The following is a 72089-nucleotide window of genomic DNA, read 5'->3' on the forward strand; positions in this document are numbered from 1 at the left end:
CGTAATAAAATCTTAGTATGTTATTCTAGAAGCATAATGTGGATCTTTGGAAGTTACGAATTGGAAATCTGATATGCGGATCTTCCGAAACGAGTTATACAGGGTAGTAGACCCTACTGTCGATCAAAGATCGACGGTTGACTTTTGGTAAATGGGTCTCAAATTATTCTTGAAGGTCCTTGAGGATATGTTTTATGTAAATTATGTATTCTATCGATAAGAACTTTGAGACGTGATTTGATAATTGGTCACAGGCAACGATAAATCGTGATGTCTCGATGTGCGTGCAAGATAATCATAGCGTAGGCTCCAGGTGAGTGGGTCTTTTTCTTTCATAGGCGTATAATTGATAGTTCCACAAACACTTCTAAAGTGATCTATGCTTGTTACCTACAATTAATCATTGCGAACTACGAATGGCTTAATCCCTGTTTAGGGTACGTAGGCAGTCTAACAAGACGTTAGATGCAGCCATTTAATAAATGAGATTAAATAATTGAGACAATAGCCTTGTTTAGTGAATTAAGCAATGTGAGGGATATTGGTGGGAAGTGTGAGATTTAGCTTTATGATTTGGTGATTAAATGTTGATCATAAATCAATGCGTGAAGAATCAAGAAATTGAAGTAAGGAAAGGTAAGTAATGATAGTTAATTTAACTAGTGTCTAATTGGGCTTATTATTGATGATTACTCTCAAAAGTAAATTGTTTAGGAGTAGGGTGTTATTGATTGTACATGTTACGCCGTATTATATATTTTGGGAATATCATGAAATGTTTGGGTTTAGATTGCATCATGGCATATTCCTATGGATATTACCCGAACCTAACTATTGTGAATGCTTTGAAGTGCTAAATGACGCCGCAGACGTCCAGGTAAGCTTCAGGTGAGTACATGTTGATGATAGTGATGGTAGTGAGTATGATTGTGTTGAGATATATTATAGCTCATAAACCTGCACTCCGGTATTAGTGCTTCCGCTCGTGGCCAAGGCACAGTCCTTCACGTGATGTTCACCTCCCGCACCTTACGCTCACCTTGGATCCAAGGTAGGTACACAGTCCTATCATACATACCACTTTAGGTGGTTCCGACTCTTAGGTGACTCGCGATTATTCGCACAGTCTTCATGTGATCGTAGCACTTAAGTGTATCTATTTACACCTAGTCTTGTCGCACAAACCACTTTAGGTGGTTCCGACTCGTGTACAGGTATACTTATTGAGCTATTGGCTAGCATGTTATTGAGTTATTGGCTAGCATGATTGATGAGATATGGATAAGTCGTACAGGTCACTAGAGGTGACTTCGACTTATGTGCTAGCATTGATTGATGAGATATGGGTGCAGTCGTATATGTCACATTAGATGACTCCGACTGATATATCATTTTGTATTGATTAAGTTCAGTTGGCCTCTTTATAAATGCATGGTATAGTTAATGGACATGGCAAAACGTGGTTTTGGCCATTTTTGAGTATAGTTTGGATATATGTATATATGTTGTATTGTTTTATGGAAAACGATACGGGTTTTACATTGAGGGGCATTACTTTTAGAGAGGTAATAACTTTGGGAAGCTTGGTTTTATTGCTCATTCACTCTCTGTTTGGTGCCCTCCAGGTTTTAGCTGCTGAGTTTGTATCAACAAGGATATGTGGCGAATTTTAGTATTGATGGATACTTCTGAGGATATGATTCTTACCCACACTTCTGTACCTTACTTATGCTCTGACGTCGTGTGTGAAATGAGTTCGCTCCCGCTCACAACGCACTCTAGTATTTAAAATTTTTAGGTTCAAATTATTCACATTTTCTACACTCTCACATTTTATGACTTCGTCACCTTTCAGGTGTCAGCCAGTACAGCTCGATTCAGGGTCCAAGTGAACTTTCTGGGTCGGGGTGTGTCATAGAACCTAAAGTTTGAGTTGTACTCCGAGAGTTGGAATAGGTCTCACCCACATTCGCTCTTTCACATGAATTAATTAATGATCCTATAAAAAAAAGAGGAGTAGAAACTGCTAACACTGCATTAGGAAACTTTTAACAGAGTAAAACAAAAGGTTACCCAGTAATAGTTTAGCAGATAGTTACTGTCAAAGATTTCCTTCTTAAGGAAATTAACAGTAAAAGGTCAATATCTGCTTTTCACTAATAAATCTAATTACTTGGAAGCCAAGACAGAAGAAAGTGACATTCAGTTTTAATTTTGCAGCATTTTCTGAAGTAGTAGTCCTTTAAGATACGATGTCGAGCTCGCTGAAGAGGGGCACTATCTTTAATTTGAAGAGTTTAGGTCGCTTCTTTTGGTGCTGCTTTGACACCCAATGGCGCTCCCACTGTGACCACAACGCCTTTGCCTTTAACTGCATCGAATGCATCTGCAAATTTCTTGAAGTCCTTCAAGCTGCACGCGGGGTAAAGGAAAAACAACGTAAAAATAATGTAAAATCTATGCATGTATGCGCCTTAATAGATGCTATGTATATAAGAATCTAAAACGAATCATGCATCATGTTTTAGGAGCAATGAAGATGATGATACTTTCACTTGGGTAAATATAACAAGTAAATTTGATCAACTATTGTTAAATTTTCCATGTAGGACGTTAAAATTCCTTTCTTTATTGTCCATGTCTAGTTTTAGCAGAAATATAGCTAAAACTTCTTCAAAACTTTGTCAAGATGGCAACCTTAGTACTGTCAAATCCCTGGAACGCAACATAGACGACAAATACAACCTGTTTACCTGGTTGACAATCTCTTTATGCCTCCTCTGCCTTTCTTCTTCTGTGACTCCTGTTAAATCCCGCTTCAAAAAACTGCAGGAGAGAAAATGATGGGAAAGAGTTCATAAGATAAGCAGTAAACTAAGAAACAATTGTGGCATGGTCACCGAACTTTTGTGTACATTAGATTTAAATGTTCAACCATTCAAACACTCCGTTGTTTCCATCAACAGTCACAATAAGATGTAAAAATTTCTTTCTTTGTCCTTGTTCCCTTTTGTATTTGTGTCAAACAAGACTTCTGCAAAACAAGAAGTGAGTTAACAGTAACACACACCCGCTATAACCTTTGTCATCAAGAAGTTGGTATGAATCATCTCCGAGCGCCAGCACAATGGCCTTTCTGAGAGTATCATCATCCATTTCTAATTTCCGTAGAAAATCTCCAGTTCCATCGTATACATCAAGCGTCTTTAACAAGTTAGGGTCACGATCAGACAAGAAGGAGAATACGCCTACAAAACAAATCGTCAGTGACAGTGAGGTTCTCAAACCGAAATTCAAAGTCCATGCAAATTTATAACCGAGCAGATTTGTACCTGTGTTAATATCAAAGTAACAAGAAGCAGATTCTTCTCCACTAATTCCTACCAGATCATGCAACCATGTATCATTAATAAATTTGGATATAACAAGTGTACTTCCATTAATACGATAACCACTGTCATGAAGGATAACAGATTTTCCAACATGATTAACCTGTAGAAGGTAAGGATTAAGAATAATATCATTCCCGCCCAAAAAAAGAACTCATAAAAAAAGTTACGGTGACAATTTTATTCTAACCTTCGTAGGTATTATGATGGCCTCATTTTCAGAAGGTAGTGTAGCTTTCCAAGTAGTTCTTCTTGCAAAGGGAGACTTGCTAGGCAGCAAATCCAGAAATTTGCTCACAAATTTCTGAGATTGAGTAAGATTCTTCCCTTCAGCAGTCATAATTATGAAGCAACCTTTCTTACAAATTACTGACTTGCGAATTTCCTCTAGAGATGAAGAAATGCCGTCCCAATCTTGATCAACCTTCTTTGCAAGCGCTTGCAGAAACTCCACTTGACTAAGCACAGAGATTATACAAAATGTATAAGAAACTGACTCTGTCCCATTACTTTTCCTGAGTCAATGCTTAATTATCATACTATAAGGAAATATTTGCACAAAACTTGAAAGCTTTCCAGTTATTCATAATAAAGATAGGCTAAGATGCCAGCCTACATTATTCCTCATCTCAAAGAGATTCATAGAATAATTTATAAAAATGCGAAAATGGCAAGGTCCTGAAATGAACCTTAACTTTTAAATCCTTCAATAAGATGTTAATTTTTATTTCATTTGCCCTGGAAATTATAACAGATATTTCCAGGTTTCTGGACAATACACTTTGCAGAGAGAGGAACAGGTACAGGAAGTCAAGATTAGGCCAGAAGACAAATAACTGGAAAAACTTAGTCCAACCTGACGCCAAATATTTGTTCACGAAGCCACCCAGAAACATTTAATTTTGCATCCATTCTTGCTGCAGCATTTTCATGACGACTGGCATTGTCTTGGTGCTGAAAATGACATATTATAAACTCAAGCTTTGATGGTTGAATGTTAAGGATCAGCAATTATGACATTGGCCGTTTTTGAATAAGTTTATAATACCTCAGCTATAAACTGGGACACCTTCTGCTTAAACGGTTCTGGCTCAGTAAATCGGACTTCTTGAAGAATGTAGTGGATCTACAATAACATGAAATGAAAGCATTAAAACCGTGATGTATTATCTGCCAAACCACTAGTTGAGCACCAAACAAAAATGGCAATAATGATATAGAAGATAAGGATAAAAAAAATTTAGAGAGTAATGGCACACCAATTACATGCCCAGACACCTCCCCACTTGCAAAAGCAAGTAAATGAGAAACTATAATATAGGTTACTTAGCGAAGAGAACTTTTATAAGGATCAATGTCAATTTTGCATGGGACATATTTTCCAGCCCAGTAATTCATATTTAGAATGGCACCAAGAGATTTACTTCATACGATTTACAGCCTAATAGCGTAAGATAAAGAAAACATCTGTGTTCCTCAATCTGACTTGGCCAAATGGCCTAAACCATGAGAAATTATCAAATTTTCTTTGAGTTTTTTTAAATTTTTGAATAGGGCAGGAGTTTTGCTGGATGGAGCCCACTTCATCCAAGTTCGAATTCCCAGACCCTAATGATCAGGAAAAAAAAAAAAAAACAAAGGAAACTGGAAACACTCATTTGCTACTCGGGGAATAAGAGGGAAAACAATACCAGTTCAAATAGGTCTTCAGCACGTCCTGCCATGACTTTCCCTCGAACAACTATATGGCCACAGGGATCTTTCTTGCACCGCACAGATGACGTCATTGGATCAATTGATATTCCTCCTGTTTTTCTTTTAACCAATTCATGAAGTTGAATAAAATTCATGTCTTTTGTAATCGTGTTCAGCAATAACAAGCTGTCAAGGACATCATGATATTGTCAAGAACACAATCTAACTTGGCTTAAAAGAATTTTCTGTTCTTCTAAAATACAACTACTCTTTACTAAAGAATCACATACAGCTCAACTGATTGTTCAAACATTATTATCAGTATACATCACAATGATGTCAGCAAAGAAGCAGTTCATTACTGTGTGTGTAATTGTCATACTGGTGATGCAACAATCGTTATCATTATTAGTGCTTTGCGATTAAAACGTAATAGGCTATCGTCTTTGCTTGCAAAAGTACAATTTGTAGAAACAATTACTGGGCATGAACATGAGTTTCTTATTCATCAATGACGGTGATCCACAGAAATATTCAGTTTTGTTTGTTTACAAATCAACAAATATGCATTTTCCTACAAGATTATGCTGGCATGTAGAATAACCATTGGTTTTAAAAGCAAGTAAAATTTAATCACAATTTTTCTAGTAAAAATACCTGCAGTTCTATAATTATGCATAATTCCCAAGTAATTGAAGCTGAAACCTTTTCTATGTAACCCAAAAAATGCCATAAATGGGAGGATATGTTTTGCATGCATAAGTATTGGACAAAAAGTCATGACTTTAACTTGGTTGTTCTACAAATATTACGTCATTGCCTTACGGCTGACATGATTTAAGAGCTGAGCATAGGTTTTTCAAAGTCTAATAGAAAACATAAATATTCGATTAGAAAACAGCACTTCCATCAATCTGGCTAATTGAGTAATCTAAGGGAGGCTGTCAGGAATGAGGATCAAGCTCAGCCTTCTTAATTTGTTAATTAGTGATAAGGTAAGGGTATTAAAACTACAAAAATGGCATAGTCTGGCTCATCATGCCATGTACACAATGGCATAGTCCGTCTCATTAGCTGACTATTACCGAAGATAACATCTTACCAGAAAATAGGTACCTAAGGAAGAAGCTCTTGCTTTAGTGAACTCAAAGGGAACACAATGTCAATATAAAAGACATCATTCATGAAGACCTCATGCTGCAACACCTTAACTCCATTGATATACACGACCTACATATAACAGATAGAAACTTTTTATTTATTCTTGCAGGAACTAATCCATAAGGAAACTTGCATCAAACTTAAACACAATCAATCAGAAATTCAAGGTTATGACAACCTCTGTGGGAACATGAATAGGTTCCTTTGGAATGTCTAGCAGAGATAGGCTTGGAACACTTCTCAAAGCTTCCAGTGGGTCAGGAGTTTTCTGCTTCAGTTGCAGCTCCTGGGTAGCAAGTGCCAGCTCAGCGAGATCTTCTTCTGTCATACCGGCTTTAACTTTCCTCAAGATTTCTTTCTCAAATTTTTCATCACGAGAAGCCTTTTGTGGATCAGGCTGTCAAAGAAGTCAATCGTTTGGATTAATAAAAACAGCCCCAAAGTTTGCTGCAAACATATTTAATTGATTACCTGCGTTGTTATCACAACTCTATGAGGATTGTTGACAAAGAATTTCTCTATATTAATGTAATGGTCAAGAATAAATGGCTACAACACGTGGAAAGTATCTTATCAACAAGGAAAACAAAGGAGAAACAAAACCAAAGAAGAGAGAGAGAAGAGAAGAAGAGGGGGGGGGGGGGGGGGCGGTGGTAGATCTTACAATGCACTGGAGCATCAAGGACAAGCCTCGAGGAAATGATTCAGCATTGCATTCCCTGAGAATAAAATCCGTCGTATTCATGGACGCTTCTACAGAGTCTGTACTGAAACCTTTCTCCGCAAATACCATAAGTGTAGTCATGACTATTAATTGTGCCTTCAAAATGTCATCATGAGAAACACCCATGAATGCAATGGTAAATATAGGTTGAAGCGGATGAAAATCAACCTCTATAATAACATCTGTGAAGCCAAATTCAAGCAAGATAGTCTTCAATGGAGACAAAATAGTTGCTGACATATGATGAACCAAAACTTCAATCATTCACTCAGTCTCCATGTCAAGGAGCCTATCACAGAGCAACCAACTGAAGCACACCATATTTTTCTTCTCCAAATCACCTGGTTGATTATAAGGATAGTTCTTAACAATCCTAACTGGCTCTGAAAATTGTCTTTGTGGTTGAACCCTTGATTCATTTGGAGCTGAACTTGCATCAAACATGTCTAGGTACCCTGAGAGAGAGTAAGATAATAGAACAAATTTAAATTTACTTTCCACAATCTTAAGATAGTTTGCAGGAAAATCAAAATTATTCATACATATATACGTAGAAACAGATCTATTTGAATACCACTCATAATGTGCAAGCGCTCAGTTGGATCATCATCTCCATAAAACCATATCCTTGCGTTGCTGGGATGGTAGTATTTCCGGTGGAACTCCTGTAATTTTATTCTCAGAAAATCAGAAAGAAAAGTCTATAGTAATAAAATAATACTTAGGAAACAATGCATTTGTATAGAGATCAAGAATCATATGTTCGTAGAAAATGCAGTTTGAGAGAGAGAATTTTGGTTGAAGAGAGATATCGAAATTAAATAGAATATTAGAGATAAAAAAGGATGTGGAATGCTACTATAAGTCACCTAGACTGACATACAAAAGGTTTCGTATAAGCAGAATTATTAGTCAAAAACATTTTTGTAGTAAAATCCTTAATACCATATTCTACAGGTAAATGCCCCCAGGGTGAAATGTGTCTTTAAAATGGTTCACAAGTTTGGATGATTATTCTGCTGACTATGTTGAGGGCAACATGCAGAGGATTTTCCAGAGCATTCCTCAAAAAGTTGCAAAGATAGTTCTGCTACCGTAAAAAGTTAGACTTCACAAAATGAGAGCACAATATAAGTCTGTAGGACCAATGACTAAACCGTAAAGAATACATCTTAATGTCACGAGACTCATAACACATAAACAATCACAGTTTCAAAATCTATCATGGTACATATCTCATATCCCAGATAACTAATCTTCATCCTTAGTAAACACAACAAACCTTAAAGTCCTCAAAATGTCAGTTGCGGAATAATTTTTGGATCCCCTGCACAGTCAACACCATAGGTACTGTCTGGGAATATGGCCTGCAAAAAATGGAAACCAGATGTGTTATATTAATACGGAGAAATTTAAAAGAAAAAACAGATGACACTAAGCAAACATAATAACCAAACCAGTAGCCCTCTATGCGTCAATGATAACAGATGACTGTATAGCTAATTACCAAGTCAGCAAAACGGATGGCTGGTATATCAACAGAAAACATGATCTCAACAAACTCTACCACAAACAAATCTGAACGGTATCACTGTAGCAAGCACACGAGTAAGTGATTTTGCACCCAGAAGCTATAATGTTATTTAAGTAGGTATGCAGATGGTTTTATTAAGCACTTAGCTTAGTATTATGCATCAGATAATGATTTACATGAATTAGAGAGAGACAGAGACAGGGACAGAAGCTAGGTATGATTCATCAGCAAGAGAAAATCTGATTTAACAAAGAATACTTGGGTGCTCAAATCATAAGCATACTGGGGTGTACTAAAGAATAAGACTCCACAAACATAAACAATAAACGATTGGACGAAAGAAGTAGAAGGAAAGCTTGCCTGTTGAGCAATCAGCCTCAGTATATCTTCAGGCAAAGGCCGAGAATAGAACTCTTTCCTCTGATTGAAGACAACTCCTGAAATTATGTCCACAATTCATTTAAGAGGAAATGCCACATTGGTCTCATACTAGGAAAAGAATTAAACGTATAACCAATTAAGAAACATAAACTTTGTCAAAGGAATGGAAACCAAGAATACGAGAACTGGGCACATGTATCAAATGTCCAACCTTGATAAGATATATCGTCGGAAGGGTCATTGAGCTCGTAAGCCAACCCTGTTGCTGGAAAATCTGGACGTCCTCCAAACATTTAGGAAAGAAAACGGCATCAAGGTGTACATCAACCATATTATACAATTCCTGGTTCAGTTACGAAAACCATGTAAGTTTGGAATACAGAATAAATACATTCTTCACACACCCACATTGTAATTTCCTTTCCACTTTGCCAGCTCGTTTTTACCTTTGTAGTTGTGCAAGAACCAGAGTAGTAGGTCCTATCAGCCATTGTTTTAGCATGCAGAGAGGTACTGTAGCTCCCCTTAACCAACTCATCAAATGGCTTTTTCACCGGATACTTTCTTGACCCATATAACTGTTGTGCGGAAGCTTCAAATATGAAACCAAAGCTAATATGGTGATATGACAAGACAAATAATCCAATAAAAAACACAAGGATTTATACTGGTTCGGCGTAAGCCTACATCCAGTTCCGAGACGGCGAGGAAATTCCACTAATGTCAAAAAGAGATTACAAATAGAGTTTTAACTCTCAAACCCAATAGCCCACATACACCCAATAGCTCCACAAAATGTAGCACAAATATCTTTGATTGAGTGATCACTAACAAAAGGGGATTACAAACAAATGGGAAGGAGCAGCACTGTTTCAAATGGGAGAGTCGAATGCTCTCTCCTCTGCTCTCCTTGCTCTCTGTATTCAGCTCAAAACGTAAAATGAGCTCCACACTTTCTACTCACCCTCCGTAGCTTTCTATCTCTTTCTCTTCTTTATTATTAGGCTGCAAAGGCAACCACCAAAACATAAAGGACCAAAACCCACGGGTGTAGAAGAGAAAGAAAACCTTTTCCCTTTTTTTCTTCCCTAAAACAAGGTAAGGTGTTGTCCACCTTTTTCATATTTTAATAGCCGAAAGTTATATTGTCTTGTTGTCCACTTGGTCACAAATCCAACAATAACACACTCTGCTGCAGTATGTTAGCGACTCCAGTCGAATCGATCCTTCATCAACAGTTGAACAAAATTAACAAACACATAGGCGAAAAGCCGAAATGGGCAACTGCATTACATGAAAACGAAGGGAATTTTGGAAGAGAACTCACGGCGGTGTTCGGAAAACAATTCCGAAGACCTTTCTGTCGTCGTCGTTAGACAGAGACATAATTTGGGCGCCGGTCTTTTTGTGGCGGAAGAGTACAGCGTTGGAGTTGCAGTCTCCGAAGAAATCTTCCGAGACCTTCTCGAAACCGAGCTTGTCCGCAACCTCATCTTCCACACCACGAAGCTCTATGCACACCCAGAAAAGCAAAAATATTTTTTCACAAAAGGGTAGCTTAGTTTGTGGGGTTTGAGAGGGAGATGTAACGGCGAGTTGCGCTAAGTACGTACCTGGCGGAGAAGACTGAGTCCGGGCATGCCGACAGCGTTGAGAAGAAGTACGGCGGAGCAAGGAAGGCGCGGTGGGACTGAGAATCGGACGGCGGTTGTGGCTCTGAGCAGAAGCTGAAGAAAAAAAATAGAGAACGAAGAAATGGGATTCGGGTTTCCGTGATGGAAGAGAGAGTCAAATGGAGAGAGAGGAGAGAAAGAGAGAGTAGTGGGATTATAGGGAAGCGTGACCGGCCTGACCGGGTTTTGATTAGAGAGCTGACCGTACGGAATGGGAAGGTACTGGCTGCGATCTGAGATCATTACAGAGCTGACCGTACGGACAGAGGTGGAGTTTGTAGTGGGTGGGTGGTTTTGGAGGGAAATATTTCCCAATATTTTACTCCAACTCCTTTGTAAAGAGAAGCCGAGCCGAGCCGTCAATTAAACAGGATGCTTATGTTTAGTTAGACTTTTTATTTATTTATTTTTTTTTTTTAATTTTTATAAGGTATGTTTAGTTAGACTGGGGTAGTCTAATCAAGATGGATTAATTAAACTTGAGTTTGGTTAAAATGTTTTGAAAATTTGTTACTAAATGAGGAATTGACAGAATAAGTGGTGGATTACTCAAAAGTGGAATCTTCAGACTTCGTAGACTTTCTGTCACTTCACAGTTAACGATAATTTACGTTTTAATATTATAAAATATTGTGTAAAAACTATAAGATGGCAAAGAGTCCATAGAGAGTCTCACTTTTGAGAGAGTGTCCCTTAGCATTTCTCTAAATTAAAATAATAATATCATTTATAAAAAGAAAAAAAATAATAATGCAATGACACAATTTGATAAATGAGTTTTTCTTTTCTCAAAATTGAGCTTAGCTTAGTTCGAGTAATCATTCTAACTTATTTCTATGGATAGTATTATTCACACACCTATTTTTATCTTTCACATATATTTGTTAACTTTTGGCTATTAATTTTTTTCATCTCATTCGATCTAACAACCTGAAAACTAAAAAGAATGTGTAAAAAGTAAATATAGATGTGTGGATAGCATTATCCATTTACTATATCTAAGTTTTAATACGTAGTTATAAACGTAAACCGTCTAAGCTCAATGGGCAAACTTCAACAAAAGACTAAGGTACTATTACTTGTAATAAAAAATGGCATATTGATACAGTTTGATAAATGATTTTTCCTTTTCTCACAATCGGGCTTAATTAGTTTGAGTTTCCTTCGTTTTATAAAAGTATAGGTATGAGAACCATTTCACTTTGTAAGTTTTCTTTGTATTTATCAACTCATGAAAAATAAAAAGAAGTGTTAGCTTCCCTTTAAAATTTATAATTAGTACTACGGTTTAGTTGTATTTTTCTTCACTAGTAAGTAAGAGGTTTTAGGTTCAATTCTCGCCAAAGACAAATTTGGATGACACTATTGCTTGTGAGGCTAAACCGACCCCCTTCCCCTTAGTTCAAAAAATAAAAAAATAAAATAAAAAATAAAGACCTAAAATCATGATTCATATCAACTAGGAGTAGTTGATCCAATTCTCTTTTCATACTTTCCATATTTTTAAGTTCTCCCATTCCTTCGTTAGGTAAACCGTCTAAAAACTCTATGGGCAAACTTCGAGCAAAGACCAAGTTGTAGTATAACTTGTGTTGTCTTATGATCACGAAGTTCTAAAATTCAATTATGAATTGACTTTGTCAAATTTTCTTTAATAGTTTGGACTAATCAGTAATACATAATATAAACAGTGGGGATTGAATTGAAAAAAATAATATGTTTACTTGTCAATTTAATAGATATAAAGTTGAATTATCGAATAGTTCGGGCTATTGAAGATTTACTCTAATCTTGTGTTTTTAAATTTATCATGAGGAATACTTGGCTTAATTTTTTGGGAGTGATACAATACTTACCACCTACTTGTACTGTTATTTGTACTATCTTTTTAATAAAGGTAAAGTTCGTCAATGTATTTGAATCTCATCGCTATTATAAAGATAATATAAATAATAAAGATGATATAAATAATTATACAAATGAGTGATAAAAGAATTTTTTTTATTTTTTTGGACTAAAAGTAGATAGCTTTGAGTGGCATTAATTAGACTGAAAAGTTTAGAAATAAAGTGGGGAGAAAAGAGACAAATGGCAAGTAAATATGGTAAAATTTCAGGCTGCCGCCGTTTCCGCTGAAAAAAGATAGCAAGTTTTTTTTTTTTTTTTTTTTTGGAAACTAAAAAGATAGCAAGCTTTCATACTAGTCTTCTCTGATGTGGAAGTGATGTGCATGGCTTCCAAAACACAGAAAATACGGAGCTCTCATAATTAACAAGACAACTAGCATAAAGCCAAATAATATGTTCCTTGGACAGCCTCTAGTCAAGAAGAGTGTCGTCTACGGAATGGGTTTATAATTATTATGGTATTATTTGTCGGACTATTAATAAAAGTTTATTCGAAAATAAGCTTACATTTAACCTTATATCAGTAGTTCAAAACGCTACTGTTGCGATAAACTACCTTAGTCATTCTCCTAATTAGGGAGAAATTCTAACATATGAGACTTGGACCAGCTCACTTGTCCAGGCTATACAAAAAAATTTCCCTAGCCCACCTCCGTAACTTTTTTTCATGTTCACTAGCCCCGGCTCATATGTAAAATATATAGAGGTATACTTATCATTTGAAATTTCATTAAATAGCCATTGTTCACTATGTTTTGAAAAAAACACACGTTTTTTAGAAGCGTGGTAGACCCTGCTTATACTTTTCTATGTTTTGCTATTGTCATTGACAATAGTTTTTTTTTTTTTTTTTTTTTATTTTTTTTTTTGGACGATTTAGTATTGCTAATGAAGGGCTAAAAGTGATTTTGGGTCATAGAAATGCTCCAAAAGCATTTTTCTAGAAATCACTTGGAACATAAGCTCAAGCTTCTCGGAACTTGTATTTGCGGTTTTGAGTCGAGACTAGTTATGGACTCTTTAACTTGCAAAAGCTTTGCCTCCAAGGCTTGGAGTCCAAGCTCCTCATCCTTCTTGGCCCGCGAAGCAAGACTTACAAGCTGGTGTAGCCGGGCACGCAGGAATCTGACATTCATGCCTAAACCTCAAAGGCTTTCAAAGTCTTATCCTAATGGCATCTGCGATGTTGAACGTCTCAGAAATGACCCCATCAATCAGTTTGCTCTTCAGACCCTGGAGAACGTGTTCATCAAGGAACGAGTTCTTGACTGCTTGGCAAGACTGTTTTGAAAGCTCAGAAATTATGATTGAACCCTTGACGATTACAGTGAACATCATCTAGGTCCATCCGAAAATTCAAAACCAAGATGTTCACTATCATGTTCATACCGAATATCTGATATCTGATATTTGACCTTCTCCCTCCACAAGGTAACTCGTTTGGAATTCATCCCTCGTCTTCCAAAACAATCATCTTATCTTGTTCTGGCAATTCTCACAGCAGAGTTTCTTAGGAAGACCCTGCCTAACCAAATTTAAGTGCACATAAATATACCAATGTCTAGCACCCAGCGCTAACCAATAACTTAATACGGCGCTAAATACTTGGTTGGGCCACCCCACAATGTAAAACATAGACAGTTCGGATCATGAGATTACTTTGAGACATCATGGGATTACAACCACCGCCAAGTCACTGACAATCCTGTATTCTTACAAGATTTTTCAGTTAATTCGGTTAACAGAGAATAGGAAATAGGAAAGAATATTTACAAACAATTAGAGAAAATAAACTGGTCACCAAAATTGGACCCTGAGTGGGTTTGAAACCAAAATTATGGGGTAATTTTTCTACAGTTTTTCAAGTGATAAGAGTGAGAAGTTTTGCTGATGAAGAAAACAGAGAACTCAGGTCGCATTTGTGCAAATTTCTTTTTGTTTTGTTGACTTTTGGAGTTAAAAGAGTCAGAACTTAAGACATAGTAACAAACCAAACCGAATCTATTTGATTATTTGGGTATTGACGATGCAGCGTATCATGTAAAGTGATATTATTATGGTTAAAATTAATATTTACCTAAGGCACACATTTCTTATATTATCATTTAACAACCAATTTGACAAATTAACGAGGGTCTAACATGAAAACTAAAACGTAACATTGTGCCTTATATTAGCTATGTTTTAGGAATGAGGTATCAAGATGACGTTGCGTCTAAATTTGAAGGGCATTTCCCAAAAAGCAAACACTTTGAAGAAGAGAATTGAACTATTGTATCCAAAACATGAGAGAATGATGTAAGGCTCCCCATTTTAAACGTGCATTGCAAGTAAAAGAACAAATAATTACAGTCCAAACAGTATTCAAGAAGAAAAAAATGAGCAAAGGATTTGATTAGATAATGCTACGCATATTGGATTACAACCAACTGAAGTATGTGAAATCCCTAGATCTACTTGCTGAAGAAAAACAAAATCATCTGAGCCATTGAGTTCTTCTAAAACCCTAAAAGGGCTTGAGTGTATTTTTTTTTCACTTCTAAACACCATGGAGCTTCAAAATCTTCATGGAAAAGAGGTTCGCAGTTCCTCGAAATTCTTTTTAAAGCCCTTATCTTAGGCATCAAAACTTACCATCGTCTCTTTCAACTCCAAAAGCTTTGAATCAAGATCTCTGATCTTCTCCCTCGTACCAACTTGCTCAAATTAGCTTCATAATACCTCTTTGATTTCATAGCCACTTCGTATTTGAAGGGCATGCTCAGGCGCCCCTTCAGTCTCACACGTAGAAATCCAACAGCTCAGAGGCATGTAAAGTGTTCTCCCACATTACACAATCAGCATGAGAGGGGGGCAGCTTGCAAGCTCTAACGGCATTAGCGATGTTGGTAGTCTCGGATATTATTTCAGCAGCCAAATTACTGTCAATACTTTTGAGGAGATTTTCATGCAGAAATGAGCCTTCTGAGCAGCATAGGTCATAATAGATAGTCCTAACCTGCACAGCGAGTTGAGAATATTTAGTCACACCATTCACAAGAATGGCAAAATTATCAATCATTCTAAAATCTCCAAAATCAGCTGCTGGTCCTCGAAATGTAATTTCCGCTAAGGTGGAGCCGAAGTCCTCATTGTTACCCTCAGATTGGTTGTCAACAAGCTCGGGATTAGTACTTTTGAATGTTGCCTTGGAAAACGTCTCTTGGAGGAGTCATTAGATGGTTTTTCTCTGCATAATATTTGGCCAAGTTAACATTTCTGAAGCACATGCAATGATCTCATAATTTCTAAGAGAGGGAGAGAGAGTATACCAAACACTTCTTTTTTGGCGCAGGATTTCATTTTCAAGAGGCTAAAAGCTGCATCGACATCTGGTAGACCGTGTCTTCCAATTATGTAAACCAGCTGCAACATTGTGTATGAGAGAACAGTAAACTAATCCGCACGGTAGATATCAAGAAATTAGACCGATAAACCACATGCAATGGTAGATACGCTTCATCCTAGCACTAGCAAGAACACCATACTAAGTGGACAAGAGGGTAATAAGAACCAAGCTGTTTCTTGTAAAATTTACGAGAAAGAGAACTATGTCCCCGGAAACAACAGTGACTACCTTAAACTTCAAGGGCCTGACCAAATGGAAAACTAAACGGTCGCCAACAAGTAACTTCGCAGTAGAAAACTTTTGCCATCCAGCACTGACTATCCTCCTCTCCCCAAGAAACGTCACTCTATATTTTTCCCCACCTTCAACTTCGAGGGAATGGCAAATACAAATGGCACTGTCCGTCAATAGAAAAATTAAGAACATAATTAGTTACACAAATTCCTTCTAAACTTGGCGCAACAGTTAAGAGGACACGTTTGAACGTATCATAGACTTGACAAAGACGGCGGGGTCAGCTCCAAAATAATTGAGGACAAATATCATCCAAATTATTGGTTTTTGAGTCATGACATGCAGCAGAATACAAAGTAAAACCGCTCAAAATATAAGGACCGTGTCGAAAATCACAAAAACAAGGTACATTGTACTGATACTTATGGGAAACGGTCAAGCTGTCTTCTTCTTCATGGTCGTGTTCTTCTTTTTCTTCTGGGAAATACTCAGATTCAGAGACTTCTTCTTCTTGCTTGACGTTCATGGCCAGCATGAAGTTTTAGGTGTTTGATAAACTCTCAGCCTGAGAGCTCTACCACCTCTCTAGTCACTAGTCACTGTGTTTTGCTTTTCGTCAAACGCATCTTTATTTTCTAGCCATTATGTTAAATAAATCAAAATTGAATTTAATGGATTAAACTACGAGAAGAGTAGAAGGTAAAAGTAGTTCAAAAATAAGATGTTGCCACATCATCAGTTATTTGTTACCGACAAGCATATCAAAGCAATATATATCTATAATTACGTAATTGAAGTATCGATAATATCAACAGCATAAACACCATATTCATTCATAATAGATAAACGTATCAATACTCGGATCACCTAGTTATTCGGGTATGCACACAATGCACCGCCACTAGTGTTATCTTGACGAAGAAGGAACGTACTTATGGGTTGAGATTCAAAATTTCGTAATAATGATTTGCCGATACGGCAAACATCATTTTGGAAATGGCAAGAGAAGGTCGACATTACAAGTTTATATGCCTTCATGAGTCATATTCGTCCTCAATGCTTTCAATCAGTACTAAATAATCAACCATGTCAATAAACGAGTTGAGAATCGAAAAAAATATCAAGTACAAGTAAAATTTTCTCCACGTGTCTGTCCTTTAAAGAAATTGAGTCAAACCAAAATTTTCTGATGTATATCTAGTTTTTATTAGCTTATTCAGGAAAAGTTACAACATCCATCTTCCTCCTATTTACAGTGTACAAATCCTAGTCATGATTCATCCAACATCTACTGTCATAGTTACTCCCTTCATGGTCGTTTCGGGCGGCGTCACAGCTGACCTCACTCCTGGCGATATGTATCATCATCAACCGTCGAGATCACCGGCATCTATGCATTTCGATGCTTCATCAGATAGACAAAATCTATATTAAACATATATACGTTACGTTGTTATACACACGTGATTATCCTGCGTTCCATCTGTACATTCTGTACACTTCATTCCACAGGACCAGACCAACAAGTTGGAATAAGCATGGTTTACTCTGGATACCCCTGAAGATGCCTGAAAAGACAGTCCTCACCTTGGTTGCAACCACTAATTCATTGTGCACCATCCTGTTGGAATCATATCTGTATCGAATCTCTCGGGATCTTCAGTGATCTATTCCCGCTAACCCATAAGAGAAGTCATAATCTTGAGCGACGAAAGCTTTTGAGACCACGAGGAGGTGAATTCCTACGAGCAGAGGCAAATGGCTGCCCATTCAAAGACCCGCAAAATTTAATATCCCAACCCTCAACGTTCTTAGGGACACAAACATCAAACAGGACTTGGCCGAGTACACTATGTGCACTAATGCTTGGGGGACTGGGCAGAGAGACGGATCTTTCTTTTTGTTCATCTTGTAAAGACCCAGAGCCTGTACTATTTTGATTCTCAGCTGAACTTGGCAAGAAGAAGTGGTCACTTGGCTCCACTGCAACTCTTCTAAGGCTCTGATTAGAGTTAACTGCTGCTTTCTGGAGATCACATATTAGTTCAGATATCTCATCTTGCATGCCTTCCATGCTAGTATTTTCACCTTCAAGTTCTTTAATTCTTTGAGAAAATACCGAGGCAGCCTTTTCAAGAAAATGAGTAACGGAAGACCTATACTGTATTGGATAATGCTTATAATGACCTGAAACAAACATAAAATTATTTAAGTTTAGTTCTTATGTGCCACAAGCATTGAAGTAAACCGAGAGTTAAAAATGTGAAAAATTCTATGTGCTACTTATATATCCGAGCAGAACTATCTATATCTGCAATTGTGCAAGTTCATTTTACCAATGATCATGTTGGACTGAAGGTCAGCACCAGGTCTAGACTCCCCATTACCATAGATTGGCATGAAATATACCACATGTTTAATGTTACAAGACTGACTGAATCACGGCCTCCAACTAAGAGAATGAAAATCCCCCGAACCTCCTAAAACTAAACAAAGCTTTAACCATATGATTTTAAAACTTTTGCATCTATTGCTTTTACCTTATGTTTGTCCAAAATACGATGGTGCCCACAAGGATTCAGACAATTTCAATAGGACATTTTATACTGTTCAAGAGAGTTGCCTGTTGAACGCGCTTGACATGCCATAACATCACCCAAACAAAATGATATAATTTCTTACAGATATCCAATTACTATAAAGATAATGTTAGAGAGCAGTGCTAAGCTATGTCTACTGGTTTCCAGATACCTGCTGATGAGCGATATAACTTTCGTAGGTAGTTCACTCTAAGGATATTAAAATTACAGAAAAGGACGGATAAAAAGGAAAATGTTTTGAGACAAACCTAGGTGAGGGGAGCCATTCAATTTCACAAGCTTGACATCTCCTCCAAGTTCTTGTAAACGTTGAGTGAAATTGCAGATAATATGATAGGGGGCCAGATCATCTTTATCAGAGCACAGAACGAGAAATGGAGCACCCAAATTCTACAGAAAAAAACTTAAATAAGTCCATTAACTAACACAAACAAACAATAGACAGCTATAGATGAGTAAAGGCTGAATGACAACTTACAACAGACGAAAACAGAGCGTGCCAATACTCAGCGCACTGGGATTCAAATCTAGTAAGATACAACGCATCCAAACCGGAAGCAATGCCTTTAGCTACCCAAGAAACCAGTTTTGATGATCCAGGCATCTTTAGAATGGTTGGGTGTAGAGCATATTGACTGCCCAGATCACTTGTAAAATCAACTGGACCAGAATCATAGATGTGTCCAGTAATACACTTTCTGACCAATTGATATTCAGCCTTCACAAAGTTAAATAACTAATAAGAACAGAGTTTCAAAATGAACATGTGGGATCAAATGGGCATTATGAACAAATTACTGCACAATTTTTAACTGAAACTACAAAGAAACACATACTGGATAAAGCTGACCTTCACAAATTCCGTCAATAATCTGCATTTACATTTTTCAAAGCTATTATATTACACAGTACAACCATTGTAATGAAATCAGAAAAGACTAGTTACGACTTCTAACATTCCAGAAATCAACTTATCAGTACCAAATACAAAGTCGGGTATCCACTACTCACAGAACTTACCCGAAAAACCTTGTACATACAAGCTTTTGTACCAGCAGAAAGAGCCACAAAGACTACAGGACATGGCTTAACCCTTAGCTCCTGCATACGCAAAATAAATAAATAACAGGACACTCCATAGATTAAACTTGAGCAAAATTAAAAGCTATGCATGCCAAATTCCACCGGCATTAAAAGCAATTCGAAGTTAGAATGGGATGGGGATAGGATTTTACGCCATATAAGAGTTGGGTTCTTTCTCGCCATTGGGCGAGTAATACACATACACACACAACTAACCATACAGTCATTATCCCCGGAATCAGATCATAGCTCCATATTTAACATATGGATCAAAATCTGAAGAAGCAATTAATAAGAAATTGGCAAACTGGGAAGGAAGCTGACCTCAACAAGCGCGTTGAGAATAACAAAGGCGGACGACATGGCCTTTTCGGGATAGAATCTGCACATAATGTCATCATCAGAGCAAAAAAATAAGCTCAAAATGCAGCAAAAAGTGAATAAAAATCCAATCTTTAAACCCATCCATGAATCATAAACCAAATATCTACCAAATACAAGCAAAGCCACGAAAGATTCAGTACAAAAAGAATCCGAAAAAAAAAACAGCTCATGTAAATGTTTGTTCTGTTTGGGTGGTGAGAAAAAGCGAGAAAAGAAAATCCACTTACGCATGGAGAAAATGGGAATGGCAAACGAGGGAATTCCAACCGAGAGACGAGTATAAATCCACGTGATTCTGCAAGTGCCTCTCCTGAATCGAAACCCAAGCGAAGATAACAACGATTCCTTTGGAATCAGAGACCTCCTCCTTCCGTCCCCAGTAGATTCCACGGCCGACGCCAGCACCACCGCCACCGCCACTACCACTAGCTTCGCCACCGCTCCACATAGCTGCTGAGCTTCTTTGGGAGAATTTTGGGATTGAATTTTAGGGTTTTTGGTGCAGGTGGAATTGTGAGGTAGATGGGGAAATGGTCGTTGGAGAGGTGTTGGATTGTTAGAGCCACTCGTGTTCGTGTGCGAAATCCGGAGAAGAAAACGATATAGGGGAGGGGCCGTGGTGGGCCTGCCGCTGGATCATGACTCCCTCCTATGCGGTCAACGTCATGGTGGGGTCTCCTCTCTCTGAGGTGGGGTCCAGGGGACATGTCACACTGTAATGCACCGCGCGCGTTTTAGGATAAGTTCGGCCACGTCGGACCCTTGCTTTCTTTACAACTTTATCCTTTCTTTTCCTTCCTTTGTACTTCTTTGACAAATATGGTAAAATTGCTTCAAGCTTTGGGGAGCCTTGTTTTCTTGATTATAGTCTACGGCTGGAAAATTTTCCGCAAATTCCAAACCAAAAAAAAAAAATTCTGATACTGAAAATGTCACATCTCAACCTGGGGGGACCATTTCCTGGGCCCGCTCCACCACCGTAGCTGCTTTCTTTACAACTTTATCCTTTCTTTTCCTTCCTTTGTACTTCTTTGACAAATATGCTAAAATTGCTTCAAGCTTTGGGGAGCCTTGTTTTCTTGATTATAGTCTACGGCTGGAAAATTTTCCGCAAATCCCAAACCAAACAAAAAAAATTCTGATACTGAAAATGTCACATCTCGGCCTGGGGGGACCATTTCCTGGGCCCGTTCCACCACCGTAGCACTATATTGTTCGCTTTGGGCCCGACCACGCCCTCATGGTTTTGTTTTTGGGAACTCACACGAGAACTTCTCGATGGATCACCCATCCTGAGAATGCTGTCGCGTGCTACTCGCTTAACTTTGGAGTTCCCATAGAACTCGAAGCCAGTGAGCTCCCAAAAAGCCTCGTGCTAGGTAGGGATGGGAATATACATATAAGGATCACTCCCCTGGGCGATGTGAGATGTCATAATCCACCCCCCTTAGGGGCCCGACGTCCTCGTCGGCACATACGCGATCAGGGTTAGGCTCTGATACCAAATTGTCACATCCCCGCCCGGGGGGACCACTTCCCGAGCCTGCTCCACCACCGTAGCACAATATTGTCCGCTTTGGGCCCCGACCACGCCCTCACGGTTTTTTTTTTTTGGGAACTCACACGAGAACTTCCCGATGGGTCACCCATCCTGGGAATGCTCTCGCGCGCTACTCGCTTAACTTCGGAGTTCCCATGGAACCCAAAGCCAATGAGCTCCCAAAAGGCCTCGTGCTAGGTAGGGATGAGAATATACATATAAGGATCACTCCCCTGGGCGATGTGGGATGTCACAACTGAAAAATTCTCAAACCTATAATACCAAATTTTTCAGAATTCATACCGAAACGATCCCGAACTTTTCGGTACGAGAATTGAGATTACATATTCAATGGTTCCTAAATAGAACCAAAAATATATATATTTATTTTGGTTGCATGCATGTTGAATGTTGAATTTAAGTAGTTTGATAGTAGATAATATTAGAAATATAAGTATGAAATTAAGTCATTTGGAACTTTGGAACATCAATTTGACTTGGTATGAATAAATTGGTAAAAAAACCTAAATTTTTATTGCTATGAAATTAGGGAACAAAATTTTAGGCCAAAAGCCCAAATTTTAGCTCACATCCAAAAAATATCAAATTTCGACCAAAAAACCCAAAAACCCAAAATCCAATCACGATCCATCCCGAAATACCAAAACATATTTAGGGAATCCTGAAAATTGGGAATGACGAAATTTCGATTCTGGATTGGTCTTCAAATTATCGTCCCGAAAATTTTAGGTTTGGATTCGGGAGCCTATTTTTGGTTTGGGATTCCATAATGAACCACCCCTATTATAGTTAATCAATCTTATATTTGATTCAAGGATTTAGATTATAATATTAAGGTAATTCTCACTTAACTATACATATCGTGGTTTTTAAACTTTTATACATCAAGTTTTTTTTCATCCCATTGTCCAAAAAAGAAAAGTGACAATTGTGGGACACTTTCACACTTTTAGAATTAGGAAGAACAGAGTACTGGATCAAGAGTTTGTTGGCGACGCTTGTTAGAAATTTTCATTTTTCAAATGGGTACGGGGTGGTGAATGAACACGAGGAATTGAAAAGAAAAAAACTGGATCAAGAGCTACTAGGTGGGGCTTCTTGGAATTCACTTTTCATTGGGTAAAGTCGATGTTAAACTTGAAACCTCTTATGGAATACAACACTAGTACATCAAGAGCTAGTTGGTGGGGTTTTGTTTTCTTAAGCTTTGGATACCTTTTGATAACGTTTAAGTTTAATTATCGTTTGCCCCTTATTACTATGGTTTAGTGGTATTAGTCTTTACTTGTAAGTGAGAGGTCTTAGGTTCAATTCTCGTCAAACGCGAATTTGAACAACATTATTATATGCTTATAGCTGGTCCATTGTGAGGCTTAGCCCACACCCCTTAGACCAACTCCAATGGTGGGCTAAAAGCCAAATTACCCCCCAAAATTTCCCCCCAAACGCACTCCAACCCAAGGGGAAATTTTGAGCTAAATGCTAAATGCTAAACCAATGCCAAATTCCCCCCGATATTTAGCCCAGAAATCGGGGTGGACTCTACCCAATATTTATCGGAATTTAAATTTTTTTAGATTAAAATGTTCATAAAATTAATTTACGATAGTCTACATATTTATTTAAAAAAAAAAATTAATTTAACAAAAAAAATAGCCTAAATTCATTCTTTAATAATCCCGGGCTAAAATTTTAGGGTAGAATGGTTGGAGTAGAAAAACTGTTTTTGGACTAAAAGCACTTCCAATTTGGTGGCTTAGAAGGCAGTAGAATTTAAGACTTTCCGCAAAATTATAAGGATATGCAAACCTAACATGATATGTTTTTAATGAAATTCACGTACTCATCCAATTTCTTTTTAGATTTGTAAGTCTGAACTTGAGATAAAGTCGCAAATGATACTTTGGTTCATCATTGTCACTTTAGAAATATTGTAGTTTCAATTTTGTTGATTTTACCACTATGGTTTAGTTTTATTACCAATTTTATATTTAATTTTTGTCAATTATTTTTTATGTGGATTCACGTATGTTAACACAGGATCCTTTTGGACCTCTAAAATAGTACAAACTTGGGAGAAGTCCAGTTAAGGCTCAAACAAAGGAAGATAAAAGTCCAAAGGAAGAATAAAAGCCCAAAGAAAGAAGGGAAGATAGAGGCCCAAGGGAAGGAAGACCAAGGCTCAACATAACTAAAAAGATGATCTCGAAGCTATAGATGACCATTTAGCGGTCTGATTTGCCTACTAGCAATAAAGCCGAGCGCTTCCTCATATAGTACTTTCCGACCACTATGAGCAAGTTGGCATACTAACAACATTATGACATGAATTCCTAGGAGCAAGTTTACTCGAACACCAACCCCAAGCCACATGGTGGCCATTTGCGAGAACATAAGCCTATGAAGGGACATAAAGGCTGACATATCAAGTGCTCGGGCGTGAGTTTCCACAACCCTAGGGGCGAACAAACCGCTTGGTACACATTGGCCTAAGAAAACATGCAAGTGGATCAGAATAAGTGTCACTTCATTGCCACGTGTCGACTAAATAACGGAGGGACAACTAGCAGGTCACATCAACGTACTTGGTCCATTAAATGTGAAGGCGGTGGAAAACTCAAGCCCAAAGTCTTAGGGCTCACCAAAGACATGTATAAGGAGGATGAGTACACCTTATAACGGTCAAATAAAAAGAGAGAAAAAGAGACTAGATTACTTTGAGTGCTTATTGTAACCTTTATTCAATATCCACCATAGTGAACGTAGCCCAGTTTTTAGAAGTGAACCACTTCAATTTTGTTGTTCAATTCTTATTGTTTCAACCTCGAGCCCATCAAGGGCCAACCACACTGATCTTTATTAACCTCCCAAATTTGAGCATTAACAACGTGCAACATATTATAGTTTTTTCATGTTCAATCTCACTTAATAAGTTAGGTTACAATGCTAGCTAAAGTGTTAGAACATAATTAAAAGATTTGGAACTAAAAAGTTCTTAGGTTATTCTACTATATTTAACAGTTGATATAATAGTTTTTTCTTATTTTATTATACTCTAGTATCTATATTTCAGAAAGCATAGTTAAACATTCATACCATCACTGAGCATCCATCATACATGACAGACGCCGTAAACAACACCAATTTTTAAAAGTTGGAAATGTCAAAATTTGAAATCTGTTTAAATTTTTTTAGACGAAATGTTAACGGTTTTATTATAATATTAAGAAATGATACGAATATAAAATAGTACATTAAAGATAACATAAAAAAAGATCTTCAATTTAAATAAACTTTAACATAATATAGAAGACCAGCTTGGCCAAATTAATTGTCACCGTACTGATAATCTGAGGGTGAAACATTAGCATGCCCAAGAATCAGCAAATGAATGCATTCAGAATTTTTAATAATATTAAATTTGTTTAAATTTAATAATATGAAGTATAGAAGTAGATTGTCACAGAGAAAAATAAACTTCTTTCAAGAGAAAAAGAAACGAAAAATAATGCTAAACTAAACTAAGTGGGCCAAAACAGTGGTATGTGCTTGAATTTTAAGAAAAGTAAATAACACGAAAATCCTCTACATGCGGTTTTATTTATTACAGAGATGGAAAGTAGTGATAACTACGTATTTTCGTACGAGTTCATTCCTAATCATTCGGTTTTTTTCTTCTAAAAATTTAACTCATTAACTATATTGTTTGTTAAAAAAAACAAATGCATAATTAAACGTTAATTTTTGTGTCAACATTATAAAATATTATACAAAAATATAATGTGTGAGAATCCATAAAGAGTCTCACTTTAAAAAAAAAATCACTGTAACACTTTCTCTAATATATATATATATATATATATATGACGGAAATCCTCAAATGAAAAATCTCGAACTGCAAATACCTTAAGAATAATTAATAAGTTTCCGTAACACCAAAATCGAAACCCCAACGTACTTCATTAATAAGCAAGCAACATTCCTCCTTTTACAAATCCCCACCTGTCGGGTCTCTCTTACTCTCAAGACTGAGTTTGCATTGAAATTTAGGTGCATCAGATCCAAAGCAAGCAAAATGCATCGATCGGCCACCACCCTCCACCACTGCACGTGAAAGTCTCTCATTCTCTCACAAGATAACATAACTGAAACACCCTCGTGTTACTTATTTATTCAAATTATAACATGTATATTTACTTTTTAATAATATACTCTATCAATAAGATATATAAATTATATTACCTATTTATATTCTAACATATAAGAAGATATTTTTACGTATTAAGTGTTACAGGTACACAAGAAAACTTCTCATGTCAAGAAATTGTACACAAGAAAAAAATATATATTTGTACTCTTTCTCTAGTGAAAATAGATAAGGAGAGTATTACAAGTCACCATTTTAAGTGTTAAATTCATTTTTAATTTCTATTTTTTATGTTTATAACAATGCTGTATTTTGAAGAAAAATGTGAGGATCATACTTGCAACCGAGATATGATTATTTTTTAAGTTGATACGTGGGGGATCACACTATGGCACTTACATGAATTTACAATAAAAAATTATTCACATGTAACAAAGCTTCAGGCTTAAACCAAGTAACAAGCATCCATAATAATTAGATATTAAACTCATTAGTCAAGTGAGTCGAATTTGAGACTTTTGTCACTTACAAATAAAAAGAAACACTACTAGATTGTAGTGTTAGTGACAATCCTTGTACTTTAAACACACATTTTTCCTAATAAACATGTGGAGCTATTTACATACAATAATTACCGAAAATTACCATTTGCCCGACGAACCAACTTTCGTCAGGCGAAGTAACTTTAGTAGATGGAATAAAACAATTCATCGGGCAAAAGTGGTCAAGGTTTTAGTATTTTCAGAGCCCTTTGACCAACGAATAATGTCTGACGAGCAAAGTGACCTTCTTTGGGCAACGTTTTTGCGTCAACAAAAAAAATCGGTGCATCGTATGCTACCTTTTGTGTGACAAACCCTTCAAGTTTCGTTAGGTAAAGGTATATTTGATAATTTAAGGTTTAAGGTTTAGGGTATGTAGTTCTCAGGCAAAATGAAATTTTTTTGTCAGGAAAAAGTGAGGGACATTTTGGTATATACGTTATACTTAATGGAAGTATAGGCTTGTCCATAGCCGGTGACAGCACGAAGCTGAGCCAGCCCTAGCCCTCTGTGGACACTGCAAAGGCCGATGTCGATTCGGTGGCTGTGCGCTCGGATGAAGACGAAGAACTCCTAGCCGGAAAAAGGTCAAAGTGTGGTGGATCTATATAGACTTGTCCCCAAACCAAATCACCTATATATAATGCAAAACAAGATCGTCGTCGATAACCCACTCCATTGACGAGTGAGCTTGAAAATCAACAGCCTATTAACTCACAAAATAAGAGCAATCATCCGCACCAAGTGCCCCATGCTCACCCCCTTCATGGAACCCCATCTATTATCATTCCTTCTTGTCCCTCATTTACTTCTCCTCACTGCCCTTTGCTCTACTTCCTCTCTCTCCAACACTCTTTCTATATCAAACCATCAATTGTAATATCCAAAAAATTCTAATGTAAAACATAATGATGTTTTTTTTTTCCTTCCATTTGGATAGCTAGAGATTTCCTGCAAATTTCCAAAAATGAAATGTTATCCAAATTCTGGTTTTTTCACGGTTAAGAGTAAATGGAGAAGTGCCACTTAGTATTACGATCTAGTGATATTCATTCACTTGTAAGTAAAAGGTCTTATGTTCAATTCTCGCCAAAAGTGAATTTAAATCATATTATTGCCAGTCCATTGTGAGGCTAAGCCCACCTTTCCCTCTTAATGTAAATAATATTGTTTGTTAAAAAAAGAAAAAAAGAGTAAATGGAGAGGTTTTTAGTTATTAATAATATATTAGTACTTTTATATTAACTTTTGGTTAAAATTATTATAAACTTAAAATATGACTATAATTCTATACAAAGTACATATTTTAGTTTTTTTTTTTTAAATTCCCCTAAAATAAGTCTTGGAAGTACATAAATAATATTCATTGTACCCGCATTATACAAGTGAATATTACAAAAATGATCCATGTAGTAGTAGAACCCATTAATCATGATTACCAGCTAGTGTAAGTGTAACAATTCAACTTTATTTGTCATAAACTCCAATTTACTAACTTTAATATGTCCATCTTTTTACTCTTGTTTGTTGATCTATTTGGGGGCGGAAGCAAGCAAACCCCAAACCCCACATAATTGATTGATTGGGTTTTTGACACGTGTGTAATCATGTTCAAATGCATGTACCTGTTGGATTTGCTTTAATTCTGTGTCCGACAATGCCCTCTGCGACCCTTTCGATATCTGCTCCTCCCTCTGCAGACTGCAGTGTGTGAGTGCGCGAGGGAGTGATAGAGAGACTCATTCTGCCCACATACGTAGCGAATATTTCCTGTCCAGCTTTTCAAAAGCAGCCGCCCGTCCCTCTACTTTCCCTCTTGTTCTTTTTTTTTCTTCATGGTTTTTCTATAACAAGATACACATCTTAAAAAAAAAAACGTTTTGCAACAACTTAGTATTACGGTTTAGTAATATTTTTCTTTACTTGTAAGTGAGATTTTAGGTTCGAATCTCGCCAAAAATAAATTTGAATCACATTATTACTAGTCTATTGTGAAACTTAGTTCACTCCCCTATCCTCTTAGTGTAGATAATATAGTTTGTATAAAAAAACGTTTTTCAATCAACAATATCGCCCCCCCCCTCAAAAAAAAAAAAAAATTTCATTTTAAGAGTGCATTTGGAATTGGCGGACTGCTTATGTCGGAAGTAATTCTACTCATAAGCACTTTTGCTAGCAAAGCTGCTATCAGAAAAGCATAATAAAAAGTTTATTTAGAATTCAAATGTTTCGTCAAGTACATGAAATATCATATCGTTCTCTAAAAGTAGCAGCAAAAAAAGTGTTTTTAGAATCCAAAAAGGCTTTAATAGGTATTTATCCAATTAAGTTAAAATTTGGTACAGAAGAGTCGCTATACTGCAAGCAGCTCCAGTACTACTAGTAGAAGTACCTCTTGTTTTATAACTAGTAATCTAATACAGAAGCCAAAACCTACAATGTAGATTCAATATAAAAAAAAACTAAACCTATAATGATATAAGGCATTGAATTGAATTTCCGTCTTTTAAATTAGCCTAATTAGCATATCTTAAAAGATTCCAAATCTTAAACAATTCTAGGCTTAAAAAATTGCAACCACAAATTTGTTAATCCACATTCACATAAGCCGGCAAGTGGAGCACTTGATGTACCACTGTGACATCTCTAGTCAATAATACAATATTTTTATGCATAACAGATGCATTAAAAGGTCGATCCCAAGCCAACAAGATTCCCCGCTTTGCAAGGGTTGCGGGGGGAACATCTATCGTAAGAAGCATTACCCTTGCTTTTCACGACTAGAACTCATGACTTTCCTGTCACAAAATAGCAACATACCCATGTCCTCGCATAACAAATGGATCATTGACATAAAATATCATAATTGGATCCTAAGGATCGGAGATGAGTCTCAATCGCTAGCAAGGGACTTCTAAAATGAGAAGCCAAATTCTTTTTAACAAACAAAATTTTCTAAGGGAGAGGGGGTGGACTAAGCCTCACAATGACCTAGTAATGATGTGATTCAAATTTACTTTTAGCGAGAATCGAATTTAAGATCTCTCACTTACAAGTGAAGAGAAATACTATTAGACTATAATACTAAGTGACATTAAAAACTAAATTTGAACTCACAATAAAAAAAAAAAAAAACCTACTTTCCTAGTGGCGCCTAGCTAGCCAAGCTATAGTTAGTTTGGTCTCCACTATAAGCAACATAACGATTCATTACCATTACATGAAAAGCATATTCGGAAAGCCAAAAACCCCCAAACGCAAAAAAAAAATATATATATCAAAAAGCTGATTATAAACCAAAAAGCTGATTAAAAAAAAAAGAGAAAAGATGGGATTCACACACCCACAAACACCCAAAACAGACCCAAACAAAAATCCCTTTTCTTTCCCAAAACTAAAAACAAAAAATTAATTAATGTATAAATTGTTGCGTAAATAAATATATATAATTTTAGAATTTAATTAATTAAAAAAAGTTGGGAGAAGTTGCAGAGAATTAGAAGCTTCCATTTGTTGTCACATAAGAAGAAAAGAGAAGCTTGTACAATCAAAAACCCAGATCACCTCCCTCCCCCTTCATTTCCATGCTACTTTCTGTCCTACCGAGTGTCAGTTTATTGTAATTTACCCACCGCCTGCTCTCTCTCTCTCTCTCTCTCTCTCTCTCTACCTCCTGCTTTCTCTCTCTAGAGCTAACTGAAATGCTTATGGCTTCAAACGAACCCACTGGTACCGACCATCCAGAGGCACGTCCTTGACGATATCATAGTTGTACCTGCACCCGATTCCGAACCCAATTCGAAACCGATAAAATCGGGTATGTTGTTAGTTAGTTAGGGTTTCCGATTTCCGTCTCCTGTTAAAATGCGCCGCCGGTGGAGTACACTACACGAAACGTGGCTTATCGTGCGCACTCCAGCAGAAAAATGGAAAATATAAAGAAAATGGAAAATGTGAAAAAAGTACTCACTTCTCTGCAAACCGCTTATGCTCGTACTTCTCGGCCACAGCGAAGAACTCTTCGATCTCTTCAAACGGAGGGGATTTTCTCTCCGGGATTCTCCGTCGGTGAGACACCGGCGATGACATTTCGTCCGAGTCCAGGCACAGCTCGCTCGACGGCGTCGTTTCCCTGCTGGTGCAGCGAATTACAAAAAAAAAAAAAAATTGCTGAGTTTTAAGGAACAAAAATCAACCTGAAAAAAATACGTTTCGGTTTGGAGAAATTGAAGAGGAAAATTATGAATGAATGTGAAATGAAACCTGAATTTATTGTTGACGAAGGAGGTCGAGTTGGAGAATACCGTTTTGAAACTCTTGGACTGCAAGCGGTGAAATGAAATTTGAAATTTAATTTTTTTTTTAAATTGCAATAAAATTTGAGAAACGTAAAATTGAAGGAAAATGAAGAGAGAGAGAGAGAGAGAGAGAGAGAGAGAGAGAGAGAGAGTGATCGTCTGTTTGTTTCCTGAGAAAATCTTAACGGAAACGAGAAAAATCAAGGAGTACATTTTTCCGTCCGCTAGTTTCTCTCTCCTCTTTTGTCTCCTCGTTTTCGAACCGAAAGAAAGGGGGAAGAGAAATTGGAAGCTCGGACGGAGCTATGGGAAGCGAGATTGACCTCCAGATCTAGGAGCGGAGAGCTGCGGACGGCAGCGGGGACATCGCTGAGTTCGTTGCTGGAGCAGCAAGAGGAAGGAGGCGGAGAGTGATCGGAGCAAAAGGTGGAGCAGGAGTCCGAGGAATTGAGGAGCTGAAGCATTGTTTGAGTTGGAGGCAATGGCGGCGTTGAAGCAGTAACTTTTCTTCTCTTGGATATGGCTGCGTTGGTGGAGTCGTCCATGGCCGCCATTCGCTTACAGTTGTAGTCCTCCATATCTCTCTCTCTCTCTTGTTTCTCTCTCTACACAGAAGGCTAAAGCAGTGCACGCACACACGCACAGAGTGTGTGCTTTCTCTCTCCCTTCTGCTATTTTTGGATTTTTAAACAGAGAGAAAAGTGGGAGATCCAAGAGGGATGTTGAGTAAGTGATCTGTTGGACGGCTCAGATTAAAAAGACAGAAAAATAAACAGAATTTAGAGGTGGGCCCGGCGGGTGGGGTTGCCTTGGATTTACCGTTTTACTGTTCGACCGTGTTACCGCGAGTGTTGGGGGTGAAATTGAATGGGTAAAAGGGTGACAAGGGGAATGCCGACGGTGCCGTTTCGAAGATATGGATAATTTTCTGGGAGTGGGAGAGCTCAACACACAACATGCGCTTCTTCCTCTGTGGGTGCCCACATCAAAACGCATGGTTTGTATGTCGTTTACAAAATTCTATTTTACCCTTCTCCGATTGATTAATTATAGTCTGCCTTTCTATCTTATTCCAGTTGAAAATGACTCTTAAATTATTTTTTGACAAATTACATCCTGAATTATTTATATGACGGTAAAGTTGAAGAAATTTTATAAAAGTTGACGGAAAATGGTTAATTGGCTAGTTTCAAATGATTACAAGGGCTATTTATCAAAAGTACGTGGCTAGCTTCAAATAGTTCAGAAGGTTAAACGATAGGTTACTCTTTTAATTAATATCATCCTACCATTTTTATTTTCCAATAAGTATGACAGTAATTCATTTGAATTGTCCAGTTATGATCTGTTGTGCTTGTGTCTATTATTACCCATAAATGAAGGTTTTTGCCCATTTAAATTCACTAATTTCAAATAATTTAAGGGATTAATTACCAAAAAATTGTTCATGGAGTAATGTATGTGCTATTGCACTTGGAATCTTATGTTACCACAACATTGCTCGCGACAAGAAAAAGTGAGGAAGAATAGTAGGACTTTTCATTTTTGTTTTCTTATCCACTGCTACTAAATCACCACGCCCCAAGTCAAAGTGGTGCTTCTTGTTGCACCAGGGGCCATTTTGTTGGGTGCTATAGTATGGGTGTTTTGTATCTACTGAGTAAAAACGGGTTGTAATTGTATAGTGGTAATTTTAATTTATTTTTCAACAATCCATATTTGTAGCAATGAAATACTAGTGTTCTTATGTGTCTATATAAATCCGGTTCATGGATTAACAAAAATGTGCAAAAACTCTATTTGCCTATGCCATTCTATAAGTCTCTTCTTTTTTACGTATGGAAAAGAAGATTATGTAAACACTTATTCAAATTCCGTTGTATTGTTGTGTGTATTTTGGTTTCGTTTTAGCATTTTAGTTTCATTTTAGCATTTCTTGTAATTTGTTTTGTTGTATGTATTTTTCTTTTTGGCTAGCAAGTGACAGTCTCTTGTGTTAGATTTGATTTTCATGAACAATGAGTACCGTATTAATTTATTCTCTACTCATTAGTGTAAATATACGGTTGTATAAATGATAAATTCATTCAAAATAAAACTAATAAAGGTATTTTAATATACTTTTTTTTATTACATATTAACTTTTAAGGTAATTTAGCCAAAAATCAATAAAAACTTAACTAGTTAATCATATATCGATAGCATATTTTTTTTAGGACTTAATCAATAATATATTTTTATTAATTAGGAATAGGTAAATGATGAATGTCACATGGGTTTTAAGTCATTATATATAGATAGAACTTGACTCTTTTATTCTTTTTTTCTTTCTCTCTCTATGCATGCCACGTGGGCATTATGCCATTATAAATAGTCAGAATTTATTGTTCATGCTGGAAAACATCAACAAAAACAATAACAACATGACATTCTTATGAAGTTTTTAGCTTGCAATTTGACAAATTCAAATACTAGTTTTAAAACCAAAAAATGTTGGAGAAAATACTGTAAAATCTCTAGAAAGTTTAGACTGAAAATCATCAAAAGTATTGGTAAGTATATTTGATTTTCCTCCTTCGGCTTACATTCCTGTGTCCAAATATCCATATCACAGCGTCCTCGTCCGTTCCCAAGCTTATGTCCATTTACACAAAAAAACTTTAATAAGATTATCTAAAATGAACAAGAGTTAAGTACAAAAAACTACCTCAACTATGAGTCAAATGACACTTTCATACCTCATCTTTTAAAATTGACAATGTCATACCTCATCTTACGAATTTGTGTCAATGTTATACCTTTCGTTAGCTTGGCCGTTTATTTCTCAGTTAAATGCTGACGTGGCTTGATCCGGGACCCATTTTTATTAAAAAAATTATTAAAAACAAAAAAAAATCATTTAATATTATTTAAATATTAAAATAATAATAAAAAAATAAAAAACATTAGCCATCATCTTCCCTCTCCTTTCGTGCATCTCCCCCCTCTCTCTTCCCCATCATCTTCCTGCAACCCAGAAAAGAAGAAGGAGGAAGAAGAAGAATAAGAAGAGAAAAAAAAAAAAAAAAAAAAAAACCCAAACCAAACCAAACCCAGTTCATCCCCCCTCCCCCCACCACAAACCCAACCCCCTGCACCCTAGAAAGGAGGAGGAAGAAGAAGGAAACCAAAAAAAAAAAAAAAAAAAAAAAAAAACAACAACAACAATGGGAAACCCAGTTCGTCCCCCCTGCAGAAGAAGAAGAAGAAGAGGGAAGAAGAAGAAGAGAGAAGGAAAAAAAAAAAAAAAAAAAACAGCAGCAAACCTGTCCCTTCCCACCCAACCCCCCCCCCCCCCAACCTAAGCCGCAGAAGAAGAAGAAGAAGAAGAAGAAGAGGGAAGCAGAAGAAGAGAGAAGAAAAAAAAAAAAAAAAAAAAAAACAGCAGCAAACCCGTCCCCTCCACCCACCCAACCTGCAAAAGAAAAAGAAGAAGAGAGAAGAAAAAAAAAAAAAAAGGGGAAACCCTTCACCCACCCACCCAACCTGCAGAAGAAGAAGAAGAGAGAAGAAAAAAAAAAAAAAAAAAAAAAACCCAGTTCGTCCGCTCCCCTCGCACCCACCCTCTCCCCTCCACACCCATTCCCCCACCCCCCCACCCCCCCCCCCCCCCCCCCCCCCCCCCCCGGCGCCCATTTTGTCCTTGCCTAGGAGAATGGGTTTTTTTTCTGGGTTTTTTTTCTGGGTTTTTTTTTTTTTTTTTTTTTTTTTAGGGGTTGTAGGTAGTGGGTGCGAGGTTGGGTGCAGAGGGTGGGGTGCGAAGGTGGGGAGGTTGGGTGCGTGGGTGTGGGGAGAAGAGGGGGTGAGGAGCAGGGAAAACAAATTGGTTTTTTTTTTTTTTTTTTTCTCTTCTGTTTTTTTGGGTTGTAGTTGCAGAAAGGGGAAGAAGATGAAGATGGGGAGAAGGGAGAGAGGGGGGGGGGAAGGGACGAATTGACGTTGGTTTTTTTTTTTTTAACTAACTTTTCTTTATTATTTTAATATTTAAATAATATTAAATGTTTTTTTTTGTTTTTAATAATTTTTTAATAAAAATGGGTCCCGGATCAAGCCACGTTAGCATTTAACTGAGAAATAAACGGCCAAGCTAACGGAAGGTATAACATTGACACAAATTCGTAAGATGAGGTATGACATTGTCAATTTTAAAAGATGAGGTATGAAAGTGTCATTTGACCCATAGTTGAAGTAATTTTTTGTACTTAACTCAATGAACAAGTATATATGAATCAATAGTAGTAGAAATTCATTAAATAAATTTTAGAATTGAATTTCATTAATATCATTCCATAGTAAATTTCGAAATTGCTAAACATTCATACGAAAATTACCATAATTCATTTCATCCATTTGAGATATCATTGCAAATCGTAGACTCTCAATTGCAATTGCAAGCCATCACTAAGAGAAAAGCTAGCCTAGTTAAGTATAGGAGCTTGTCAAGAGAGGAACGGTGAGAGGGTAGAAAGCATAGAGCTCTACGGTCAGCAATTCAAAACTAGGAAACAGATACGGCTTTGCAGTGTCTGAATCCAAATGTAAAAAAACAAAACATGAAATGGACACTGAATTGCAGTATTTGAATCTAAATGTGAAAGTCAGGAGTTGTGTGAGGTGCGAAGCATAGGAGGCATGTGAATGATAAAAAAATAGAACAGGAAACAGGCACTTCAATGCAGCGTCTGAATCCACAAAAAAAAAAAAAACCTGAACAAGGAAACAGACACAACATTACAGTGTTTGAATCCAAATGCAAAAATGAACGTATAGGAGGCATGTGAGTGATGGAAAAAAACGAAACCATGAAATGGACATTGCAACATAGTGTCTGGATCTAAATGTGAAAATAGAATCAGAAAACAGACATTGCGTTGCAGTGTCTATCCATATTGACCTATTCCAAATTATGAAAAATATGAAGAAAAAAAAAAAGGGTGGCAGTTGAGATGGGTGCCAGTTGTAGTGGCAGATTCTGTAATTTTTGTTTATATTAAATGCATTTAAATATCACAATACATGATTAACTTATTTAAAATTAACATAAATATTATTGATCTATTTTCAATATATTGTAATTTTTATCGATTTTATACAAAATCACCCAAACTTTTATCATATCGATCTTGTTTTTCTTTTGGTTAGTACATTGAGTCCTAATCCATTTACGCAGCGTAATCAAATCTCACCATTTGGCCTTTGAGTAATAATTAATCTCATTACTCATAACAGACAAGCATGGAAGGTTTAACAATGGATGAAAGTATCTCCAATAAAAGATGGAATATCTTGAAATTCACATTTTATATTTTTGGTTGGCAAGAAAATGGCGAGATCTAAATATTCATTTTTGCCGGAAGATGTATATAAAATACAAATTTGCTTCTTTTTTTTTTTTACATTTTTTGAAGGTGAGCTTTGCCAACCAAAGAGAAAATAATAAATGAAATCTCAAATTTACATTTCTCCTATTGGAGTAGAACTAACATTCACCACTCACGAAAAATAAAATGAGATGTAAAAGAATCTCCAAATGAAATGTGAAAAAAAAAAAAAAAAAAAAATCCTAAGTAGACAGTTTTGACAAAAAATTAGAAAGCACTTTAATTTGACATCTCAGCTGGAATAGGAGACTTTACAAAATGTTGTTTTGCCACATTAGCTATAAAAATGACATTGGACATCTCCATAGGAGATGGTGTAAATGTGGTTTTTATTTTTAGATGATTAATTAAAAGGGTAAATTTGTCATTGAAGGGTTTATGCGAAAGTGGATTAAAACCTTAGGTGGTGTTAGTGTAATGTTTTAAACTTGTGGAGTTTTTATGAAAACATGAAAAACTTTCAGAAGGTGTTTGTGTAATTAACCCTAAAAAGTGTTGTAGGAGATTTTCTAGTAATATTCCATTTAAAGTCATGTTTAGATTAATTTTCACCGTTGAATTTAATTTAGACTTGAGATGACACGTTAATGTTTTTGATCCAACTGTTTCTCTTCCACCTCTCGCATGAAGTTGAGTTCTCATGTTGAAGAATAGAACCCCAAACTGAAAACTTCACAGAATAATATTATAAATTATATTAAATGGTTCTACTCATAATTGTATCAAGGTTTGTGATAAAATTCAATACCTTTAAACATGTACAACGTGGTTAAGTTGAGACAATATCTGTGTAATAGATAGTTGGCCACTGACCCGACTATGAAATCTTGCCATCATATCGTCATCTCTAAGTGTACGAACAAAATTCCAACTCATGATGAAGTTTATAAATAATAATAACAATAATAAAAATGAGTAGAGAAAAATGGGTGCCTCCAAAACATGTTTTCCTGCATTTTGGTACGCTAGTCTGTCGCACAAGGTGTAATTGATTGGAAAAAGAGTTGAGTGCAAAACCCAATTTCGTGCCCACAAGAGGAAAAATAATGAAGCGAGGACACTTTCTTGGTTGATGTTTGCCACAAGTACAAGGTAAAGAGTCACGTGATGGACCATGGATGGGACCAAAGCTGGCTTAGTTGTTGATACATTTTATTGATGATTGCCACATGTCGTTTGTACTCGCATCCACATTTTAACTATGATTTTATTTATTGACACATTGATTGCTTTACGATGTATACAACCGTCGTTGTCAAAAAAAAAAAAAAAAAAAAAAAACAGAATTAAAGTTGAATAAAATTGATCATAAGTGCCGTTTGACAAACATTTATGTGTAGAGAATCTCTAATCAAGCATGGTACAATTTTAACGTATTTGTATCTCCATTTATAGGTGAAAGATTTATATAGAACAAGTTCACCATCATATAACACTCTAGTTCATTAATACAAGTCATATGTAAGTTTTTCTCCATATGAAATAATAATATTAATCGAGACGCCGTGTGACAGTGAACTTATTCTATACAAGTTGCTTTCCACCTAGAGGATCCTCTTTGGTAGTCTAGTTTGTAGTCGTTTAATATTAAATACGTACGTGTTTACTAATTTGTCTATATGAAGGGAGAATCAAACAACAGAGTACAAAAATAAATGTTCGGAACCATACAAGGATTAAAGGCCATTGTGAGTTTTAAGAGCTAGGTTAATTGGAATGACCAAGGACTTATCTAGACTTAAGGGCCAACCGCCAACATGCAGTAGACCAAACATGCCACATTTCTGTAGAGAAGGTACAATTAATTACTTCCGATCACGCAAACTTGTCTTGCCTTCTTGAAACATGCCACTGCACAGCAATAATTACGGCGAAACCATATATGATAATTGGTCCGTTGGGATATACTGAAAACTTCACCAAAAGCAAGTGAAAAAAACTTCAATCGCAATTTTCTCACTCCATCACCTACAGACTAACCACCCTATGAAACCCTCTATTTTATCAAGTGAGTTTAAGGCCTCATAGACAGGTTCCTACTACTCCTGCTGCTACTAGCGCTAGCTGATTGAGCAAGTGCTATCGCCGGTTTAGAGAGGTTTCTACTATTGTAGTCTGACGATTAAGTCTTATGCGTAGCTCGACTCGCCTAATCCATTACCATCCTATAAAAAAAAAAAATAAATAAACAAAAACACTACTTAGCTCTTTACAATTAAAAGAGTCATTCATCTTTACCTATAAATTATAATTTGACATGAGTACATAATTTTTTTAACATACGTGCTTTGCTCTTTCGTAAGTTTTTCTTTTTTGCATACGAGTTCAAAGCTCCCGTTCTATACCTATAAATTATAGTTTGACTAAATGTGCGGTCAAGAATGCAACAACCAAAGTTCCCGGTGCATACTGGAAAACCCTATGCAATGCACCGGTGCTTAGAGATAGTGATTAGGGTTGATTTTGTCGAGACCTTGTGTGTGCAGAGAGAATTATAAATATTCAGTGCTGCAAACGCATCAGCAACACCTTTGTCTTTGACAGCGCCAAACACATCCGCAAATTCCTTTAAGTCCTTCAGGCTGTGGAGCATTACAAAAAACAAGTGAAACCAATTAATTTTAACAACATAACATCTTTACTGGTAGGATATGCTGTGAAAGAATCTAAATGCGAATGAAATATTAAGTTTTACACGCATCGTGGAAGTTGTCCACGGCCAAAAGAAAAAGAATGATATGCAATGAAGATGACGATGATTCACTTAGAGAAATATAAGTAGTAAATGTGATGGTCTATTGTCCTAAATAGTATTTGCAGAAGCATCGATTAAAAACCGTCCAAATTTGAATGTCAGCTAAAATTATCAAACATACAGCATCTTTTACCTGGTTGATAATATCTCTTCTTGTTTCCTTTGCCTGTCTTCCTCTGTGACTCCCAACAAATACCGCTTCAAACTGCAGCAAAAGAAGCAAGGATAAGAGTGAGAGGAAATAATTCATAGCTATGCTAAAATGCACGAGTAAATTCGAGCCATCTCCACTGAGCTTCTGTGGCAGAATGTGTGCATGGACTTACGGGGTTCATGCACCTCATTGTATCAACAAAGTATAAACCGTCATTTTAAAAGGTAAAACAGTTATTTTTTTTTTCCGTGTTCCCTTCAGTATTACACCCTTACATACATCCACTTTTACAAAACAGGAATTGATATCCACATACCTGCTCAAACCTTTGGCATCAGGAAGCTCGCACTCATCTGTGATTACGCGAATAATGGCCTTTTTAAGATTATCATCATCCATTTCTAATTTCTCTGAAAATCTCCAGTTTGATTGTATACATCAAGCGTCTTCAACAAGTTGGGGTCACAATAAGATTAGATACAGAATACTACTACTACGACTACTACTACCAAAAAAAAAAAAAAAAAAAATTGTCACTGCGTTTCTGAAACAGCAATTAAAAGTCCATGCTACATGTAACATGTTAGACAAATAAGGAATATGGTTGGAGTCCTTGTGTAATTGTATATAATATTATTATTGGAAGAATAAGCCGTCCTACAGCCGTCCTACCTTGTCCTACCTACACACTAGCCGTCCTACAGCCGTCAAGTCGTCCTACAGCCGTCAAGTCGTCCTACAGCCGTCCTACCTTGTCCTACCTACACACTAGGACGGCTACCTTGTCCTCTACAACCGTCCTACCTTGTCCTACCTACACATTTGTATCATTTATATATATCCTTGTAATCTTGTAGAGAAAAATTAATGAGAAAAAGCATTCTCTTCCATATTTTCCACAAAGCATTCTCTTCCATATTTTCTACATGGTATACAGAGCAGGTTTATAACCCTAGCCCTAATTTTTTTTTTTCGGCAGCTTTCTCTGCCGTTCCCATGGCTGTTCGTGGCCCGTCCCGTCCCTCCTCTGCTCGTCCTCCCCTCCACTGCACCTACTGCAATTTTGATTATCATACCCGAGACACCTGCCATAAACTTCATGGCTATCCCGTTGGCCATCCCCTCCATGGCCAACCGTGGCGACCACCGCGCCGTGCCACTGCTTCCAGTTCTTCCCGCAGCTATGCACCTTCCAGTCCTCCCCGGCAGCCACGGTTTTCTGCTTCCCGGCCCCATAATTTCACCCAGGCCCATCATGTGCAAGGCACCCAGGCCCCCGCCTCCTCTTCTACTCCAGCGACCCACCAAGTGCACGGGGCCCAGCCCACTTTGCATGACTTGCAGCTTGCCATGCCTGACCTCTCTGCGGAGCAGCACTCCCGTGTTCTAGCTGCTCTGCGTGACACCACCACCCCTCCTCAGGCCAATGCCGTTCTCACTACTGATTTTGCCCAAGGTTTGTTACCTGTCACCTCTCGTCATGGTCAATGGATTCTTGACAGTGGTGCTACGGATCATATTACTTCTTCCGCTTCATGTTTGGTTAATCGTTCTCCTTCACATTTGCCGCCTGTTTCTTTGCCTAGTGGTGCTTCCGCTCCCATTACTTTTATCGGCACTCTTCCTTTAAATTCATCAGTTACTTTGAAGGATGTTTTATGTGTCCCTAATTTCCGAGTGGACCTTTTATCGGTTGGTAAACTTACAGATGGATTATCGTGTTCAATAACCTTCTTTCCTTCTTGGTGTGTTTTGCAGGACTTGGTTTTGAAGGCAATGATTGGTGTGGGTAAGCGACGTGGCGATATGTATTACCTTGTGGCCCTTACCTCTTCTCTCCCCACCCGTCAACCTCTCTGCAACATCATTACCATCTCCTCCTCCCTCTGGCATAGGCGTCTTGGTCACCCCTCCTCCACTCGTTTGCAAGCTTTAACATCTAGCTCTCTTAATTGTACTTTTGATTCTAGTCATATTTGTGATGTTTGTCCGTTGGCAAAACAAACTCGTCAACCTTTTCTTTTGAGTTCAATTTCATCAACTTTCCCTTTTGCTTTAATTCATTGTGATATTTGGGGCCCGAATCGTCAATCTTCTCTTTCTGGTGCTCATTATTTCTTAACCATTATGGATGATTTTTCTCGCTTTACGTGGGTCTTCCTCATGAAACATAAATCCGACACTCAACAATTAATTAAGGATTTTTTTGCTTATGTCACTACCCAATTCCGCACTACCATCCAATGCATTCGTACTGACAATGGTGGTGAATTTTTATCTCTTCGTAGTTTTTTCTCTGATCATGGGGTGCTTTTACAAACTTCTTGTGTTTATACCCCCCAACAAAATGGCGTTGTTGAAAGAAAACATCGTCATCTTCTTGAAACCGCTCGCGCCCTTCGTTTTCAATCCCATCTTCCTATCAAGTTTTTGGGGGAATGTGTTCTTACCGCTACTTATCTCATCAATCGCCTCCCTACCCGTCTTCTCCATCATAAATCCCCATTTGAGGTTCTCTTTTCGAAAACCCCATCTTATGACCACTTCCGCGTCTTTGGTTGTCTGGCATATGCCACCTCTGTCATTCCCACCACCAAATTTTCCCCTCGGGCTCATCGTTGCATTTTTCTCGGTTATCCTCATGGACAAAAGACCTATACCCTTTACGATCTCGACAATCATCACATTTTCACTAGTCGAGACGTCATCTTTCACGAAACTACTTTCCCTTATGCCGTTTCTCACCCTCCTATCCCATCCTCTTCGCCTACCCTACCCATCCCACCCCCTCTGGACTTTACATATAACCCACCACCTTCCTCCCCTTCCACGCCTCTCACAGATTCCCTTGCTGCCCCATTACCCGTTCCTCCCCATGCCCCTGCCCTCTCGGCATCCCCTCCTTCCCCCCCCTCCCCGGCTACTTCCTTACCTTTCACCCTTTTACCCACGGACATCCCTACCCCCCCACTACCTACCAATCCTCCCCTTCCCCGCACCTCTTCCCGTGCCCATAAACCTCCATCCTTATTTAAAAGACTATGTTTGCTCGCAGGTGATTCTGCCATCCCACCCATCTTCGACTTTGCAGCCCGGTTCTACACAAGGTACGCGATATCCACTTTGTAATTTTCTCTCTTATCACCGTTACTTTCCCAGACATTTTTCTTACATTAACTCTGTCAGTCGGACTGTGGAGCCTTCCTCCTTTGCCGAGGCTGCCACTGACCCCAATTGGCAACGTGCTATGACTGAGGAGCTTCAAGCTTTACATGCTAATGGTACTTGGACTTTAACTTCCTTGCCCCCTGGCAAAATTCCCATTGGTTGTAAGTGGGTGTACAAACTCAAGCACAATTCCGACGGCTCTATTGACCGCTACAAAGCTCGTTTGGTTGCTAAAGGCTTCACTCAGGCTGAAGGTATTGATTATCATGACACTTTTTCTCCTACTGCTAAGATGATTACGGTGCGTTGTCTTCTTGCTCTTGCTGCTAGTCAGTCTTGGTCTCTTCATCAGCTTGATGTTAATAATGCTTTCTTACATGGTGACTTACATGAAGAAATCTATATGTCTTCTCCTCCTGGTCTTCGGCGACAGGGGGAGAATCTTGTGTGTCGCCTTCACAAGTCACTTTATGGTCTTAAGCAGGCTTCTCGCCAATGGTTTGCCAAATTCACTAGTGCCATCATTTCTGCCGGTTTTCAACAATCCAAAGCTGACTATTCATTGTTCACTAAAAAGTCTGGTATTTCTTTCACAGCTTTGCTCATTTATGTGGATGATATTGTGATTACAGGCAATGATGCTAGTGCCATTAATTCTCTGAAGTCTTTTCTCCGTGATCATTTTCGGATAAAAGACCTTGGTGATTTAAAATATTTTTTGGGTATTGAGGTTTCTCGTTCCAAACAAGGGATTTATATTTCTCAACGCAAGTATGCATTAGAGATTCTCAAGGACTATGGTTTTTTGGGAGCACGACCCATTGCTTTTCCTATGGATGACATAAAATTATCTGATAAAGGAGAACTTCTCAAGGATCCTGAAAAGTATCGACGATTAGTAGGTCGGTTAATATATCTCACTATCACTCGGCCGGATATCACCTATTCTGTGCATGTTCTAAGCCATTTTATGCACGAGCCAAGGATATCTCATATGGATGCTGCGCTTCGTATTGTTCGTTATTTGAAGGCTACTCCAGGTCAAGGTTTATTATTTCGTTCTGACAACCAGACCAAGTTAACTGCGTTTTGTGATTCTGATTGGGCAGGTTGCCCTATCACTCGCCGTTCGACTACTGGGTATTGTGTATTCTTGGGCGGTTCTTTGATTTCTTGGCGGACGAAACGACAGAAAACCGTTTCGCTCTCTTCAGCAGAGGCGGAATATAGGGCCATGGCAGGTGCTTGTTGCGAGATAGTTTGGCTTCGTTTTTTGTTGAAGGATTTGAACATTCCTTTGGATGGTCCTTCCATTTTATTTTGTGATAATCAAGCAGCGTTACATATAGCTGCCAATCCTGTTTTTCATGAATGAACTCGTCACATTGAGATGAATTGTCACTTTATACGAGATAAGATTGTAGATGGCACAATAGAGACCAAGCATGTGGGTACGGCACAACAGTTGGCAGACTTGTTTACCAAACCTCTTGGGAAAGAAAAGTTTTCGGGTATGTTACGCAAGTTGGGAGTTCTTGACATCCACTCTCCAACTTGAGGGGGAGTGTTAGACAAATAAGGAATATGGTTGGAGTCCTTGCGTAATTGTATATAATATTATTATTGGAAGAATAAGCCGTTCTACAGCCGTCAAGCCGTCCTACAGCCGTCCTACCTTGTCCTACCTACACACTAGGACGGCTACCTTGTCCTCTACAGCCGTCCTACCTTGTCCTACCTACACACTAGGACGGCTACCTTGTCCTACCTACACATTTGTATCATGTATATATATCCTTGTAATCTTGTAGAGAAAAATTAATGAGAAAAAGCATTCTCTTCCATATTTTCCACAAAACATTCTCTTCCATATTTTCTACATAACAGGGCAAGTTTTTCACCTGTGCAGAACTCAAAGTAACAAGAAGCATATGCTCCACCACCACCTATGCGATCCCGCAAGTGGCTTCATTTGGAGAAGGTAGTCTAGCCGTCCAAGTAGTTTTTGGGAAGGGAGAGTTGCAAGGCAGCATATCGACAAATTTGCTAACAAACTTCAGAGATTTGGTAAGATTCTTCCCTTCAGCAGTGAGATTAATTATGCAATTTTCCTTACAAATTAAGGACTTGCGAATCTCCTCGAGTGATGAAGAAACTTCATCCCAATTTTGATCAACTTTCCTTTCAAGCACTTGTAGAAACTCCCAGAAACTAAGTACAAAGAATACGCAAACTGTATGAGAAACTGTAAAGATCCATAACTATAAGAAACGAAATGCACAAAAACTTGAAAGCTTTTCTTATATTCATATGATCATATATCAAAGATAGGCAAAGATGCCAACCCATATAAATAATTCCTTATCTCAGAAGAATATGCATAGGGTAGTGTACAATAACATTAAAATGCCAAACTCCTGGAAACCCTAAGTGTTTAAATCCTTTGAGAAGGTGTACAATAACAAGAATACAAACCGTTTAATTTTATGTCCTAAATGCTATTTCCATGTTTCTGAATGTGCACTTCACACAGAGATGAATAGAATCGGTAAAGTTTAGGATATACAAAATAAATCCAGAAGACAAGTAGCTTGAAAGTTCCATTCCAACCTTCAGCCATCCATCTGGAAACATTCAGCTTTGCCTCCATCCTTGAAGCTGTAATTTTATGACCACTACCTCCCAATAGGTTCTGAAAATGACAGAATATAAACTCTAAGATTTGAATGTTAATATTAAGGATCAGTACTGTTGAGCTTTGTTGAATAAAAGTCCATAATAATACCTGCATTCTAGCTTTAAATTCGAAAACAAGCTGCTTAAACCGCTGCTGATCTGTGAACGGGACTTCTCGGAGAACACAATTAACCTGTAATAACATGAAACGAATGCATGAAAACCTCGATCTATTATCTCCCAACTCACTTGCTAAGCATCAACAAAACTTGCAACAATACAATAGAGGAAAAGGGTAAAAATCTAATGAATGCTTGCTTATAAAGAAAAGGCGAGCACTCCTAAGCCTATTTTGATTGGTAAATCAATGGAAATTTTACATGGAATATTTTAAATCAAGGTATTCATATTTAGAATGACACACAGAGTTCAATTAAAAATATTGTTTCCTATAAAAAAAACAGATAATTATTTTATAATGTGTAGGAAAATGGAGCCATATCATACAAACTATTGTTAACTAAAAGAAAAAGTAAAAGAATACCAGTTGAAACAGGTGTTTAGCACGTCCTGGCATGGCCTTCCCTCGGACAAGTATATGACCGCAGAGATCTTCCTTGCATCTTACATCCGAGACCGTCGCATCAATTGATATTCCTCCTGTCTTTCTTCCAATCCATTGATGAAGTTCAATAAAAGACATGTCTTTTGTATTCATGTCATGCTTCAATACTTTAACTCCATTGATACACGCAACCTACACACACCAGACAGACAATTATTGTAGGAACTAACCCATAAGGAAACTCGTTTGATACATAAACACACGAATCTGAAACTTAGGGTGAAGATAACCTCGGTGGGAACAGGAATAGGCCCTTTTGGAATATCTTGCGGAGAGAGGATTGGAACACTTCTCAAAGCTTCAAGTGGGTCAGGGGTTTGCTGTTTCAGTCGCAGCTCCTGTGTCGCACGTGCCAGCTCAGTGAGCTCTTTTTCTGTCATAGATGCTTAAATTTATTCAAAATTTTTTTCTCAACTGCTTCATCGTGAGAAGCCATTTGTGGATCAGGCTGACAAAGAAGTCAATCGTTAGGAACTTAGGAGTAATAAACATTGTCAGAAAGATTGGGCAAAAATTTTGCAATTACTTACCTGCATTTCTACCAGGACTCGATGAGGATTGTTCAATAAGAATTTCTGTATTAGAGGAGAGAAAACAGATTTTGACCCTTCATCCCGTATTCTGGCTTCCAATATCATTAAAGATTTCTCATACTTCAATGGCTCAAAGGGATCCATATCATATATCCATTTATCCTGTAGAGAATTATCATATCAGGCTTATGAAAAAAATAAATGGCCATAAAATGGCAGGGATTTTTTCAATAAAAAAAGAGACGGAGAAAGCAAAAGTGAAGAAGAGCATATCTTACAATGGATCGGAGCATTAAGCAAAGGCCTCGAGGAACTGATCCAATAACGTTTTCCCTGAGAGAAATCTCCATCATATTCATGGATGCTTCTACAGCAACTGCATCAAAACCTCTCTTCATAAACATTCTAAGTGCAAACAGTACTAATGCTTCTACCCTTGAAATGTCATTGTGAGAGACACTCTTCAACCCAATACTAAATAGAGGTTGAAGGAGATGAAAATGAACCCCAGCAAAACTTGCTATAAAGCCATTTGACAGCAAGATTATGTTCAGTGGAGAAAACATAGTTGCCGACGTAATATTAATCAACAGCTCAATCGTCCTCAGTCTCCATGTCTAAGGGCATCTCGCAGAGACACCAGCTGAGGGACATGTGATCCTTCTTTAAATCACCCGATTGACCAGAAAGATATTTTTTCAGAATCTTAACTGGTTTTGAAAATAGCTTCAGGGGTTTCACCCTTTCAATTGCGGCTGAGCTTGCATCAAACATTTCCAGGTACTCTGAGAGAGAGAGAGAGAGAGAGAGAGAGAGAGAGAGAGAGATGGTTCAGATATAAATTTTAAATTTTATTCTCAACAATCTTACACTTATATCATTCATCTGAATCATTAGAAGGAAAATCAATTACATAAAAAAGACATTACTGAGCAATGTATTACTCTAACAGCTACTCATTGTGTTCTCTTAAGTTCTAGTACCCTCTGTTTTAGTGCCTCAAAACAAATGGTTAAAACCAAAATGATGGGACACTTGTGAGTTACAGGTTTAACAACCTTGTTTAAGTAAACGAAAAATTGGTAAACACGTGAATGAAGACAAACTAGTCATGTATCATAGGATAGTTTGCAAGCAAAACATATGTAATTCACATGTATGTTGAAGCGGAACTGTTTCAATACCACTCAGAATTCGCAGGCGGTCAGTTGGATCATCATCTCCATAAAACCAGATTCTTGCATTGCTGGGATGGTAATGCTTACGGTGGAACTCCCGTAATTTTATAACCCAAAAGTCAGAAAGAAAAGAGCAGTATTGCTACAATAATATTTAAGAAACAATACATATACATATGTACTTCTTGTTGAGAGTTGTCCCACATCGGTGAGGGACAAAGTTTGCTATGTGCTTATATGGTCTTGGGCTACTCCCCATATTGCCAATTGGTTTTATGGTGGAACCTCAATTACATCATGGTATCAGAGCGGGTTGTCCTCGTGTGAAGCCAAACGGCCACACGCACTCCACGTCACCCAGTTGTTGTCCACGTGTAGGCTTGAAAATCCGCCACACGTGCGGGGGCGTGTTGAGAGTTGTCCCACATCGGTGAGGGACAAAGTTTGCTATGTGCTTATATGGTCTTGGGCTACTCCCCATATTGCCAATTGGTTTTATGGTGGAACCTCAATTACATCACTTCTATCATATGTATGGTCACAGCACATAAGGAATCACAATATCAAAGTTTAGCATAGTAATATGATGTACAAAATAACTAATCTTCCTCATTAGAATATAACAAACCTTGAATTCTTCAAATGTTAGTTTCGGAATAACTTTTGGATCACCCAGTACGTCGAAACCATAGCTATTGTCTGGAAATACAGCCTGTAGAAAATAGAAACCAGATCAATATTATATTACACATTGAAATAAACAAAAAAATCAAAACAAATCATAATGATGACTGTGCAGCTAATATGTCAGCAACGTGGATGGCTGGTATACCAGAGAAAATACGAAGTCAACAAACAAACTCAAGCATAAATGCATCCGATTGATATCATTGTATATAAGCTCACATGTCGTGATTTCGCGGCCAAAAGCTAGATAACATTTTATCGATTTTTGTACATAGAACGTTTCGCAGCCAAAAGCTAGATAACATTTTATCGATTGGTATATAGAACGTTTAGCTTAAATATACGCAGTTAAATTCATCAAGTAATGATTCATATTGTTATAGTGACGGAGGGAGGAAGGGAGGGAGGGAGGGAACAGAGAGACAGGATAGAGAAACTAAGGTTTGATTCATCAGCAAGAGACAATCAGAACTCAGAAGGACTAGGTGACACTCGACTTATACGTATGAGCTGTACAAAACATTAAAACTTCATAAGGAAACTGCGCGAAAAGGATGAAGTTATATGTTAACCTGCCAAAATGTTACAAAAATAGACAGTAAACAACTGGACAAAAATTAGAAACAAAACTTGCCTGTTCAACAGTTTGCTTTAACATATCTTTAGGCGAAGGCTGGGAATAGAAGTCTTTCCTCTCATTGAAAGCAGCTCCTAAAATAATCATTTGAGAAGAAATAACAGATTAGTTTCAAAATTGGAAATTAATGGAATTTAACAAACATGAAACATTTTCAAATGAAATAAGGGAACACATTTCAAAAGAAGAAACAAAAAAAGAACAAAAACAACAATCCTTGGCCTAAAGCTAGACCTATCAGAATTTGTATGATAGAAATCCTGATCATTCAAAAACAACAATCCTTGGTGTTGGAATACAGATTGCAGAGTAGATACATGTATTTTCATTTATACATTCTCAACCCAGAATTTACCTTTGTGTTTGGGGACATAACCGGGCAGCAAGACCTATCAGAATATTTGAAATGGTCTACACCAGCTCCCAGGCTCCCTTTCAACAACTCATCAAATGGCTTTTTCAAGGGGTACTTTCTCGATCCACATCTCACAGCCTTTTGCACTATGTATGAGATTCCAGTGGAATCCTTCCTGTATCAATAAATAATTAAAGCTAAAAAAATGAGGCTCTGATCCGAAAAATAAACGAAAACAAACGCACACAGACATATATATATATATATATATATATATATATATATGTTTGTGTGTGTATGCTAGTTTATATACGAACAAACAAAAAATGAATAAATGGGTAGCTCCATTTTATTAATAAATAAACAAACAAACAAAAAATGAAAATTTTGAGATTTTGGAAGAGCACTCACAGTGGGGTTCGGAAAACGATGCCAAAGACCTTATTTTCGTCGTCGTTGGACATGGAAGCGACTTGGGCACCTGTCTTTTTGTGGCGGAGAAGCAAAGCTTCCGACTTGCACTCTCCGATGAACTCCTCGGTGACCTTCTCGAACCCCGCTTGTCCAAATCTTCATCTGTCAAGGTTAAGGAAGAGAGCACCTCACAACACACTGTAACTGTGAGACTTGGGCACCTTTTTGAGTTACTTATATTATGTACCTCCTGGTAGTGGTTGTGGTGGAGATTGAGTTGGGGACATGCCGACGGCGGTTGAGCAGAGGAAGCAGAAATGGGTTTGGGAAAATGAGGGAAGGAAGCCGGCGTGACGGCGGAGCAAGATGGGTGGCAGTGGGGTTCGTAATCGGACGGTGGCTCTGGCTTTTGTTTCTCGGAGCAGAAGCTGAAGAAATAGTGGAGAGCTGGTGTGAGAGAGAAGGAGATGATGGCAAATGCAAATGGTTTTGAAATGTAAATAATGGATAATGGGGTTCTGGGGTTTTGATGAGAAGGAAAATGTCTGAGGGGGGAGAGAGAGAGAGAGAGAGAGAGGGTTTATGGAGACGCGTCAGTCGCCTGCGATTTCAGAGCTGACCGTACGGGAAGGTGGTGGACTGAGATCATAACACAATATTTGTCCCGCCCTTTATTCTTTTTTCGGGCGTTAACGTTGGAGTTGGAAATTTGTCGTCCATTTGTACATTCGGATAGTTTGGTGAATGGCATGAAAATAGTTACACTCAAGCCGAGCCGAGCCGAGCCGAGCCGCATTAATTGAGGGGAGATAAGTTTAAATTTCAAAATTTGTATGATAGATAAATTAAATGGGAATTTTTATTGGTACTTTAAAAATCTCATTCTATACTTCAAATTTTCTATATTTAGAAAAAAATACATTTATGAGGAGTGTAGAATGAGATTTTTGAAGTGCTAATAACACTTCCCAATTAAATAACACCCATTTAACGACAATTAACACAACCATGGTCATCACCACCACTTTAAGCGATGAACAATAATTCACTTATTATGGTGCTCAAACTTTAATGGATTTAGGGTGTGTGGAACACTGTTTACTTACTTTTTATTATTTCACTTAAACTATAGGATAATGTAAAGGAGATTAAACTTTTAAACCAAATGATGGGGTTGTTAATGATTGAATTATTACTTAAACGTTGATTAAATGACTTATTTCCTATTGGTGATACATCATTTAATTTGTAAATTTAGTTTAAAATTTTAATATCTCTAACATTATCTTAAAATATATACTAATTGATTTCTTTATATTATAATGAGCAAATTAATAAAACCAAGTGATTGCGTTTCTAGTATCGACTAAAACGTGCCCATGCATAGGAAACCAAAAAACGATTATCAAATTTTGTTTACAAAATAATGTGACAAGGGTACATTGATTCAAATATGTATTCATAACTAATTTGTGGGATGTTTTTGGATATTTGGGGAATGCACAGATTCCTTTATTTGTGAATTACATATTTTTATAACAAAAAATTTCAATTTTTATATTTTTCTTAAACCATCCAATTAAATTATTCAAATAGAAGATTGTTATAGTAATATATTCAAATGATTTTTTTGAGGACGAATAAACTACCAAAATGTTTTCGTAATAAAAAATACTACTCTTACAATCTATTTGTATTATTTTTCTAATAGAGATGAGGCCACATGTGTTGGCGAGCCCTACCTTTATTAAAGAGATTGTAGAATTGATGCTACAAATATGTAGTAAATGTAGCACTACTTTGTGGAATGAGAAACTATTAAAATGCTAGAGTTCGCCTGGTTAGCAGATAATCATAATATAGGCCATGCATAGGAGAAATTTTTTATTGTGATCGAAACATGAGTGATATATCACGTGTTTTTATATAAATGGTTTTAAATTTTATTTTTTAAGTTATTAATTTTTTAACACATCCATCCCATTATTTATATAATAACATTGGTGTACCATCTCGTGTTCTGGTCCCGTTGAAAAATCTCACCATACATAGGGCAACAGTTGATCACAGTCCTCCTCCATCCTCCATATGCATGGCTGGCTGGCTGACAAAATAGAAAGTACAAAACAGAGCAAAATGGAGGTAGATTGTCTGCCCTCCTGTTTGGGTTTCTTTCCCATCCCCTCCTATTTGTGCGGTCACGATTAAGCTACGTCAACATTTTATATTCCTATTGCTTTTTGTGTTATTATTTCTATAAAAAAAATCAATATAGAATGTTGACGTGGTTTAACCGTGACCGCACAAAATAGAAGGGGATAGGAAGGGCACCCAAACAGGAGGACAAACAATCTGCCTCTGAGCAAAATTCCTTTGCCTCCAAGTAACCATGAATGAGCTCCACGCGTCCACCAGGCTGGACTATTTTCTTATTTTCCATTAAGTAATTCATTCTATTCCATTTTCTTTATAAAATAGGGAACTTTATTTATTTTAACAAAAAAAATTATGTTATAACTTTATTTAATAAAAAATAATTAAATATTAATAAAAAAAATCTTTAAATTTTAGTAAAAAAGACAAAAGAATTTAAATTTTAATGAAAATGACACAATTTTAATATAAAAAATTAAAAAAAAAAACTGACGCGTGGGACCTATGCGTTCATCACAAACATTGTTTATGAAACTGAACACTATTTATGAAATTGAACATTATTTATGAAACTGAACGGTACTACACTATTTATGAAACTGAGCGGTACTACACTATTTATTGGTCCAGTTTCATAAATAGTGTCTAGTTCTTGGTCCACTTTCATAAGTAATGCCTAGTTTTGGTCATGTTTCATAAATAATGCCTAGTTATTGGGTCAAGTTTCATAAAAACTGTATAGTAGTTGGTACAGTTTCATTAATAGTGTCTCTTACTTGGTCCGGTTTCATAAATAGTACCCAGTTATTGGTCAACTTTATAAATAGTGCCTGGTTTTTTGTCATGTTTCATAAATAATGTTTAGTTTTTGTTCTTGTTTCATAAATAGTTTCCATCTATTGGGTTTGTTTTAGAAATAATGTCTAATTCTTGGTTTTGTTTCATAAATAATGTTTACTTATATATTGGTTCAGTTTCATAAGTAGTGTCTAGTTATTGGTCTAATTTCATAAATAGTGTTGCTTATTGGTCAATATATATAATCTAATTCTTGATTTAATTTCAAAAGATTTGAAACTCAGACCATTTTTGGTCTTGTAAAAGCACCCATTACGCCGAAAATGATGAACCCAGAAGTGATCCTTTAGATCAAAACCTTGAGAAGATTATGGTCTTAGTAAATATATTTAAAAAGTAGTTTTCAATTGCCAAATTAAAATTCCCTCACATTTTTTACATACCTACAATAATAAATGCAGCTCTCCATCCAATTTCTTGAGTTTGGGTGTCATCTTGGGGAAACTTTTCCTTGTGCCCGTAACACAAGTGGTACACCATGTGTTATTATGTAAGTGATGAGAAATTTTATTTTTTATGTTATTAATCTTTTAACACAAGAATATCACCACTTGTATAGAGACACGTTGTGTACCACCCTGTATTCTGGGTACATTAAAAAAATCTTTCATCATCTGGACTACTATTGAAAAACAACACCACAAAAATAAAACTAGGGAATGGAATTTAGTTTGAAGTTTTTTTTTAATTCTAAATATATATATATATATATATATATATATATATATATATAAAATATGTTAATGTAGCTGACAATGGGAGAAAAGAGGGGAGTGTGAAAATGGGGGGTGGTGGGGGGACGTGCCCAGTGCGAGTTGGTCTTTTTGTGTTTATATTTTATTTTAATTTTTTATTCTTTTGTCCTTATCATTAAATAAAGTTATTAGATGATTTTTTATTTATTAAAATGCAAAGATTTGAAGCCATTTTCATTGGTTTTCTTTATAAAATACACATGCTAAGCCAATGACTCATTTATTATGAAAATGAGTCATTTATAAAATACTCATCCTAACATCATCTCCAACCCTTGGGTTAAAACCTAAAAATTTTAACTTAGCAACAGTTTTTCTCCTCCAACCATTTTGGGTTAAATTTTTAGTCTGAGAATATTAAAAAATCAATTTAGGATATTTTTTATTTATTAAAGTAATGACACACCCTGACCCAGAAAGTCCACTTGGACCCTGAATCGAGCTGTGCTGGCCGACACCTGGAAGGTGACGAAGCCATAAAATGTGATAGAGTGTAGAAAAATGTGAATAATTTGAACCTAAAACATTTAATACCAGAGTGTGTTGTGAACGGGAGCGAACCCATTTCACACACGATGTCAGAGCATAAGTAAGGTACAGGAGTGTGGGTAAGAATCATACCCTCAGAAATATCCATCAATACTAAGATTCGCCACAGATCCTTGTCGATACAAACTCAGCAGCTAAAACCTGGAGGGGACTGAACAGAGAGTGTGAGTAAGCAATAAAACCAAGCTTCCCAAAATTATTACCTCTCTAAAAGTAATGCCCTTAAATGTAAAACCCGTATCGTTTTCCATAAGACAAAACAACATATATACATATATCCAAACCATACTCAGAAATGGCCAAAACCACGGTTTACCATCAACCCCACCATGCAATAATAAGTAGGCCAAATGAACTTAATCAATACAAAATGATATATTAGTCGGAGTCATCTAATATGACCTGTACAACTTATCCATATCTCATCAATCATGGCTAGCATATAAGTCGAAGTCACTTATAGTGACCTGTACGACTTATCCATATCTCATCAATCATGCTGGCCAATAACTCAATAAGTATACCTGCACACGAGTCGGAACCACCTAAAGTGGTCTGTACGACAAGACTGGGTGTAAATAAATACGCTCAAGTGCTATGATCACGTGAAGACTGTGCGAATAATTGCGGGTCACCTACGAGTCGGAACCACCTAAAGTGGTATGTATGACAGGACTGTGCACCTACCTTGCATCCAAGGTGAGCGTAAGGTGCGGGAGGTGAACATCACGTGAAGGACTGTGCCCTGGCCACGAGCGGGAGCACTAACACCGGGGGTGCAGGTTTATGAGCTATATTACATCTCAACACAATCATACTCACTAACATCACTAACATCAACATGTACTCACCTGAGGCTTACCTGGGCGTCCGCGGCGTCATATAGCACTTCAAAGCATTCACAATAGTCAGGTGCAGGTAATATCCATATGAATATGCCATGATGCAATCTAAACCCAAACATGTCATGATATTCCTAAAATATAAAATACGGCGTAACATGTACAATCAATAACACCGTACTCCCAAACTATTTACTTTTGAGGGTAATCATTAGTGATAAGCCCAATTAGACCCTAGTTACATTAACTATCATACTTACCTTTCCTTACGTCAATTTCTTGATTCTTCACGCATTGATTTATGATCAACATTTAATCACCAAATCATAAAGCTAAATCTCACAATTCCCACCAATGTCCCTCACATTGCTCAATTCACTAAACAAGGCTATTGTCTCAATTATTTAATCTCATTTATTATATGGCTGCATCTAACGTCTTGTTAGACTGCCTACGTACCCTAAACAGGGATCAAGCCATTCGTAGTTCGCAATGATTAATTGTAGGTAACAAGCATATATCACTATAGAAGTGCTTGTGTAACTATCAATTATATGCCTATGAAAGAAAAAGACCCACTCACTTGGAGTCCACGCTTTGATTATCTTGCAAGTACATCGAGACATCACGATCTATCGTCGCCTGTGACCAATTATCAAATCACGTCTCAAAGTTCTTACCGATAGAATACATAATTTACATAAAACATATCCTCAAGGACCTTCAAGAATAATTTGAGACCCATTGACCAAAAGTCAACCGTCGATCAAAGATCGACGGTAGGGTCTACAACCCTGTCTAACTCGATTCGGAAGATCCACATATCAGATTTCCAATCCATAACTTCCAAAAATCCACATTATACTTCTAGAATAACATATTAAAATTTTATTACGATCCAACGGTTGGATCCTAGCCAATTCCCAAAACTGATTAGCGCTTAACGTTTTATTTTATGAATTTACAAATCCAATTCGGGAAGATCTGTACGTTGGATTCCCAATCTGTAAGTTCCTACATTCTTCAAATATTATGTACTACAAAGTAACAAAGTTTGGTGACGATCCAACGGTTGGATCGTCGATTCACATAAATACCTATTAACATATCGTAGAGAATTTAGGTTCCAATGATCAACCTACATCATTCAAATATCAAGAATAAATTCAAGACATTTGACATAGCCTAAAAATAGCATTGGTGGCCCACTGGCCCCGCGCCGCCGTGGGTGGCGGTTGGCTGCCCCGACTCGCCGGAAAATCCAACTATTTCCAAAAATTCTCAAACTTTACAGAAATGAAGATCTCAGTGAGTGGAGCAACTTTCATACCTGCCACGAAGTCCAAAAGTGGACGGAAGATGGTCAATTTGTCCCACAAAGCCGGCGGGTGCCTAAAACTCCCTGACGTCGATTCGTCGTCTACGGTGGTCCAATGGGGTCAAGGTTGGTTGGGTTTTGCTCCTGGGATGATGGGCTACAAAGCCCAAGTGGTGGCATCTGCCATCGCTTTGCCGATTTGCCGGAAAATCGAAAAGGGTGGTCGGAGCACTATTGATTTTCGTCAACTTTCGTGGCCTCCAACCGCCACATACCATGGTTAATCAAGGTAGTTCTTGGGTGAGTTTTGTAGAGGGGAATGAGAGCTTCAAGATAGTGGTGGTGGCATCGAAAAACTCCATCGAAATTGGCCGGAATCGGCCTTGAAAGATGGGTGGTTGGAGAGGTGTACGAACGGAACCCACGGGAAAAGCTCCCACCTTTTCCCCTTTTTTTTTTTTTTTTTTTTTTTTTTTTCTTTTCTTCCTTTTTTCTAATTTCTCATTGGTCCTCCACTCCTTTTAATTTGATTGGTCCCTTTTCCTCTTTACTTAAGACTGATTAGTTAGTCTTCCCACAAGGTGGGAGTTCAAATAATTTAACTACCTTTAAATAACCAACTTCAAACGTCCGTAATTATACCGTTAGAATTCGGACTCGCCAACGGCTTTCACCTATGTGTTCATAGTGACAAGTACTACAAGGATATGCTAAAAGAATAAATCATATGTCGCTCTAACTGATGATCAATGGAAGTCAAAGTCTTTGCCTCTAGGGCATTTTCATAAATTTACGCTTCTAAAATTAATAAAAATGTAAAATTTGGGACGGGTTGTCACAAGTAACTTTTGAAAAAAAAAATTATGTAGACTATCCTAATTTAATTTTATGAACATTTCAACCGAAAAATATTTAGATTGCGATAAATATTAAAAAATCTCTAAACTGACACTCGTGGAATACTATGAAAGAATACGAAACAAATAAAATAATTTTTAATTAATTTAGTCTTTGGATTTAAATTTGGACCATTAGATATATATATATATATATATATTTTTTTTTTTTACCATTAGATTTGATCAAATTAGATTTTAGCCGTTGGATTCAATGAATTAATAAATATAAAATTTAAAAAGGTACACATATATGGTGGGTCAGCTCCACTAACTCAGGGGGAATCTTGGGCTAAATTTTCCCCATAAATGAGTTTCGGGTTAAAAATATTTGCCTCAAGGGTTGGAGCAAGTTGGGTGTGACATCCCACATCGCCCAGGGGAGTGATCCTTATATGTATATTCCCATCCCTACCTAGCACGAGGCCTTTTGGGAGCTTACTGGCTTCGGGTTCCGTGGGAACTTCGAAGTTAAGTGAGTAACACACGAGAGCACTTTCAGGATGGGTGACCCATTGGGAAGTTCTCGTGTGAGTTCCCAGAAACAAAACCGTGAGGGTGTGCTGGGGACCCAAAGTGGACAATATCGTGCTACGGTGGAGTCTGGCCCGGGAAGTGGTCCCCCCTAGGCCGAGATATGACAATTTGGTATAAGAGCCTAACCCTGGTTGCATGTGTGCTGACGAGGACGTTGGGCCCCTAAGGGGGTGGGTGGATTGTGACATCCCACATCGCCCAGGGGAGTGATCCTTATATGTATATTCCCATCCCTACCTAGCACGAGGCCTTTTGGGAGCTCACTGGCTTCGGGTTCCATGGGAACTTCGAAGTTAAGCAAGTAACACACGAGAGCACTCCCAGGATGGGTGACCCATTGGGAAGTTCTCGTTTGAGTTCCCAGAAACAAAACCGTGAAGGTGTGCTGGGGGCCCAAAACGGACAATATCGTGCTACGGTGGAGTCTGGCCCGGGAAGTGGTCCCCCTTGAGCCGAGATGTGACAATTTGGTATCAGAGCCTAACCCTAGTCGCGTGTGTGCCGACGAGGACGTCGGGCCCCTAAGGAGGGTGGATTGTGACATCCCACATCGCCTAGGGGAGTGATCCTTATATGTATATTCCTATCCCTACCTAGCACGAGGCCTTTTGGGAGCTCACTGGCTTCGGGTTCCATGGGAACTTCGAAGTTAAGCGAGTAATGATAGAAGCATATTCATGCGACTTAAAAGGTTTGTTCTCGTACATTTACGTTATGTTTCTTTAGTTATTTTAGTCCTTTATGCTTCTTTTGTGTGTTTTCAGGATCATAAGATGTGTTTGTCGAAAGGATGCATTTTGGAGTAGCTTGGGGCATTAAATGGATTGCATATGCTTAACGCCAAGTAGATGGACGAAATTGAAGACCAAATTATCATCACCACCTATCATACAATCATTCACTTATCACCACATATCATTCATTTATCACTTATCATAATCATTCATTTATCACTTATCATAATCATTCATTTATCACTTATCATAACCATACACTTATCATCACCACATATCATTCATTTATCACTTAACATATCATTCACTTATCACTTATCATACTCATAATCATCTACACATTTCAACCATTTAAACACATGCATTTCAACTCACATGCACACCCACCTCTTTCCACCTAATCCACATGCTTTCACAACCTAAACCACATGCACATTCACCCTAAATCAATCACATACACAACCTGCCATCATTACTACCCATGCCGTGCATTACTCCATCAATTACAACCTAATTCACATGCATTCTCACTCTTTAATCACATGCATTCCCATTCTTTAATCCAATTCAGCCACTTAATCATTCAAATTCCCATTCACACATCAAAATCTGCCATTGCCGTGCATTCCCCTCCACATTCCAGCTTTCCTTCTCTTTGCAGCCACACTTCCACATGCATTTCCAACCTAACATTCACCCACATGCACCCTTTAATCATTCAACCATGCAGCACACATTACCCATTCACCCTTTGCCGTGCAAAACATCTCCATTTCAGCACACTCCACATGCAATTCCAGCTTTCCAACCTAGCCACATCCACATGCATTCACTCATAATCATTCACTCACCTTGCAGCCACATTTCCACCCACCTCCTAGCTGTCATGTTCCCTCTTATTTACCTATAAATAAGCATCCATTGCAGCCACAATTGATTCATTCCATTCACAACACAACACACAACACAAACTCCAACCCTTGCCGTGCATCTCCTTCCATTTCTGTGCAGTTTTTCTCCTCCATTGCAGCCACTATCCAACCATTCCCCACTCCATTCCACATACACCTAAAGCCCTAAACATCTCCTTAGACCTTGTGCTACAACAACGAGGAAGAAAAGAGTGCCTAAACGTTCATACAATTCAAGTTTGAGTTGTTGGAATGTTTAGGTGTTTCTTTAATTTCAAAGTTTAAATTCAATTCTCTTTGTTTTGTATGTATGAGGAATGGAAGAGAAGAGTGCCTAAACGTTCATACAATTCAAGTTTGAGTTGTTGGAATGTTTAGGTGTTTCTTTGATTTCAAAGTTATGAGGAACTAAACCCCCTTTAGCTAGGGGGTGATTTGAAACTATGTTTATATTTGCAATATGAATTGATTAACTTTCGTTGGAATTTCATAAGTTGTGGATTCAATTCGTTTAACCGTTTGATCGATAACTTATTTATGTATGTTTATTAAGAATGCGCGCTTAATTTTCATGCATGAATATGACGCTAGAATATAAGTGAGTTTCACCTAATCGTTACGAACTTATATTCACAAGTAGTGGAGGTTGCTTATAAACAATCGCGTTAAATGAATTCTTGGCACGAGTTTCATGCTCATCATAGTAACGAATGCCTCGTCAACACTTATAGTTTTCATAATGCTTAATGATCTTTGATTGTATCTTTATTGTGCTGTTCACGTAAAGGACTTTTGGACAATGTTGTGAATTGCGTTGCGCAAACCCATCCAATTCATTAACTTAAGGAAAACTTGACGGTTAATTTAAGCGGACCTAATTAACCCGGAGTGTTGAGTTTCATAATTTATCGAAAGACCAACTGAGAGTCAATCTTGTATGCAAGTGTAACATGTGTGGAGAAGAAACCCTTGGCTATTCCATCATTCATATTTTCATCACATTCATATTTACGTTTTGCCTTTAATTACAATTTGTGCATTTTAGTTAATTTCGTCAAATCAAACTCCCTCCCCATATTTTGTTAAGTCTTAGTCATTTAATTTGTTTTAGTATTTTACGTTGTTTAGTTTTGCATTCTTTGAGTCTAGTATAGTGTTTTATATTGTGTTTTTACGTTTTTGAGTCAAATCCAAGTGATTAACAATCCCTCCTAATCCCCGGTCCAGAACGATCCCTACTTATACTTATACTACAATTGTCAAAAAGAGGGTTTAATTTGTGTGCGTATAAATCTCGCATCAAGTAACGCACGAGAGCACTCCCAGGATGGGTGACCCATTGGGAAGTTCTCGTGTGAGTTCCCAGAAACAAAACCGTGAAGGTGTGCTGGGGGTCCAAAGTGGACAATTCGACTGTTTTAGGATAGTTCATTTATTAGCCATACTTTGTACGAAAAAGCGTAATTTCATTAGCACGTTATATTTACCTAAATGGTTTCATTTCTAGGTGAAATGCATTGCAAGGACTCTCGATACTACGAGGTGGGTTCGACTCGCCGACATGATCTGTAAGTGGGTCTTTTCTTTGATATATATATATATATATATATATATATATATATATATATTGGTTAGTTTCCATATATACAATTATTAATAAATTTATTGGTTAGTTTCCATATATACAATTATTAATAAATTCTCTACGTGATTGCCATGATTAAACTTACGTTTATAAGAAATGCCTTATTGTTGGGAAATGATGAAATAATCCTATGGGATGCACAAGAAGCTTACTATAAGGAGATGCCTTGATTATATTTATGGTCATGAATAGTACGATATTGATTAGAATTGTTGAATGGCTGTGGTATGACTATATTGATGTTATGTGCTTATCGTTTGCTGCACTGATGTTGGTACTCACCCAGACTAGGGCAAGTCTTTCATGTGTATGTGCACATTGCACAGTACGCTCACTTTGGATCCATTGTAGGTGCCAGTCTTGTCGTACAGGTTGCCATAGGCAACTTCGACTTGTATGTGTTGCGCATAGCGCTAGTTTTCACGTGATTGTAGTACTAGAGTGTATATTACTATTACACCCAATCCTGTTCATGTCAGAATATCTCTACATGTACTCATGTGCCAGTATGTGTCAATGAGCACTAGATATGATATGTTGCTTATGTGAGATTTTGTGATTATGGATGTCATGCCCTTATTTACGAGATATTGTGCCATAATGAATTCTTGAGATTTTGCAGGCTACGGTACGTATTTTCTTATTATACGTAGTATATATATTTTGGAAACTATACTGGTTTTACAGCGAGGGGTTATTATGCTTTCAAAAAAGATTTTTGCAAAGATTTGTTTCTAGGTCCACTCACCCTTGTTTTTTGCCCCTCTAGGTTTTATTGCTGAGCTTGCATGTTGACGAGGATTCTTGACAAATCTTGGTGTAGATGATTACCTTCGATGGTATAGTTCTCACCCTATCTTACTGTACTGTACTTATGCTCTGACATCACGTGTGAAATGGATTCATTCCCGCTCACCACGCACTCTATTACTTAGGCACTTTTTGGTTTAAATTTATACACATTTTCCACATCACTACACTTTATGGCTTCGTCACCTTCCATGTGTTAGCCAGCACGGCTCGGTTCGAAGTCCAAGTGGACATTTCGGGTTGGGGTGTGTCAATGTACCTGTTGTTCAAATTTTAGGATAAAAATTTACCTGTTCTTATTTAACAATAATGTATCCACAATTTTATTTTTGTATGAATATAATTTACCTACTTTTTGATTTTATACGAAACTAACTTACCTACTGTGACAATAATGTATCTACAATACTACACAAAAAATTTACCTTTTTTTAACAACAATAGTGTATCTACAATTTTATTTGGGAAGTGTTATTTACACTCCAAAAATCTCATTCTACATTCCTCACAAGTGTATTTTTCTTTCCTAATATAGAAAGTTTGGAGTGTAGAATGAGATTTTTGGAGTGCTAATAACAATTCCCTATTTATTTTTGTATGAATATAATTTACCTACAATTTAACTTTTCAAAAAATGTATCTTCTATTTTATGTTTTACTATTATATATATGTTTCTGTGTTCGCAAAATAATTTATCTAAAGTTATATAGTTAAGAGATATTGTAATGCATTATATTAATCCATTATTAGACTGGTAAAAGAAATTGTTAAAAACGTTAGCCATAATGGTTGGCTAATAATGGTTGTATGAGAACAATTATAGAAAGTTGTGGCATAAATTGTAAATAACTTATATTAATAGGTTACTTGTTTTCTTGTGTGGCAATTTATTTAAATTTTGGGTTTTTATTGGATGTTGATTCATAGGTGGGTTTTTATTTGAGATATATGAGTTGTATGATCCTATATCTAAACAAACCATGTTTTTATTATTAATAGTAAAGAACAATCTTACCTAGCAATAAATAAAACAAGTTTAAATTGCTCAAAAGTCGCAATAAAACGTTTGGAATTGTTTCTTAACAGAAATAACTTATAGGGAGGCAGGCAAAAGGGACTCCCAATTCTGAGTACCACAACTGAAAAACTTAGGATACCTACGAGACATTTATGACCTAACGCGTGAGAAACTAAGGACAAAAATACATTTTGTTATTGACATGCTACCTGCCTCTGTATGATAACATGTAAATGCGTTTTGTGATTGACATGTTATCTACCAATATCATCAGCATCTTAAAGTTACAATAAAAAAAACGGATCACCTGTGTGTAGAGAAGAACTGGTTTAATAGTGGCTAAAGTTGAACCCGTAGTCATCAATGTTTTTATGGGAGCTTCCACCTTCATCAACTGCGTTTGTAGCCAATTCTCTTCATCTGAGGGCATTTCATTTTATTTCTTTCTCATTTTCTTCTTCTATGTTTCTCATATACATTGTTCTACTACTACTTGCCTTACAAGTTACAACCTTTTTCTCATCACTTGTAGCTGTAAGCCCTAATTTTCACATATCCTTGGCATTGGCTTTTTAGTCAGTCCATTCCGACAACACCCTATTTTGAATCGTTGATGAAAGCTTCTTACTAAACATTGAAAGGCCATGACATGGATGCATTAATAAACAATACAGTCAACTGGGAGCCCTGAGCTACCCAAGCTTCTCAAGTAGCTCAGCCAATTAAAGTTTGTGACCCTGCTTTTTGATAGCTTTCTAAACAAACCTTCACGCTAGTTGTTCCATCTCCAGCTCCACCTGTTTCATCGTGGCCATCAGAGATGATCTCTAGCGCTATGTCTCGTGACACTAAGTCTCCACCAAAATTAGTTAGAAGCGTGCTTCTTGTACAAATTAATTGTAGCTATGTTTCAATATTTTTGTACAAATTGTTAAGAGTTGCTGCAAATTGTTTACTGCTCGGAAGAATGAAGATGAAGCACAAAACCTGTCTAGGAAATGAAGGGGGTTAAAACTAACTACCTTGTCAGCCAAGTCATCTTTACACGTGGGAAGATGTGAAGTTGTTGCATAGGTCCAAAAGCCTAAAGGTGACAAGCATCTATTAAACAAGTGTCCCTATTGGAGTTGTGTCTTGGTTACAAGAGAGAATATTTTGTGTACGTAACAAACTTCTCAAAATTTTTGTAAATAAACCATGCATAATATTACTTAATTATTTGAGATGCTAATACAAAAGTTTTAGCAGAGACGGAGAGCCAGTATTTGTAGCATATTTTCTCAGAGGGCTATTTTCTTTAATTGAAAGAAGTTTGGTCGCTCCATTAGTGCTTCACGAACAGCATATGGTGATGCCATTGCAACCACAACCCCTTTGTCTTTAACTGCGTCAAATGCATCCTTGAATTCCTTTAAGTCTTTCAAGCTGCGTGGGATAAAAGAATGTTGAAATACCAACTGAAATCCCTTCTCAGCCCCTAATCTAGTTTTTGCTGAAGCGCCATTGCTTTAAAATTGTTCAAAAATGTGACTTAAATTTGGATATCAGCTAAACTTATCAAACAAACAGAATCTTTTACCTGGTTGACAATATCTCTTCTCGTTGCCTTTGCCTATCTTAACTCTTCCAGTTGCTACTCCCATCATTGAAAGAGCATTCTCGGCCATCAAATTTATGATGAATCGATTGAGAAATCCGTTGGGGATCAATGGATGAATGATAACATGGTTGTTTTTATAGAGAGAAATATTTGATGGTATTGATAATGTAGTTGGATGCTATGCTTTCAGAACCTGAAAACACGTCGAGAGATATCGTAAGATGTTGTATGAAAATCTTATGGATTAATATATAAGTATTTTGTCTAGTAAATTCTTTAACTTTTTTTATTTATGACTTTTTTGTGTAAGGATGCCCCCATCCATACAAATTTATGGTTTTGTCCTTGTATCTGTATGTCACATAACTGCTCAAACCTTTGGCATCGGAAAGCTTGCACTCATCTTGATTGAGTGATTATAAACACAATTTTCTTATGACAAATGAAACAATAACACGTGTACAAAGTAATAATTGCATTAATGTAAATTTAGGTTTACAACATCTGAGGTTGTAAAGTATATGTGTATGGCTATTGATCCGAAGGTCGCAGTGATGATCTCAAATGAGCGGATGCTGCAAGGTTTGGCTTATGGCGATGGAGGAACCGGCACGTGTATGGGTACTTGGTGGTTCTTTACAGATGTGATAAAGAATGTAGAGAGCTTTCTGATCTTCAAAGTGTTTGAGGCTTGAGAGTTTTGAGCATTTAGGCGTGTGGATGTATTTCTGAGCCCCATTCTTTGTTGAGCCTCATAATTATAAGCTCTCCAAGTCTTGATTGAGGCTTGACTTGGTCTTGATTTTTGGACTTGATTTGGGGTTGGTTCGTGATTTAACTTCATCAAATAATCTTTGATTTAATCAAATAAATCAATCACATTTCAACCTTAATTGGCCATCCTTGATTTGTCATTTTTTTTAGTACAACGATGTATTTTACACTAGGGAGAGGGGGAGTTCGGCTAAGCCACACAATGGACAACCTAATTTTGTATCGAATTCACCATCTACGAGATTTGAACCTAAGATTTCTTACTTACAAGTGAAGAGGAATACCACAAGACTGTAGTACTGAGTGGCTTGATTTGGCATTTTAAATTAGTTAGTTAGTTAGATTTAAATGAAATTAATTAAAGAATTAATAAAGACAATTCCTTAATTAATTTTCACCAGTTGTTGACGCGTGTCACTCTTGATGACTCATATAGTTTTGATGAATCATGTGCCATGTGTACTATTTATGAGACACACAATGTAAGCGTAAGCCCTTACATGTTGAAATTTTAATGTGTTGGTGAACATTTACTTCATCGAAATTTAGACGTCTACAAATGCCCCCACTTCAAGGCGCGACATATACATGTCCTTGTCATGCGTAGAAGGTACGTTTCGAAGTCCCTCTGCATAGTGAATGTACTTTGACAACTATGCTTTGAAGTCCCTCTGCATAGGACTCGATCCAAGAGTGATGAACACTTGATCCTAAATCGGGCTGGAAGTTTCTTCAAGGGCCATCGAGGCTTGGTCTTAAACAATTTCACATGGTGAGTGATCTTTTGCTTTAGTGGTGGATGAATCAGCACATGTTTCTTACGCTTGTTGATTATCCATGATCTTGATGAAAAATACAAGTATGTTTAGTGTTTGCTTTGGCCAGAGAGCTTTCTAGTTTCTCTAAAGACTTAGACTTACTTCATTTCCCTGAAGTCGAATTTTATCAAGAGTGGTGACACTATCTTGAACCATTCTTGTGAATTCTTTAAGGTCGTGAAGACTTGATCTCAAACAAATCGACATCACAACTAGTGTCACGTGGTGGGTGGTCTTTGACTTTAGTGTGGATGAATCGGCATTTATTGTGCTTGGTGATTCTCCACGAGCTTGATGAAGAACATGAGTGTAAGCCTTGAAATGAAACATGGTTGATGAATTTGTAATTTGAAGTCATCCTCCAAGTAAGTTTAGTGAGCGATTTCATGCTTACTCTAGGTACCATCATTAATTAACATGAAATGAGAGGCATATGAGGGCCAATTGAGATGGATTTGTAATTTGATTCAAGCCTCCCATCTTCTTTTGGACTTGTGATTTGAAGCTTTCCCTTTTCTTTTGATTGATATGCACACTTTACACATTTGGCACCATAAATGTTATGTCTCAATCCCGAGATACGTCTAGAATCAACACTTAAAGGTAGGAAAATAATGGTACAACATATAATATATGGGGTGACTATGACTCATACATACAATATAAACAAGAGCTTCACTGAAAATAACTTAACAATATAGGGTGATGATACCTATTCTGAGTGTACCGCCAGCATAGCCGACCCATTGGAAATTCTCTTCCCTAATCGCTACTTGTTACTCTACAAAACAACCCTACGATGTGGGATTGTTGCACCTAGCAAAACAAAACCAGGATAAGCTGTGAAACTCATGTGAGTGACAATAATACAATATAAGTGAATATAAGTAAGATCAAATGATTAAATTAGAAGTAGTGTCTACGTCCACACATGACTTTCTTCTGAATACTTGCTCAATCTGTCAATCTAATTACCATAATTATCATTTGATCGTTCTCTTCGGATTGTGACTCACCACTCACCTTTCATCATTTTCCAAATGATCACAAACATCCAATTGCCACATATTTCATAATTTAACCATCATACGTCTCATTAATACATATAAGATACATCTCATTAATATGTATAACAATGGTTCTTAATTTTAAATCTCACCACACGTCTTTCGAGATAACAATAGTCATTATACAACCCCAAGTTGGGTAGGAAGGACACACCATCAATAATACAATCAAGTGTATGACTGATATTAGTATCTTTTTCATCATTATATCTTTGTTTCTATCGAGTAGGAATGAGTCATATCCAAATCCGTTCACTTTAGATACACTATCAAGTAAACTGTTTGATTCAACTCTTTCTAGATTAAGGCACACATGCATTCAATCTCTTCTTTCCTATGTGAATAAATACTAGGGCTATAGAGAGACACAATTCGGCTGTAGCCTACAATAGGTAACCGAATAGGATGTGGTCCCCCATTGCGAATTAACCAAGTAGAATCACTCATGAGAGTAGTGAAAGATGGTAATCACCCAATGTGGATTAACTTGGTGGGATCACCCCCAAACTACGTATGGCATACCTAGGTAACGAGGATGGCCTAATGTAGTTTAACTAGACGCGACCCTAGGGTTGCCTAATGCAATTAACCAGTTGTAACCCTCAAATAGTATGGTCCTCCTATGCGGATTAACCAGGCTGGGCCATCTATGTACAACAACTACACGATGCAGATTCCAATTTGATGTTACATCACCCCATGTACTGGGTTAGCAGTACTCTACTAGCCCTTCCATTTCACAATCATTTGAAACATAACATAAATATATTTTTGATAACACTATCAGGTAAACATAACATAGTAGCTCTCATTTCCATGAAATCATTTGTAAATCTATGTTATATCCACATAGTATAACAAGGAAGTTTCACGGGTAACCATACCAATAATATTAAAGTCATTCACTTGAAGTCCGTTTTTCATTAAGATATTAACTTAAATTAAGACATTAAAGATTTTTAGGTTGTTAATTAACGAGGAGGGCAATTGTACGACACCATTATCTTCAGAATAATGTAATGCAGGTTGAGAGATTATATCGCACCACTCAAGTTAGTAGTCAAATTAAATATACAGTGTAGGATGGACGATTATATTGCACCATCTAAAATTAAATATGCAGTGCAAGATGAGCGATTATACCGCAATATCTAAATTTGCAATAAAATTAAATAAAATTAAGTATTAGTTTAGTAGTCAGGAGCTACACCAAATAAGAAATAAAAAATTTAAGATGGACTGCCAATTTAGTTCATGAATTATTACCTGAGTGAAAATTAGCTCCATAAACTAATTTTTTTTTTCTAGAAAAATTAGTCTTTGAATTATACAAATTTGCCAATTACAACTTTGATATTAGATTCGAAGCTACTATATTTAATTTTCCGTCAATTTAAGTCACGTTACTTACATGTGATACACATTGGAAGGTAGATTGATAATTTTTCATAAAGAAATAGTGTATGGAATTAACTTTAGAGGGTAAATTAGACATTAGATTCGCAACCTAAATGAAATGCTAGGGGCTTATGGGTGAGAAAAAGATAGTTACACTCTAAAATGTATATAGTGACTTAAGCTGACGAAAAATTGAATAAACTAGCTTTGAATATAATATTAGGGATGAAATTAGCAATTTTTAATGAATTTAGGGATTTATTTTACGAAAAAAATAATTCAGGGACCTAATTTTCATTGAGATGATAGTTCAGGGACTAAATCGGCACTTCATCCAAAAATTTAAGTGGACTGTGGTTATTAACATGAGGACTAGGATAAGGTATATTGGTAGCAGATCTTCATTGTGGTAGCAAGGGATCACAAAGCAGGTGAGGAAGAGAACGAAAGATGAACAGTATGATCCTAATGGGAAACATTTTTCGGCGAAGGAAATGAAAACTAGTTAGGGTTAGAGAGTCCTATTGATAACGTGTTATAAATAGGTAAATAGAGAGAGAGAACCGTTGCTAGAAATCGAAGTGGAACGGAAGCAATGTATCATGCTATTTATTTTTTTAACTGTATTAGACAATGGATGTAGAAGAAGAGATGGGAGGGAGATTTGTATTATCAGTTTCTGCTTTTGATCTTGTGTGTTGTTTGTGAGGAAAAAGTAAGTTGTTTTGATGTATTTTTTGAGTCACCATATGACTCTTTTATATAGGCAAAAGTCACAAACAAACAACTACAATCTTACACAATCGCAAAGGAAAGAATGATGTGGCAACTAGTGTGAACTATTTCTTGACCACTACCTCTCAATAGGTTCTGAAAATATAATATAAACTGTAAGCTTTGCTGTTAATGTTAAGGATCAGTACAGTAAAGCTTTATCGAATAAAGTCTAATAATACCTCCATTTTAGCTTTAAAGTCATAGAAAATCTGCTTAAATCGCTGCTGGTCTGTTAACTGGACTTCTTGAAGAACATAGCTAACCTGTAATAACGTGAAATGAATGCATTAACAACCAAAAGTTGCAACAATAATACAGTGGAAAAGGGTAAAAACCTAGTGAGTAATGGTACACCAATTGCATGCCCAGAAACCTCCTCCCAATGCGAAGAAAATAGCAGTGAAGAGATTTTTTATTAAGAAAAGGTAACCACTCCGCAGCTTATGATTGATTACCTCGGTGGGAACAGGATTAGGTTCCTTGGAAATATCTCGCAGAAGAGACCTGGAACACTTCTCAAAGCTTCGGGTGGGTCATTAGTTTTCTTCTTCAGTCGCAGCTCCTCCGAACACAGTCAAAACGTTCCGTGCACAATTTTACAGTTGGTAACATGTATTTATATTTGCTAACGGAAGTTGATGTGGATTTTTCAGGAAGATTTTCCCCATACCCCATTAGAGGAGAGGAAACAGCCTTAGACCGTTCCTTTGAGTCATTACAATCGACCAGAGCATTAAGGAAAGGCCTTGCAGAATTGATCCAATGTGAAACACTCTTCAACCTAATCCTAAATAGAGGTTGAAGGAGGTGAAAATTAACTTCGGAAGAACCTCCAAATCCATTTTTAAACAAGGCTAATTTGTTCAGTGGAGAAAAACTGAGGATACCGATTACATCTAACAAATGTAAGAGCGTATTAGACCATAGCACTAACTAGAAGCATGTACTAAAAAAGAACAATAAGTTGCACGTACAAAAATGTTTCAGAATATTAAAAAACTTGTAAAACATATTAATTTATAAACTTTCGAGATTACTCTGTTGTTGATAATTGCAAGTGTACAATATCGTCCAAGTAATATAGTGATAAGTAGAGTGTCATTCAAATAAGGATCGGATTAACCTAAATTTTCTATTGAGATTGACTTCAAACTACACTTAAATAAAAGAAGGAATACGATGACAACTTCAAATATGCAAAGAAACGAAATGAAAGTAAAAATAATAATTGATTGAACAAGAAGTAAAAGTGAGTGAATTATGCAAGATTAATTTATGGAAGCACTAGGACATCAGGTTCCTCATTCTCAATCCCATCTAATCCCATAATTCATATTAAATTCAAATTATTCCCATGTTGCTAGCAATTATCCCTTGATTCGTCAACATTTCCTGTCAGAATATACTAATCGTGTTTCTAACTATTACCCATGCAATGTCTAGCCACAGATATGGATAACTGAAACCCTTTACACTCAATGGATAATTACACGATACTACACAAATCATAACCAGTATGTCTACTCAATTATGTAATTCATGGTCATTGTTATGAGAAGCAATCTACTAAACTCAACCTATTAGTCACAATTTAGTTATTCACACAAATAATGGCCAATTATTTGATAACGACGAAGCACAATAACAATTACTCAACATGGAAAATAACTGAGATTAATATATAATAACGAGAATTATATGTTCATGATAAGAGTACACCCTATTCCTAGCAAAAGGACTTAGTTTATGATTAAACTAATTACAAACATGAATGAATTCAATGGCATAAAAGAAACCCAAAACTCCAATTCTGTATTCGTGTGCGAGTATGCCCTGGAAATATGCAATCGTCTTCCCTTGCGGCACACCCCGATTAGGCTCTCAATCCCCCCTCCTTATTCTTCCCTCATCTGCCTCCTAATAAGGAATGAGAATCCTTGTCCCCTTTGGAAAAGTCCAACCGGCACTTTTTATAAAGCCCAAATTGAACTTAATTTGATAAAGTCCAAATTCCAGCACCACTCTCATATAGTAGTAGTCCACTTCGTTATTCTTTCACACTTCCCATATAATTCTTTTTAAAAATCCACACTTATCTCCGACTATTATTTCTACAAAACTCACACAAAACACATCAAACTCGCCAATTTAATATAAATTCATGACCAAATAATAAGTAAAAGACGCATAAACATGCATATAAAATCAACCTAACATACTCCGATTCTGAAAATTCTAAATTTAAAAATTGTGGTCCGATCCAATATGATTCTGAAAATTTAGAATGAAAATATAAACTTGATTTCGATCGGATTTGTCCGAAAAATTGATAACCGTTTATCATCCTCATATACATCCATATTCGGGAAACACGAGACTTCCTTTAATCAGGTAAGATAAATACTCCTAATCCAATTACTAATTGGTCTTTGATTTTTTTTGTTAGTAAAATAATTCACCTAATATATGTATTTATCGTATTAATATGGATTAATTTTATCTTATTTGGATTTAATATCCTTTATCCTTTCATTGTCAAAGTTAATTAAACTTGAGCTTGCAAATTGTAAATTTGAACTTTGTCAATCCAAAAACAAATCTCAGCCTGCTAAGTTGTTAAATTAAATTAACCCAACAGCCACCTGTTTCACAGAGAAATAAACAACACTGCTGCCTACGAAAAAGAAAAACCCTACAGAATTAGGGTTACAAGAAGGATATATAGCGTTGTTTCATGGATTTTTTTTTAATTTTTTTTTAACAAACGATATTATCTACCTAAAGATTTAAATTTAAAAAATATGAATTAATTAGAGTCCTGGTTTTGTGGGAGTGTATCCTTGATATGTCTGTTATAGAGAATGGCAAGGAGTGGAAAGAAAGTTGGCTGGGAAGGGAAGTAATAATCAGTTATCGAGTACAATAGCAATTTCAAATCATTTGGACTTCCGACTTGTCAGTTGGTTTTTCACTTAGATTCTTGATCCGGATAAGATCACTCATTATGCAGACAAGATTAGTAAATCTTCCACTATAAATATCACCTCCCACTCTCAATGTACTTTTCTCTTAATTTCATTCTTCCAAGTTGTTATCTCTCAGTGTTTTCTCTTCTACACAACAATGGCTGGGGGCGGAATAGGTCCGACGAAAGGTGGAAAAGAATATCCGGGCAAACTCACTGCTAGGGTCCTTCTCACATGTATGGTGGCAGCTACCGGTGGTTTGATCTTTGGCTACGATCTCGGAGTTTCAGGTACACAACATGTGTTCTTTATCACAGTCCAAATTTTGTTTTATACATATGCATTCTTTAATTCTTAG

General features: G+C 36.9%; 3 protein-coding genes, 2 long non-coding RNA genes and 3 pseudogenes across 10 annotated transcripts in view; 1 reads left to right on the forward strand and 7 right to left on the reverse strand.

Moving 5' to 3' along the window:
• Window positions 1–2015: 2015 nt before the first annotated feature.
• Window positions 2016–8518, reverse strand: LOC137724951 (presequence protease 1, chloroplastic/mitochondrial-like; annotated as a pseudogene). The gene is made up of 14 exons (XR_015962153.1): window positions 8477–8518; window positions 8252–8336; window positions 7544–7634; window positions 6717–7424; window positions 6424–6642; window positions 6187–6314; window positions 5081–5270; window positions 4438–4515; window positions 4246–4343; window positions 3580–3847; window positions 3333–3492; window positions 3071–3248; window positions 2754–2826; window positions 2016–2412 (listed from the first exon to the last, which is right to left on the reverse strand). The product of XR_015962153.1 is annotated as a presequence protease 1, chloroplastic/mitochondrial-like (transcript).
• A 316-nt stretch (window positions 8519–8834) lies between these two features.
• On the reverse strand, window positions 8835–9452 carry LOC137725663 (uncharacterized). Of its 2 annotated transcripts, none has more exons than XR_015962985.1 (3): window positions 9331–9452; window positions 9096–9227; window positions 8835–8940 (listed from the first exon to the last, which is right to left on the reverse strand). It is a non-coding gene; the product is annotated as an uncharacterized LOC137725663 (long non-coding RNA). The 2 variants fall into 2 exon arrangements; XR_011067534.2 differs by having other exon boundaries at window positions 9096–9158; window positions 9293–9452.
• A 611-nt stretch (window positions 9453–10063) lies between these two features.
• On the reverse strand, window positions 10064–10653 carry LOC148696976 (uncharacterized). Its single transcript, XR_015962986.1, has 3 exons — window positions 10498–10653; window positions 10212–10395; window positions 10064–10110 (listed from the first exon to the last, which is right to left on the reverse strand). It is a non-coding gene; the product is annotated as an uncharacterized LOC148696976 (long non-coding RNA).
• Window positions 10654–14827: 4174 nt separating this feature from the next.
• Window positions 14828–16005, reverse strand: LOC148696977 (B3 domain-containing protein Os01g0234100-like; annotated as a pseudogene). The gene is made up of 2 exons (XR_015962984.1): window positions 15776–16005; window positions 14828–15693 (listed from the first exon to the last, which is right to left on the reverse strand). The product of XR_015962984.1 is annotated as a B3 domain-containing protein Os01g0234100-like (transcript).
• Window positions 16006–17268: 1263 nt separating this feature from the next.
• Window positions 17269–20735, reverse strand: LOC137725728 (uncharacterized). Its single transcript, XM_068464498.2, has 7 exons — window positions 20381–20735; window positions 20094–20151; window positions 19707–19787; window positions 19523–19558; window positions 19165–19404; window positions 18935–19076; window positions 17269–18273 (listed from the first exon to the last, which is right to left on the reverse strand). The coding sequence occupies exons 1-7, from the start codon at window positions 20599–20601 to the stop codon at window positions 17780–17782; spliced, it is 1272 nt and encodes a 423-aa protein (XP_068320599.2). The 5' UTR covers window positions 20602–20735; the 3' UTR covers window positions 17269–17779.
• Window positions 20736–29889: 9154 nt separating this feature from the next.
• Window positions 29890–31377, reverse strand: LOC148696978 (cyclin-dependent kinase inhibitor 7-like). 2 transcript variants are annotated; one of them, XM_088694774.1, is made up of 4 exons: window positions 31025–31377; window positions 30667–30725; window positions 30374–30535; window positions 29890–30178 (listed from the first exon to the last, which is right to left on the reverse strand). In XM_088694774.1, exons 1-4 carry the CDS (start codon window positions 31277–31279, stop codon window positions 30109–30111), a joined length of 546 nt encoding a protein of 181 aa, XP_088550900.1. In that variant the 5' UTR covers window positions 31280–31377; the 3' UTR covers window positions 29890–30108. The 2 variants fall into 2 exon arrangements, with proteins under 2 accessions (XP_088550900.1, XP_088550899.1); XM_088694773.1 differs by having other exon boundaries at window positions 30374–30538.
• Window positions 31378–43853: 12476 nt separating this feature from the next.
• On the reverse strand, window positions 43854–54501 carry LOC137727002 (presequence protease 2, chloroplastic/mitochondrial-like; annotated as a pseudogene). Its single transcript, XR_015962154.1, has 12 exons — window positions 54482–54501; window positions 49301–49459; window positions 48890–49064; window positions 47839–47922; window positions 47217–47352; window positions 46311–46817; window positions 46030–46194; window positions 45730–45947; window positions 45419–45631; window positions 44984–45067; window positions 44809–44890; window positions 43854–44409 (listed from the first exon to the last, which is right to left on the reverse strand). The product of XR_015962154.1 is annotated as a presequence protease 2, chloroplastic/mitochondrial-like (transcript).
• Window positions 54502–71888: 17387 nt separating this feature from the next.
• Window positions 71889–72089, forward strand: part of LOC137724953 (sugar carrier protein C-like) — a 2515-nt gene continuing 2314 nt past the window's right edge. The window contains exon 1 of the mRNA XM_068463585.2: window positions 71889–72021. Within this exon, the coding sequence (XP_068319686.2) occupies window positions 71889–72021 (133 nt within the window). The remainder of the gene's footprint in view (window positions 72022–72089) is intronic.

The sequence above is a fragment of the Pyrus communis genome, chromosome 5 (assembly GCF_041283825.1).
Source record: "Pyrus communis isolate YQ-2024b chromosome 5, ASM4128382v1, whole genome shotgun sequence".
Classification (NCBI taxonomy): Eukaryota; Viridiplantae; Streptophyta; class Magnoliopsida; order Rosales; family Rosaceae; genus Pyrus; species Pyrus communis.

Excerpts from the sequence above, each read along its gene's own strand:
- LOC148696978 (XM_088694773.1), bottom strand. The coding sequence starts at position 31,279 with ATGGAGGACTACAACTGTAAGCGAATGGCGGCCATGGACGACTCCACC. Across the intron at positions 30,726-31,024 it reads CTCCGCTCCTAGATCTGGAG|TCCAAGAGTTTCAAAACGGT; the intron begins GTCAATCTCGCT and ends CACCGCTTGCAG. Across the intron at positions 30,539-30,666 it reads TTCGTCAACAATAAATTCAG|CAGGGAAACGACGCCGTCGA; the intron begins GTTTCATTTCAC and ends TCGCTGCACCAG.
- LOC137725728 (XM_068464498.2), bottom strand. The coding sequence starts at position 20,601 with ATGTGGAGCGGTGGCGAAGCTAGTGGTAGTGGCGGTGGCGGTGGTGCT. Across the intron at positions 19,405-19,522 it reads GTGAAGGTCAGCTTTATCCA|GCTGAATATCAATTGGTCAG; the intron begins GTATGTGTTTCT and ends AACTTTGTGAAG. Across the intron at positions 18,274-18,934 it reads GAATGGCTCCCCTCACCTAG|GTCATTATAAGCATTATCCA; the intron begins GTTTGTCTCAAA and ends TGTTTGTTTCAG.